Raw genomic sequence first — 72,089 nt, 5'->3', positions numbered from 1 at the left:
GACTCCGCCTACTGCCTGCCGCGAAGCCGCTCGGCGATGCCAAAGGCTCGGGTGAGGGTCCAGGCGGCGACAGCCCGGGAGTGGGCAAACAGTGAACATGAGTGAATTTTAAAGGAACTAGCGATCGCTGGGCTTCCTTGTCTTTGCTCTTTATTCCCCCCACCCCACCCATCACAAACACATAATATAACAGACGCGAAGATAATCCTGCCATCTGGCAAATCCCAAATTTGGCGACCAAGCTCGGAAAGCAACAGCGACATCTCATCCCGGGAGTAGGTGGCCGGTCCTGCCCTATTCCCCGGAGCTAGGGCAAAGGCGATGGATTCTGCCTGCACCGCCCCCACCTCTGCCAGATCCTTCTCTCTGACCCCGCAGATTGTGGGTGTTTTCTCTTGTTCTGGGTAGCTACTCAGGGGTCCAGAATGGGGAAGCTGCAATTGTGGGGTTTCCACCCTATTTTCCGCCAGTATTGCCTCAATGAACTAAAACCCAAATTCGGCTTCATTATGTACAACCGAGTGTAATTTATAGCTGGGCGGCCTGTCTGCGGCAATTTAGATCATTTGGTGATAAGGATCACACTTATTAGATTTCTTCAAAGCTGATGGGGTTTTCTATCTTTTTTTTTTTTTTTTTTTTAAGGAGGGTATTTGTGCTAAATTGCCCGGTGCTGGTGTGATAACTGTCAAAAGTTTGACATCAAAGGAGCTAATATTATTCAGTTACCAGAGGAGCTGTCTGTCTAAATAAGAATATCTTAATTACTGCATCACAAAGGTAGAAAAGGGGTCGAATCTGAAAAGGAGAGAGGTATTCAGCCAGCTTCTTTTGATGCACTATCTATATTAGACCGATGAACGCGCTTAATCAGGCCTAGTCCGATTTCCTTTCCTCTCCCTGTCGGTCCTCTGAACTTTATAACTATATGTAAACACGTTGTCAGTGGGGACATAATCTTCTCGGGTTCTTATTAGAAGAAATTTCCATCCTCTCCCGTTCTAGATTAGGCGGTAGAGTCCGCTCCATCAATGAAGGGACTAAGGTTTCGTGGACAATAATGTGGCAATTGTTGATGGTTTGTGACCCATAAAATGTGGAGGTGACTGTTCTGGCTTTGGTATGTAATTATGCAAAACACTTTCCATAAAGACTTGCCATTCGATCTAATGGCAGTCCCTGCGGTCTATTTCAAAAAGGGAGGGTCTATGTACGCAGAGAGAAAAAGTAACATTTGTTTTAACACAGGTTTTATGGTGGTGGGGGGGTAAATACAAACACATCCCAACGCCACCCAAAGTATTTTTCCAGTCAAATTAAAATAATTACGAGGGGGTTTAATAAGTTAATCATAGCAACACGGCCCTACCAAACACTGTGGGGGTGGGGTTCAGGCTTCAGCCTAATACCTCCCGACCTGGGACTGTGCCCGAGAGTAACAATTCACCTCTGGGGTTTTCAGGAGTGGAGTAGGGTATCTCTGCCTCAACTCAGCCCACCTGGGTGTCCCACTAGGCTCTAAATTACCTGCCAGGAGCTGAGTTTGGGAAAGGGTTTGGGCAACGTCTTTAATGTCTTGAATGAATTACTTGGTAGAGGGAATTTTTAACGAAGCGGCCTTCTCCCAAGAAATGCCCCCATTCCCCTTCCCTCTAATGTCCTCAAGCTCGCAGGGACTGATTTGGATTGAAAGGCTAAACCCGACGCCTACGCTCCTACAAGCCAGCGGTGGGCGGAGCACACTCCAAGCAGCTAAAGCTACAGCAACACCTTCGCAAGCCACCTGAGATTTGGTTTTGTTTTTAACAAATAATAAAAGAAATTAAAAATGCCTGGAGGAAAAATGTGGAATGACATGGGAGGTCGTCACTGGTCCGCACTCAGAGCTGAATGCTAGCTAAAAAGCGAGTCTATTTTCTGGCACCCCACTGGTCCCCACCATGCCTGGAGACTTGCCCTCCCCAGACTGAGCTGCTATGTGTTGGGCTATGAGTCCTCACTGACCGCAGCACAGTGACGTTGCTGTGTGAGCCCCGCAGACGATGGCAACAGGGGATTTTTCAAGGGGGAAATGATGATTAAAAGAGAGAATCATCTAAATATCAAAGTGACACAGCGGAGACCTGGAAAAAATATTTAAGCTAATGAAAAGCAAATAAAGAAGCAGGCACTTAGGCTGGGAAATTAAATATTATGTTTAAGATGGTGCTTTTGTGCGGGCTTGAAGATTTCCGATTCATGTACACATAATAAACACTCGGGTTTGTCATCCGGAGGTGCAAATCTGAAAGATATTCCAACAAATGAAGTGCTGGCAGAGAGAGGAATAAAGAGATCGGTGCCTGTCAGGGGTCAGGCAGCCTGAGATTGCTTCTAGAGATCTTTTGAAAATTTCACACGATTGAAGGCTTAGGGGCTTCACTGCGCTCGCATTTCAAACTCAGATCAGTGGGATCACAATCAAAAATAGAGGTCTGGAAAATTTTGATGCAAAGATGGCCATAGGCTGCAGGGCTTCTCTCACTAGTGTTTCTCCCTCCCTCCACCCCAGACAGATACCCCGACATGGCTGTGATCCTTTGGATGACAGAGTTGTCAGAAAAGAAAGAGAAAATTGCATCTTGTCTCATAATTTCCTTTCAGTCCAAAGGAATTTAGGATCTTATTTCCAATAAAAGGGGGGAGAAGACAATTCATTTCTAGCAAGCATAGGAAGCTTGAAGAGTTTTGGATTTTATAGTTAATAAACTATTCCTAGACAGTTAGGTTTGTCTCTCCTCTTCATTTATCCAGATTAAGATTTGTTTTAATTCAGTTTATAGTCTGGTATTACATTGAAAATTCATCCCAGACAATTTCTTGCCACGTGAATTGTATGAATATTTGGCTGTATAAAAATTATTATGTGACTATGTATATTTTGTGCACATGACATCTTTAACCCCTAAACCTGACTCATTCCATGGGAGTAAATGCTCACTTATATATTTGTTCAACAAGTCAGCACTTTCTGGTTCAAACAAAAGACAAAATAATAATAATAATAATAATAATAATAAAAGTAAATTTTCTGATTGAGCCATGGGGGAGAATTAAAGGAGCTGAGGAGAGGGTTACTATGAGAATAGATCAAACTAAGGAACTCTGAAGTGGGGCCAGACTTAGGAGTGTGAAGAAGCTGGCTTGACAGCCAGGGGGATAAAACAGAGCCAATCTTGGGAACAACCAGAGTAATGGCAAATATGCTAAATCCGGTCTCATCTAAAATTAATTGCATTTGGTTCAGCAAACTTTAGGAAGAGCAGGAGGAAAAGAACTAATTTAACATTACTCTTCCAGTTTTATTTATTTTTTTTACTATCTTAAACAAAGGAATAAGATATTTTGGGGAATAATTTGAATTATTTAGTTTCATTGGCTCTATAGCCAAGATGACAGAAGTTGAATTTCTGAGAACTTCCCTTGAGAGCATATACTCAGAAATCTCTAAGAGGGAACCCCAGAGGAGGAATAGAAGACTTATACAAATTTTTTCCCCTTTTTAATTGACTTAACTCGTTATTAATATTACTTCACAGGTGGGCAGAAATCAAGAAGTATAAGAATTGCTCAGACTGGTTTTATAAGTTCAAAGTTGTGGTGGCTCTGGCTTCATGGGCAGACTCTGGGACCACCCCCAGGATAGGGGTGAAAAGGCAAACCATAGGTGCCTGGCAGGCTGGACAGCCCCCAGATGCAGCTTCTATGCAGAGGAAAACTGGGCCCCTGGGTGTGATGAATAGAGAGGTGGAGGAAAGTGGAGTGTGAGTGCCCCACAAGTCCCACATCCAGAACCTTCCTAGGCACTCAAGTTGCCAATTTTACCCAGGGAACTTCTCACCCTGGAAGTTTTGGAGTCAGGGTTTAGATGTTTTCAGGGCTGTAGCTTCCCCCTAGATCCGGCTTCTCAAAAAAAATTTTTTTTTCTCTCCATATCCACAGTTAAAGGCATTCAGAGCAATCCGAAGTGTAACTTTAAAACACTTGAGCAGAGAAGCAAATGAAGGGGAGACTTTGGAGAAGGGCCACCTACAGGGCTCTCAATCGTGCTCTTTCTTAGTAGTCTAAGAAGGGTCGAGGCCCCCAACTGGGCTTTAAAAGAGAGGTTTGTGCAGTGAAATATGATGGGGCCGGTCCTGGCGTCCAGGAAGAGAAAAATCATAGGCACGGAAAAAGTAAGAGAGTGGGGAAATTGTGACGATCTTTGGCCGAATGCGGTCTGTGTCTGTCGCCTCTGAGCCGGATAAGCGACCTAACCCCATCGGGGAGACTAAGCAACCAGCTTGGTTTGCGCCGAGATCCAGGTTAGGCGCACGGTAGGGCTGGCCGAGTGTACCAGATCCAGGCCAGAGATTCAAACCTCCTCCGTTGACAGGAGGAAGGTCCAAGGGTATGGATGCAGAGCTGAATGCAGAGCGGGCAGGAGCCTCCATTAAAACAAACACACAATGAAGCAGTCTTGAGGGGTTGCCTACTTTGCCCATAAAAGAGGAGTTTTCTCCCGCCAAAGAGGTGACACCTATGCAACTTGTACACTCCAGGGACTGTGCAGGATGTCCGCTCGGCGAATTTTTAACAAGGAACTCCAGGGGCGGGGGAAAGGGCAGCAACCCTACATCTCAGGCTGCAGGAGACCTCCGGTGATAGTTACAGGTTTTCCGTTCCTAACCGTGGTCAGCCTTAGGAGGACACAAGAGCAACATTGCTCTCGCCATCCCATTCTCGCCTGTCCAAGGGGCGGAATGGGGGGCGGTGAGTCAGGATTCAGCGAAGGGTTGCAAACAGGAGGTCAGAGTCTTAGAGACTGAGATGAAACGGCGCCTCTAAATTTCTAGATTTTAAAGCAAACAAAGCTGAAAAGAACCCAAAGGCCTTTGGTCGGGCAAGGGCTGGAGCTCCCTCGGTGCGTTTGAGGCGGAGCACGCCCTTAACAAAGCACCGCACTCCCTTCCTATCAGGGGCCAAACGCCAACCTGGCCCCCTCACCCTTTTGCTTGGTGACCGGGAATCAGGAAACCCGGAGTCCACTCCTGTGGTATCTGCTCATCGCCTTGCAACAAGCTGACTGCGGGGGCGGGGCGCCTCGCGTAGCCTGGAATATATTGAGCTCAGGTGGGGAACTAGCCGGCTGGAGGCTTGGCAGCAGGGGCCAGGCCCCATCCAACCGCTGCCCTCTCCAGGAGTCAAACACCAAAACCATTCAGGGGCCTAGCTGAATGCTGGATGAGAAAGAAACCTCCCAAAGCATCTTCCAGATCCATTACTCCTAGAGCAAAAAAATTGAACGTTTCCAATGTTTGGAAACCTCCTGCCACTGTAGGAAGGGTTTTGTCCTGCAGAGAGGCGAAAACATGTTAGGACACCCGCGTGACCGTCTTGGCCTTTTCTAAAATTATGTTTTAAAAAATATCATGAAACTAAAAACTCCAGGCGAGTCAATGCCTTTCTTCACCTTTTGCTATGACATCCACTAAATAAAATCCTCTTTCAAGCCATCATCATTCTAACTTCAAAGGAACGAATATTAATTTTACCTTTATTTAAATGATTGCCAAAGCGTGAGCGAATCTCACCTTCTTCAGCTCTCCCTGTGGATTTTAAGCTATCAAGTGCTCTGAAAAGTAAGCAGCTCTCCTCCTCCCATACTTTGCTTTGTTTTTTGTTGATGCTAATTCCGTGGAAGCTAATTTAAAGTAGAGCGTGAAATGTATGAGCCGTGACTCGAGTGTCAAATGTGTCAGGTATCTCCAATGACCTCGGAGTGGAAGAATGTCAGGAGCACCTGATCTTTTCCTTGGATGTCTGCAGACCAGGCCACGTGGGATCTAGTGGGCACCATCTCCTGCTACGAGGCTTCATAGTCTTAAATACAGAAATGGGGAGTTGGACACACGCACAGCCAGATGACCACCTCGCACAACTTTGCCTCTGTTTCTTGGAGGCAAGAAATGGAACGCGAGAAACTTCGGGCGATCTTTTTGACGCCACATCCAATTTTTAGGATCTCTTGCCAATTTCTCAGTGTGTTTCTGTCTAGATAGACTAAGCTCTTTGGAGTTAATTAACCCGTGGTCCACCTCCAATTAATACAGAGGAAAAAAAACAGAAAAAGGGAATCAGAAGGAGGGAGGAAAATGAAAGTAATTCAAGTCTAGCCGGATTCCTTTACATCGGTCAGTCACAGTTAGTTACCGACTTTCCAGCTGCGAAGACATTGCGCGCCATTTACTGTAATTGAATTGCTGTTATAACACCTTTCAGGGGGACAGCAATGCGTTTCAAAAAAAGTTGTTCTCGAAGCAGCTTTCCACTGCTTGTGCTCCTCCTGGAGTCACCCGCCACCCGCCAGGCACAGCTGCCCCAAGGGGGGATGGGGACACTGCACGGTAGGCTCCAGGTAGAGCCCCAGAAACCTGGTCCCAGGTGAATTCATGCTGGGAATGAATGTCCCTGATTTTGCTGATACTCTGGGGATGCTGAGAACCCCATGAGCCAGAACGCCAAGTGAATGAACCTGAAAGAAGGACGCGGGCAGGGCCTGGATTTGCAGGGATGGGGTAAATCAACGTTTTGATAGGAAGTAAATCCGTCGCCACCAATGCCTTTTGCCTTCGCTTTCCATTTGATTGATTTCTAGAGCTGCCCCTGCCGTAGTACAGCACCACCTTGTCCTCCTTTCGCCAACTTTGGCAACCCTTAGGAAATTTATTCACCTCAGGAAATGAGAAAATTTCCTGTCCTAGGACTAGGAGCCAGAGGTTTGGGCATGGTACTGAGTTGACCCTTCATGTGCACTCACCCTGCCCACATCACTCCGATCCACCTCCCCAGCCTGAGGTTTCCCTGTTGCCTGCGGAGGAAGAACATCAGAGCCAACTAGGATCTACCAAGTCAGTTTCCCAGTCACAACTTCTGGTCTCTGTCAAGGGCCTCTCAAACGCTTGCTCAACTTTTGCACCCCTTCTCCAGTCTGTCTTGTTCCCCAGCAATGCCCATAGCTTGACACCTTTTCTTTGCCATTTCTTACTCCTTGTTGTTCTTGGGAAGCTTCCACAGAGTTTTCTAGAGATAGAGGGATAGAGACTCAGATGACCTTCAGGACAGCCTCAGTTTCCCAAGGGTCAGCACTGTTTTGGCACAGTCACCAGAAGTTCAGCACATTAAAAGAAGTGTCTGGGTGGCAGAAGGAAGGGGTTATCTCTTCACCTCACTGCCCCAACAGGATTCTTTTAGCTAATTTAAAGAGGCTCCAAGGGAAAGGTAACTAGTTGAGGCTATAGTATCTGAACCCAGTGGATACACCCTGACTGGGGCATCCTCAGTTTTTTTTTTTTTTTTCCCTCAGATTAACCAAGAGAATTTGAAACAGAGTCGGATTAGAGGGGCGGCAGAAATAAAGGTGGTTGGAAAGCAGTCTCCAGGATGTTTGGTACTGATACCAAAGGGCAGAACAGGGGAGGAGCAAGTAGTTTTGCAGAAAAGGAACCAGTGTGAGGTTTGGTCTTTCGCTGTCAGGTCTGGAAACTTTATGACTGTCATTTGGGGTTTACCAAACGCGTGTAAATGCGTGCGCTTATCCTCGTGGGAACAGATAAAAAAAGAATAGGAACTTAGGCGGGGGGAGGTTCTGGCACCACTGCAGTCAACTCTTTTCCTGGGAGAACTTTGGCTTGCTTGGATGCTTACTAAGTATAAGGTCTTTAGAAAGCAAGAAGCCCATTGGGGCGCATGCTGCACCCTTCCACAGTCGCGTTTATTTAAAGTTTAATTTCATTCTTAAGTGCTCAGGGGAAATGGAGTGGGGAAGGATTGCCTCCTAATCCCCAAGAAGTCTCCTGTGGCAGATAACTAGTTGGAGGTGGAGTTGGAGAGGAGGCAACAACTGCAGTACTAGGAAAATCCGGTCAGCTTGACAAAAAGCGGTGGTAGGGGTAGATTGCTTCAAGATTCTGCTGAGGACAGAAGAAAAGCAGGTCCTGCATCTGCACCCAGTTTTCTCTGCAGGGAACCCTAGAATATTTGATCTGCACCTCTTTATCCCCAGACGGGACAGGCCCTAGCTTGCCTCTCCTGGTATCTTGGTGAGTGCAAGGAGGCACCCGAGGTAGAAAAGAATTCAGAACTTGAGAAGGAGTCCTGTGCAAAACCTCATTCTCCACATCCTAAGTCAACAGCAGGACTACGACGGTCCTACTAATCTGAGACAACTCCCACCTAGCACCCCAAACCACAGCCAAGGCTGGACTTGGGCTTCCCAGCCCTGCTGTTACCTCACTGCGTTGCTCTATTTTTGCCCACCCGCCCCAAACGAAATCTACGCCCTTGCCTGTGTGACTTTTTAATTTCTAGATTTGGCTCTGCAGCGATTTTTGCGGTGTATTAATCTTCACAAACAAAGTTGATTTCCAATGTACAAACATTATTTTGGAGAAGACACGGAGAAAAATAGAAACAAGGGAAACAGACATGAGCCAAGAGACCTGCCGGAAGCTACCTGCATTTTCTCTTTACAGTCTTACAACACCCGACATCAGTTACTACTCTTGTCTCCTTTTTGCTGTGGGTACACAGGCTCAAGGAGGCAAAGAGACCTCCCAAGCCTAACCAGTTAGGAACAAGCCAGGTCTGGAAGAAACCAGGCTGGTTCTCTTGGCAGCCAGCTTCTGTCCCAGACTAGACTCAGGAGAGAAATTGGTTAGCTTTTCAATCCCTTGGGAGCTGTCCTAGCCTGCAGGGAGCCAGCCAGGGGATTCCTGGCTGTCTCTAGCGTCTTGACTGCTGGGCTCCGGAGGCTGCGGGAAGGAGGGCAAGGAATCCCCTTCCATGGCACAGTCTGCAGCTTTCAGAGACGGGTCAGTGTGATCCTGTTTTTTTTCCATATTTTAGAGATGAACCAGGGGTGCTTCTTGAGCTCTGTATCTTTGCTAAAGAAATGCAGGATTACTATTTCTTTTTGAGAACCTATTAAGAGAGCACTTGTATTTGTAAGAGGAGAAGAAGGAAAAATAAAGAAAAGCACTTGCAATATGGGGCAACTCTGGTGTGTATTATTCCTGGGAGATGGATGCAGATTAGGGTACAGTAAACAACTCAATTTGCAACATCAAAACAAATGGTCACATTTCAAGCTTCCAGTTATAGAGAGAGACACTAATGTAAACACATATAGGAAAATTTCTCTTGTCCTAACTAATCCCAATATCTGCATGGGGCCCCAGAAAAAAATGTTTTCAGTTGGGGACACAAAACTATTCATTTGTTATCAGAGGTGCTTGTCTGCAAGTATTAATAGAGGGACAAATGGCAAAGAGGGCATCTTCCCATTTTTCCCTTTTAATCTGCTTTCACTCTCTTTTCACAGTAGTTTCAGGAGGAATTAAAGACTTTTAAACTGACTTTTTTTTTTAAGCTAGAAAAGCAGATAATACCTTAAAGGCAGCTGCAACAGAGTATGCAGAATAAATAAGTAACAATGACAGAAACCATTAATTATTCCATCAAATTGGTGTGAAGAGTGTTTCACCTACATATTTTTTTTCTTTCCTTTCTTTCTTTTTTTTCAACTTTTTCATGGTTTCTTAAGCTATGCAGGTCCATGTTCAGTGAACTTAAAAATATATATATCATCCTTCAATAGATATAAATCAAATAAAAAACATAGCCTATGGGATTGTGTAGACCCAGGAAAAGCAATATAAAGTAAGTGAAGTATAGGAGAATAATCTCATCTTTATCTCATGGTTTCTAAGATTAAGACCTATACCATAATTTATTATCTGTTATTTGAACAACCACTTAGCTATGTGATCCAGGCATGTTCCTACTTCATTTAATTGTCATTTTAACTTCACTCTTGGAATAGCACATGACAATTTATTGCATTATTCCCATTTTATTGATGTGGGCACAGAGGCCTGAAGTATAATGTAGCTAGCTGGTCAGTGGTAGAGGCAAGTTTTGAACTAAGGTAATCTGACCACACAAATCATAAAATCAGCATCACAAAGTGTGCCATTTGGTAAGGTATATTGGAAGACTATATTTAAAAACATTTCTTGTTGTAAAATATATTCTTTTTCATGGAGATAGGTGACTTGAAGGTGAGAAATTAAAGATAGTTGTACTCCCACTCCCAGCCCAATTATAACATTACCCATTTTTATAACTTTGTCTTCAAAATCACCACTTTCTTAAGAGTCCATATGTTTTTCTCATCTTGGCTATAATGCCACAAGCCACAGGGTAGGTCTTCACAAATATTTAGAAGAGTGCCTGGGTTTGTTTTCTGTTTTTACTACCTGCTTAGAGTCATTTTCTGCTCTGTGAGATGGGTCTTGGACTATCCTTCATAGGAAAGGCGCTACTGCACACACAGACCATGCTGGGAAAGATTCCTTGATCAATAGGACCTATGTGGATGTCCATATGCTAAGGAGTTAATCTCTTTTCTCTGAGAAGCCAGCTCAGGCTGGTTTTACCAGGCCCATGGATTCAAACCAAGATTTTACATCTTGGTTCACCACATTGGACACCTTTCTGTGCTCATGCTCTTTGACTGATCAGTGGGGTCACTGCAAGCAAACTGAAAGTACATGTTCAACTAAACACAGGGGAGAATCTAAAGTAAACTGTTGATTCAGGATTAAATTTTGTGGCTGGATACATGGTAATGTTATCTTTCCATGAAGCTGAGCATCTAACATTTCTAAGGCCATTGTGAAAGAAAAATCAGTGTACCTAGTTATTATTTTATTAATTCAAAACAACAAAATGAGAAATAGTGTTGAAATCTTTAACTTGTAGGGAGGAGTCACCCATGTGTACTACACGTTTGGCTGAATATGGTCAACCTAGACCAACCTGTCCTACAGGAATATTAAAAGTCAAGGTCAGCTGTGCCTACCTGATTATACTTTAGACCTATTCTAAATTTAGACTTTCCCCTCCTGGTAAATGAGTCATGGGATATTTGGAAGAGTGGGAATGTGATTGGAGCTGTTGGTCTAAGTGTGTAGCAAGGAGAATGCAGACATCCTGTAGGAGAGTAAGAGCAATGACTTTCTTACTTCCCATAGAAACTTATCATTTGTGTATTTATTCACATGTACTTATTGAGTAGATAGGAGTGTCCAGCGTAGGACAAGGCACTTGTGAATATGAATGTTGGAGTCTCTGCCCTTGAAAGGTTTTTAGGTTAGTGACGGAGAGGTAGGAAAACATGACAATACAATACACTCTGATAACTGATACCAAGAGCTTTGGAAACTTGATAGAGTAAACGGTCCTTTCTGCCAATGAAAAACTGCCTGAGAAAGACTTCATAGTAGGGGTGATTCTGCCCTGGGATTCAGAAGTTGTGAGATAGAGGCAGAATAAGATCAGGAATGGGGGTGAGGAGGGAGAGGGAGAGAGAGAGAGAGAGAGAGAGAGAGAGAGAGAGAGAGAGAGAGAGAGAAGAGAATTTGACTGGTGCGAAGCACAGAGCAAAGGTAGACGAGGTCCCTTTTTCCTCTGGGAGGTCATTGTTCCTTAAATTGCTGGAGTTTGTATAAAGAAGCTGTAGAGTCCCACATTGTTCTTAATTAGAGTTTGTCTTTTCCTCTCTTTCATTTTCAGGGGTTGGAGGGTGGGGAGAAGAGTGGATTTGCAATGCTTTCCAAGATGAGGTTGGTTTTATGTGTTTTTTTTTAAAGTTATATTTATACTTCTTTCTATAGTGAATAAATTCAGCTTATCATGTCCTGGACATTTACCTGAAGGTTGGAGGCAGAGAGACACACACATTAAAGAAGACAAGACTGTGGAACTATCAGAAGAGATTAGTACATGGAGAATGGTGGCCAAAAAGTACTCGAGCCAGAATGAATTGCTAACTATGCACGTATGCCAAAAGTATCTGTACCTTTGGCTTCCTCTTCAGGGCTTATGCCTCTACCAGAACAGATGAAGCACACTGTTTTGGTTAGTTCTCTATGGGTCTCTCTCTCCCTCAGGGCTGGAAGATCCTTGGAGGCTAGGACTCTGACTGATTCACTTATGTTCCCAGCCCCTGGCCCTGTGCCAGGCTCATAATTAAAGCTCAGAGCATTTTGAATGAATGAATGAATGATGCAAGTTTAAGAATACAAGTTTTATGTGTATTATGAAAATACTATGGTGAAACCCATTAATTTGTATAATTAATACATTTTAATAGTTATTATAAGACATATAGATTTTTAATTTGTGTTAATGATATTGGAACATCTAAATATCATTTTATGTTTATCATTTGAGGTTTTTAATTATAATCAAGTAGTCATTTTCAAGTGGTTCTTATTTATGGTGGGACCTACCTACCAACTAAAGAGCCCAAACATAAGTTATTAAACCGTGGATTCAAGCCCAGACCTTGGATAGTCACTTCTAAGAAATTCAAAAGTGCCAAGTATGAAAAATACTATCCAACAGGCTTCAAGTTAATGCTGCTTAGTTTTTGTTTTTGTTTTTTTCCCTAATCACTGCTTAGCTTGTCTCCTCAGCATGACTCAACCATACTCTTTATATTGGCCTTTCAACCATTCAGAGCCATGGTAAAAATCTCACAGGGTTAAAACTTAACTTTGTGCATACATTTTTTTTTTTTTGTACCAGGGATTGAACTCAGGGGTGCTTAATCACTGAGCCACATTCCCAGTCCTTTTTATATTTTATTTTGAGACAGGGTCTCAACCAAGTTGCTTAGGGCCTCCCTTAATTGCTGAGGCTGGCATTGAACATGTTATCTTCCTGCCTCAGCCCCCTGAGCTGCTACAATTATAGGCATGCACCCCCATGCCTAGCAATATATATATATATATATATATATATATATATATATATATATATATATGTCATTTTATGTAAAGCCTGGGCATTTGCCAAGATACTTTCTTAGTTGGGCTAAGGAGTGCATGAAGATGATAATATCTTCTTTGGCCCATGGCTTCCATATAACTGTTGGATGTCTTTGTGAGATGTCAATAACCTGGACTCTTAAAACCTAGGGTTTTACAATCACTTTCCCAGGGAGAGGGTGAGATCCGTTCAGGAGGAGGGGTTCACCTCAGATGTTGTGATGCCCTTGTTATAACACTGCTTTGTGTTAACATTTTCCAACATAGGCACCAATTAGATCTTGGAAACAAGCATGAAGAAAAGCATTAAATGAAATCAAAACATGATCAGCTCCCTCTGAATTATACCTTATGTTTTAGCTACTCTACTGGCTCCCTGGCTTGGAGAAATTTCAAATTCCCACTGGCTTAGTAGCAAGACATCTTCTCATTCTTCTTTTCTAAATATATTCTTCCTGTAAAAATATATTCCTCATACCACCTTATCTCTCTTGTGAATTCTCTTTTAAGAATTCATATTGTGAAGGACTTTAAAGGTGAAATAGAATACATTTTTTGAGCATGTTTACTGGTGTTCACAGCTCTAGGGAGCATTCAGAATTTTCAGTAAAGAAGTTTATAGCTTTTGTTTGCTTTGAGTTGAAAAGGCCATGTTAGCCTTGATAATCATCTTGGAAACACCAGCCTGTGTCTTAGGATCCAGGCAGTTGAATTACTGGTCAAGTATCCAGTCATCAGCACATGATTCAAAGACAGGAACATTTTTCGAAGACTGTGAGCCTCCATTGATAAGGACATAATCAAATTCTTTTATCAATACTATAATGTGATTCCAGAGAGCCCATTACAAGAGATTCACATGATATTGGGTGACATAAATGAAAAAGATAGAAAATCTAGAGTTAAGTCAATTGCCAAGTCTTTGGCATTCTGCTGACCCTGTGCAGACTATAAAAATGTAGACCAACTTTAGTGAGTTTGAGGTAAACTTGCTATAGTTTGTATCTTGAATGTCTCCCAAATGCCCAGGTATTACAGGACTAAATGAAATAAAAACATGATCAGCTCCCTCTGAAATTATACCTTACATTTTAGCTACTCTTGGGTTGGCCCCGGGGGTGGCTCTACTGAGAGGTAGTAGAAAATTTAAGAGGTAGGGCTTAGTCTTTAGATAACCCTCAGGTCCCTCTGGTTCTCTTTTGTTTTCCTACCATGAGGTTTGGCTCTACCATACACTCCTGCCATGATGTGCTGAAGCAATCCAGGCCCAAAGTAACAGGGCCAACTGATGATGAACTCCAAAATTGTGAGCCAAAATAAAACTTTTCTTGTTATAAATTGAATATCTCAGGCATTTGTTATAGTGACAAAAAGTTGATGAATACAGAAGCCAATATAGTTCCCTCTATCACCTCAGGGAATTATGTTCATACACAAATGGCTAAACCTAGAAATATAAATAGTTATCATAACAAATGTATCAGATTAGTATTTTCAGCACAAACAAAATTCTTAAGAAATAATAAGGAAGGAAGATCTATAACTTCATTATGAAATAATTACAAATAAAATGCTTCAATCCATGATTACATTTACTGGATGCAAAAATAAACTGGAAAGAAAATGAAAAAAATCATTAATAATTGAATAGAAACTATAAATATCTAGATATAAATATCAGACTTTCTATTTAAATAATGGAACACAGTTTCTACTTTGTAACCATAGGTTTGGCCTTGTGCATATAGATCCTGTCTGTTTTACATCCAAAGAAAAAACAATGAAGGAGCTGGTTCTAATTCTGTCTCTTGCTGAGAAAGCTAAAGCTGAAAACAAATAGTTAATATTTACCTGTCAAGAAAGCAAGCATTTCAGGGCAGTGGGCTGTTATCTTGGCATAAACCTGAAATTGGAAAAAAAAATACAGAAGTAAAGTGAATTATAGAAATAAGATTTTCCTGTATTTACCTAGTTTGGGAAAGAGGGACTAAAAAAAAAAAAAAAAAAAAAAAAAGATGAAGTCTATCCCTGAGTTAGATTCTCCAGATAAGGATTTTGTATGGAAGGACAATTATCTAAAAACTAACATTATTAATGTACAAATTCAAAAGATGAACATTGTTTTCTTTTAAAATTCAGGATGCTTGGAAATTTCCTCAGATATATAGTAGGACTGCTTGAGCAGTCTTTACTGGTGCAAGATGGCCTTTAATAATCTTCCATGGTAGTCAATGAAAAAATTCTTCCTATGTTGCCAATTTAGTGAGCATAAATTACTGGAAACCTTATATGGAATAAATTATGTTCTTAAGCCTTCTCAGATGTGCAGCCAATAGAGATTTTAAAGCAGAAAACGAAATGCAAAATTTAGCTTGAAGGGGCATTGGTGTGCATTTGGAACCCTCTCTGGAGTTGTTCCCTCTCCACCCCTGTGAGGGGATTACAGGGCTGCATTCCAACCTGAGGCTGTCTTAGCCACATGCAGCTCTTCAGAAACCTGCATGTGGTTTTCTTCTTAGATTCAAATAAAGCAACAAGGAATATTGCGATGTTGATGTGGCAGTGAGCCTGAGGGGGGTGGGAAATGAAGAACTCTGCATAAGTCACAGACAGGACAAAGAGGAAAAGTGTCACTGACCCCAAATGTGCTATTACCTGACTTGTATGTCTTTGTTGAGAACCCTGCACTGCCATCCCTTTTTGTAAAACCATTGTAAGTGCAATTCATGGGCACTCATAAATGCAAGGTAAGTTTAATTGATTTGTGGCTTTCCACATTGCTGATGATGAAGTGGTACTTGGGCTGTTGAAAGGTGAGGGGAACTTGATTTCAATGCAGAGATGAGATGCTGCATTCTCTAAACTGACAGATGGAAATTCTGCTTCAGAATTCATTATATGATGTGAAGGACAATGGTGAAAATTTGAATCTGTGAAACAGTTCAACAGGTCAAAAATACAGTTAGACCATTAAAAGTTAAATAAATTGGAACATTATGATTCATTGGGAAACACATTTATGTGTCAGTTTCTAAGTTCCCTCATGATCTTAAAGTTCTGTGTCATCTCAAGTTTCCTTCACCTTCTTTGAGAAACAAGGTACCCAGCCTGATTAGAATTTTTTGCCTATGCAATACCTTGATATGTGACCGAAAATATTTGTTATCATCTAAAGATACCAAATATCTTCATGGAAAATTAATGCTTTCTTAGTGTCTTATGAAAAGGCTGAGAAAGGGAGAGGATTGCCCCTTATTTAAGTCCCTGTCTCTCTCTTCCTATTCCCAGCAAGTGACCATTTGTAAATTGTCTATTAACAGAAAATTAAGTTACAGAGTAACAGATGTCAATAGTAATAAGTCAGAATATCAAAATGTATATGAAGTAAAATTTAACCACTTTTCTTTCTAATCATCCTCCTTCATATTTTTTTTAAACAATATTCATGAATTCTCTAACATTCCTCTCTTCAAGAAGTGAAGTCAAATTCTTGGAGGTGACACCATGATACTTTGAAGTAAAAGGACACATGTGATACTTGTGTCCTCTGACTTTGGAACATGCTTTTGGGCTTCTCTCACTTGGATCACAAACTCTGGGAAGTTTACAAGAAGGTCCATGTGGCCAGGACCTGAAGTCTCTGCAGGGCCAGTGAGGGGCTGAGGGAGGCCTGCTGACTGTATCAGTGAGCTGGGTGCCAGGCCCCTCAGCCTAAAGATGACTTGAGCTCCACCCAACATCTTTCTCATGAAAGACCATAAATGAAGCCATCTAGAAAAGTCATTTTCATATATCTGACCTTCAGAAACTGTGACATAATAAATGTTTCTTGTTTTAATGTGCCATTTTTTGGATATTTTGTTATACAGCAGTAGATTGCTAGTACAACTCCTTGAAGGAACTAATATAGTGTTCAGTATTGACTACAGAAGGCACTCAATAACTATTTGTTGAACCCATGAATTAAGATGCACAAATGGAAAGTTTGATTTGTATCCTTCTATACCTTTCTCTATTCATGTAGTCTCTTTTAAAGCAGTGTCACAGAAGAGTTTTATGGTACAGATCTCTTTAATTATTAAAAGTTCAGTCATTCAATAAACACTTATTGCTGTTGCTATTTGTCAGTGAACCACTCATTCTCTTCAACTATGAAATATTTGTGAGCCCAATTGAGCATCTGCCAAGCTTTTACAAAGTATCTATTGAATCTCACTGCAAAACTCTCTGTCCATAAAGGAGAAAACCCAGATACTGGGCTAGATATATGAGGCTGACCAAGAAAGATAAAGTATAAATAAGAAGACAGAAGTCACTGCTGTTATTGACATACTGAAGATCATCAAAGGTGAGCACAAGATCTATCATTGACCTAAGGTGTATGACTAACTCAAGGTACTCAACAGTCACAGGAACAATTTGGGAGAAGTGTAGCTCACTCACTCTCTCTGTGATGTGCAGTACAGCTGAAGTTGGATTTGGGTCAGGTATGGGGTTGCATACCTGTAATTCCAGTGACTTTAGAGGCTGAGGCAGGAGGATCACAAGTTTGAAGCCAGTCTCAGCAACTTAGGACCTAAGCAACTTAGTGAGACCCTGTCTCGAAATAAAAAATAAAAATAAAAAAAGGCCAGGGATATAGCTCAGTGGTAGAGTGCCCCTGGGTCCAATGTCCAATACCCACTTCCCAAAAAAAGCATTAGAAATTTGTCAAGCATATGAATTTATTTTTATGTGGTCCCATTAATATTTTATATAGAAGTCAAGCACTCATGTGGATGTCAATAAAATGCAAGTAAGACTTTGATATAGTAGACAAAATGTTATTCCAATTTGGTTTTCTCCTTGACTATGAATAACTATTATTCTGATTCTCATCCATTTGATATTTTCCTTGAACGGGTTTTCTGGTCCAAAAATGCAACTATATAAAATTAACCTTATTCTCCTCAGTTATTAGAGTAAAGATATGATGAAATGTGATGTTATTTATTAAATTAATTAAAACGTGCTTATTATGCAAGCCATCTGGGCCACATCTTCAAATGAACACAACCAATAAATTAAATGCAATATCTGATTCTATTAAATTGACATTTATGTTTTGTACATGTTTATTTAGCCCATGTGTCTTTCTAGTTTGATATCTATTTTTCTGGTAAGATAAATTACTCCTTTATATTTATTTTTTAAGGTCTTGATTGGAGGAATTAAAACTCATGTTCAAAGAGATCTTATAGAATGTCCTCTCTTGGGAGTAGGGAAACTCCATAGGGCCTCTCCTTAGCCCATCTTTCCCTATATGATATAAAGAAAATTTTTCTAGCAGATCTATAGGTTTATAGCATCTTTTTGCTCTAAATCTATTTTTAAGTATAAAAACATATATATATATATAGCAATTGTAGTATGTGAAAGTTGAGAATAATTACATAAATTACCTGTATTAACTGGGCATGATGATGAACACCTGTAATTTCAGCGGCTCAAGAGGCTAAGGCAGGAGGATCACAAGTTCAAAGAGAGCCTTAGCAACTTAGCAAGGAACTAAACAACTTAATGAGACACTGTCTCAAAAGAAAAAAAAAAAAAAGGACTGAAAATGTGGCTCTGTGGTTAAGTACCTCTGGCTTTAATCCTTGGTACTCACAAATCTCCCCCCGAATTAACTGTATTAATTAGAATAGCCAGGTTATGTTGCTATGAAAAAATAGCACTAATATATTTGAGGCTTACCACAACAATGGCTCATTTCTCATTCCCACTACATACCAACTGTGGATTATTGGAGAATTCTGTTTTACATACCCACTCAAGGCCCCAAGAAGAAAGAGACTCTATTATAAATAATAATATGGACTATCTCATATTAGCAGTGTCCTTTGTGGCTCCAACAATGCAAGAGAACATTGGAGAATCTCCACTGGGCAAAGAAATATCCAGAAGTAACACAGATCTTTGCTGTTTATATCCTTATGACTGGAATGAGTTACCTGTTCAAGAATAAATATGAGTGATCTAGATAGTCTTGTGTGTGCCTAGAAGAGGGCAGCCAGGTATAGGTGAGCGCCAGTGATGGCCACCACATTACATAATTTAATCCCTTCATTTTGTAGATAAGAAAACTGAAGGCTAGAGGAAGTTGGTATCCTAGGTCACAAAGTAAGCTAGTGGCAGAGTCAGGTCTAGAGCCAGCTCTTTTGATACCAGTATTATTTCTATTGTTGCTCTTTCCTATATGGGAGTTGAAAACATGTAGAATAAGGCATTAAGCATAAATTGGGAATTACGACCTTATTGTGATTTTCAGGTTGTGTGATTTCCTCTGATATAATGAAGAGGGAAGTATTCTCTCATAATCAGACAAATATGAATTTTTGACACTATTACTAATACTACTTCTACTACTACTAGTAGTAGTAGTAGTAGTAGTAATTGTAGTAATAACAATATTTTGCATATACCTAGAACCTTGAACTTCTCAAGGCTTTTTCGAATATATTTCTCATTTGCTCCATGCATAATTTAGGTAAAATAAGCAGATTTGCTTTCACTGATAACTTTATGGACACACAGGGTTATGCAGTACCCATACTCAAAAAGTCAGTTAAGGATGACATTGGGATTATAATTCAAACTTGATTTTCAACCCTAATGTTAGAGCAAAAACCAATTATTTTTTCCTTTCTCTTTTTTGGGATTACAGATTTCCTACGGGAAAGGAATAATTTGGAGCATAATTTGAGTCCTAATTTAGAATTCTCTTAATTTTTTTTGTATTGGGGACTGAACACAATGGCACTTTACCACTGAGCCACATACATCCCCAGTTCTTTTTTTTTTTTTTTTTTTTTTTAATTTTGAGACAGGGTCTTGCTAAGTTGGTGAGAGTCTTGCTACATTGCTAAGGCTGGCTTAGAACTTGCAGCCCTCCTGAATTGGTGGGATTACAGATGTGAGTCACTGTATTCAGATTTTTCTAGATTGTTATGCTGATAAAACTATAATACATGTTGATATTTGGAAGGTATTCCATTGAGGCTTAACTTTTATCTTTCTGTGTTGGGATAACTTTTGAAACACTACAAAAAATTCTGTCCTATTGGTGTCCTTACCTGGTAAGAGGTATTAATAATTTTTTACCAACAATGTGGGATTAGAATAGTGCTTGTCAGATTATAGTCACTCCATGTATATTTGCTGTTACTAATACTTAACATTTCTTGGATAACAGAGAAGGAAAATGAAAAGGAGTAAATTTGACTTCTTAGATTTTCTTTCTACTTCCTATTCCCCAAAGGCTGCAGGGGTCCTGACAGATTACATAATGTGATCCATAGAAACTTTGCACAACTAAATCTCTTTGGGTTAGTAAGCTTGACTTCAGTTTAAACTTGACAAAGCTCACAAGGGACTGGTATAACAAAAAGAGGATGTGCTAACTAAAATAATGGAAAGAATCAGGGGAAGAGAGAGAGGTGTGCAAAAGAAACCACTAGGAAACTATTGTTTTATTTAGTGGCTCTCCTTTCCTTTGGCTTTATTCTCAAATACATTCTCTTCAAAGTGGCAGCAAAGATACCAAAAGTTGGATCTTACTTGTTTAGTTTTTTTTTTCTTCCTATAATTGCACCAAACAGGCCAGGATGGATGTCCACAGGTCTTCTTTGGGTGACATGTCCAAACCTGAAAAAAAAACCACTGTCATTTTGATTGGCCAAGACTTAAGTCACTTGCAGACTACTGCAGACAGTGAGTATAATTAGCCCCATTTAAACCTTAAAGACTGAGAATCAAAAAAGAGGATGGTATCCTAAAGGAAAATTAAGGCATTATTCCAAAGGGGAATGAATATTTGGCAGAGAAAAATTTTATGCATGTTTTTTAGTATTTGACTCTATGTCAGGAACAAAACAAATGTAGGAGAAAAAATAAAGTATTTTAGTCAATGATGTTATTTTCCACTAAAATCGAGGAGGCCACAGCACTAAGGTTAGGTGGAAAAATTTGATGATTCTAATTTGTTCAAGTTATATTCTGTTTAATATTACATTTTCCATAGACGTGTACATGCAATAGAAGTTGATAATACCTTTTGCATTTTCATTCTTAATAGAAAAATATTTTAGGAGGGGGTATATAGGCTGTAAAACAAAATTTTATAATCATGTAAGTGATCAGTCCTCTCTAAATAAGTAAATATGGAGATTCTGGCCTACTCTTCAGAGAAAACCACTTTTTTGGGGGGGGTGTACTGGGAATTGAACTCAGGGGCACTTAACCACTGAATCACATTCTCACCCTTTTTGTTTGTTTGTTTTATTTTGAGACAGGGTCTCGATAAGTTGTTGAGGCTGGCTTTGAACTCGTGATCCTTCTGTCTCAGCCTCTAGAGCTGCTGGTATTATAGGCATGCATCACTGCAACCCAAGAGAAAACCACTTTTTAATTCCCAGGAAATCCTTATTACTCAAATTTTCCTGCTCTGTAAGCAGCCATGGTATAAGCACAAGTGTGTTTAGAATGAAGACTTTCTCTTCATGTCTTATTTTTCTGTAGATGCCAATTATTGTTTACTCAAGGTTGGAATGCATGGTTATGGGACAGTCACTTTCTCCTTCAAGCCACACCCATTTGTTTATGTGGGCAAAGCATCATTTACATCTATCTATGTTATTTGGGTTGGATAGAACTAATTTTCAACTGTCACACATAAAATACTCCCTAAATAACAACTAAATTCAAGCAATTTCACAACTATACTGTTTTAAAATAAACTTTATCAGCTGATAATTGTGTAGTACTTTCCTGTTTCCTTAACTTTCCTAAGGCAGGAAAGGCATATAATAATATTATTATTCTCATATCATAGATGATGAAATAGATAACTGGAGAGATGGGGTGACCTGCTCAAGCTGATGTGAGCAGTAATTAATGCCACGCTTCAGATCTAGACCTCAGGTTTCTCTCACTACATCTCATTATCTGAGTTTGGGCGAGGGCAGCAGTGTTAGCTAGAAGCTAACAGGAAAAACTCTGGAATTGAATGACCAAAGGCTTGAAGCCTAGCTCTGCTGATTGTTAGTTGTGTGACCCTGGGCAAATTTCTTAATCACTTAGCCTCAAGTATTACTCTTTTGTCTTGTTAAATAATTCCATACCTCTTAGGGATCTTGTAATGATTTAATGAAACAATGCCTGGACAGTCCTTAGCAGGGGCTCTGAATCTTGCTCTTGCTTAAATATGCCAGTTATTGTTATTGTTGTCATCAGATATCTCAAAATGCAGATTCCACCTGCATTTCCAAAGAGAAACAAAGAACTGAATCATTCATACGCATTATAACATGTTTCTGCTTCTACTAACTACATCATTCAGGTAAAATGGGAGGGCAAATTGCTTCAATATTCTGCTTAACTCACTATACTATACTGGCTTTCCAATTGCTTTGTAGCCACCCCTCTGCCCCGATTCTAAACATCCACCACCAAACCAAGTATATGTGCCATATGTACTGACATGATTTTAAGTTTAAGACAATTTTGCTATTCTGAGATATGTGTAAACTGCAATTGGATTTAACAATTAAATTTAGACTTATGTAAAAAAAAAACATAACTCATCTGAATCTTCCATTATAGGCTAAATAAACCCAAGGAAATTATGTCTCCATTTCCCCCCCCCCCCAACTTTCCCCAATTTATACTGCATTCTAGATTTCCCAGTATTAGTTTCATGAAAGATCACCCGGTTACTTCCCCACAACTCCAACACAAGTTCTTCTGGAACACTGGCTTTGAATACAATGGGGAAATATCAGTTTCATTTGGGCAAACTCTGATTAGAGGGTGGTTTTGTAGAGTAGTGGCAAATGAAAACCAAAGGCCTTGAGCAGGAACAGCCTTTTCTAGAGATTTTATTTTATTTTTTAAAATCTATTCAGAACCATTGAAAAGTGAGTCTATCAGAAATGGAGTTCTTTGAAAGAACAAGACCAAATTCTTGCCATGCAGAGCTTGAAGTCTAATGGTGGCTACAGGTAAATAAACAATGAAAAATGGTGGTGAAAGTACAGTGGGGCTACATACAAGAAGCACGGAACTCAGACTTTGATAGTTCTTCTCATAGATGGCGACATGTAAGCCAAGGACCAACCCGTCAGTGTGAGTTTAGACAAGTTAGGGTTTGGTGGGAGAAGGGAAGAGACAATCATTTGAGTCTAAGGAAGAAGAAATGGAAGATCTGCAGCAGGGAGCATGCTTAACTGACTTTGCGGAGTGCAGAGGTCAGGGAGAAATCCCATCAGAGAGGGATACAACAAAGGGTAGGGGCTCGAATAAGGAGCACGTGTAGTAATGAAAACTTCCCCCAATCCTACCCTCAAATCTGTGAAAGCAGAATTGACTTCCACTGTCCCTCTCTCTTCCCAGGGAGAGGTGCACTCAGAAACATCCAGGCTTTCTGGAGACTGAAGGGGGGAGGGAAGCAATGACTGAGCACTAACGATATCACAGCACAGTGTTGTCATTGTTTTTAAAGTAACTTTATGTTGATTTAAACTTAAAGCCATCATATCTAGGCAATAAAATAATAGATTTTAAAAGTCCAAATTTAAATTGTGATGACTTTATCAAAGGACTTTATTACTGACATTCAGCGAGATAACCTCAAAATTAACACTGTCTTACTGATATTTGCAATACACTGGCAACTTGCTTTACAAGAAGTGATATGAGTTCCCCAGGGAAACCTGGCTGATGAGAGACAGAGCTAGGACTGGCTCCAGAGGTTGCATGTCCACGGCAGTTTGTAACAGGTATGAGCTGATTGTGCAAAGTCTTGCAGAGCTTTCGACACAGTACCCTGACAACTCTAGAAAACCCCCTGACGTCAGATTTAAGGCATCAACTTATGTACTTATTTTTTGGGGGGAAGGTCAGGGCAATGTTTAAATAAAACATACTTATAAAAATAAAGTTGTTGTTAAGCTCCAAAGTTACAATGACTATTGTAAATTATGGTGATTTGCCATGAAGGAGCTTTTAGACATCTTATATTTTTACTTTCTCTTAGTATGGATAATGAAATTAGGTTATTGTCTCTTAAAGTTAGTAATATTTCTTGTTTCTCCAGAGGTGATGACAATGCATTTTCTTTACATTTTTAGGAAGGTATAGTTTTTTTTTTTTTTAATTTGAAGACAAGGTTTTATCATGACTTACTTGGGATTTTATATTGTCTTATAATTTTTTAAAGTATTTTCTTTTTAATAAAGCATGTGACACTCTTTTGTCCCCAAATAAAAACGCAGGCTCTAACCATGTCTGACATGATGTTTTTTTTTTTTTTGGTCTCTCTTTCAGAAGCTCATAAATTAGAGTGCCAAAGATGCAATATTGCTTTTGATGTATCTGAAGTAGCATAAAGTGAAGTCTTGGAAACTACATCACATTTTCAAGAAAGAAAGAAAAGTTAAAGAGGTGGGGGAAAACGATAGCTTAAAAAATAATTTAAACTGTGACAACTGTATCAAAGGACTTCGTTACTGACATTCAACATGACAACCTCAAACTTAACACTGCTTTATTAATGTTTGCAATGCACTCACAATTTTTCAACTATACTATACTCTCCTTTAGAAAAAAAGCTGCCATGCATGTTATCTGTTTTCAAATTTGTCAGACATACTCCAAGAATACTGATTAGAGAATTAGATTAAAAATGAAAAACATTGTGTTGTATTCATATTGAAAGGGAAATTTTATTCCTATAAAAGTATTTAAGGTGTACCATATATTTGTTCCTGGAATTGACATTTTGTGTTTTTAATTGTTTGTTCCTATAAAAAAATTTTTTTTTATATTGGATCAAGTCATTTTATCTCGATAGCCTATTTTCACTGTCCTTGCTGGACCTATGAGCATGGGCAAACACTTTTTAATTATCCCGATCAAGTGTGGGGGACATCCTTTTGCTGACCCCACTTGTAATCAATTGTGATCTCCTAGAAGCAGGCGAATTGATTGCCTCTCTCCTCCCCAACTAGTCAGAAGAGTGGGTCATACATTATCCTGCCCCTTGGAAAAATCCAACTCAGTGATTGATTTTATGACTGCTTGTGGCAGCAAATTCCTCAGCATGAATTCTAGCAGGTGAAGAAGTATTTCCTATAACTTGCTCTAAATTTCCTTAGAATTAACTTCTCTGAGTGGTCCAGCCTCTTATAGGACAATGGAATAAGGATCTATCAGTTTTACTGCCTAGTACCTATCTTTAATGCTTAAGTAAATCTCTCTTATTTTCCAGACTTGAGTTAGTAATTTTAACTTTTGAAATATCCCGTCATGAACAAATCTAGATGGGACTCACTTCTTTCCCTACTCTGGAACTCAGCCATCCCTGCACTAAATTTTCTTAAGGCGAGAAAGTGAAAGATGAAAACAGTAATCTAAATGACCATATATTCTCCCCATAACACTCTATTGTACTCAGCTTTCTCTGATCTTTTTATCCTTTTGATTTCTTTGTGAAAAAAAAGGGAAATTCATTGAATACTATAAAAATTTCCTTTGAAAGATTTTTAATCTAATTCTTCTTCATATTCAGTGCAATATCACCCTCTTACAGTATTATATACCTTAGAATTTTATTTTATTTATTTATTTGTTTTGTGTGTGTGTGTGTGTGTGTGTGTGTGTGTGTGTGTGTGTTGCTGGGGATCAATCTCAGGACTTAGTACATGCCTGATGGTCAGGCTATCACTGAACTACATTTCCAACCCCTGCTTAGGATAGTTTTATTCAATGATAATAAGCCCTAAAGGATCTTGGGTATGTCTTTGTTCTGATTTCTACATTCTGTCGGGGAGGGGAATAAAGCTCTCTTTTTTAAAAATTAAGCAGATTAGACATTAATTTTATTAAATCAACCATTAGTTATTAATTAAACAAAAATAAAAATAAAATATGTAGCTATCCAAAGACCACATTTTCTTTAGATTTTCCCCAAATGTGTCTCTTCTTGCTTTATTCCCCAATACTCTCATTTTTACTGCCTTCCTTTCATCAGTTTTACAATGTCAGTATCAAGATGAACTTGTTTGATGGCTTACAAACACCACTTATAAGATTCAAAACAAATAAAAATGGAATTTTAATAAAACAAATTTGTTTATTGAGATATGTATGAGAGAGACCTAGTATTTCATGCTTGTTGAGTAAATTGGGCTTTGAAATATATTTGAATTTGTGGAGTGACGGTGGAGAATCACACACACACACAACATACACATACACACACATACCAAACAACAAACAAGCAAACCAAAATTAAAAAAAAAAAAAAAGGAAAGAAAAGAAAAAGCAGATCAAATTGAAAGTATATACTGAGGCAAGGGTGGTTTTAATATTATTTTAGTTTTGGAGTTTCTGTAAAGAGAAGAAAAATGGTGAAGGAAGAAAGGAGAGGAAGAGTGTGGCCATGAGCAGGGGTGTGACAAAGAGGCCATGACTCTGCAGTGATCTCTTTTTCTGTCCTTACTTCCGTCTTCCTGCCCTTCCTTTTCATTTCACTTTCTGTCTTCTTCTCTCCTTTCCTCTCTACCTTCTCTTCTACTTTCATCAAAGATCACTAAGCACCTACTACATGTATGTTTCGTGCTAGGCACCAGATGCAGTGACAAAGGCAAACCTGGCCTTAAACTCACAGAGCAGGGTCAGGCAGATGAAAAGCAATTGCACTAGGAGTCATCATAGAGGAGCATGGGAGCCCAGAGTGGGAGGACTCATCCTATTTGAGGAGAGATGCTATTGAAACTAACACATAAAGGGTGCTTATAAGTGGGCCAGGGGAATTAGAAGAAGAAAAGTCATTCCCAAAGCACAAGGAGCTCATAGTGAGGAGCTGATGGAAGCCCAGTAGTGCTGGAGAAATTCCTAGGGAGAATTTCCTAGGGAGAAATTCCTCTTGCATGGTCATCATGGCTTGGAGTATTTATATCCATTTTTTTTTCTTTAAAAACAAAACTAATGAGAATACTTAGTACTTTGGATAGGCTGGTGGTGTAGCTCAATGGTACAGTACTTGTCTAGCATGTGAAAGGCTCTGGGTTCTATCCCTAAACTGCAAGAAAAAAGAAAAACAAGACAAAAAAAAAAAGCTGTTTGGCACAAAGAATGCATTATTTTTTATTAAATCTAACAATTAAGTAGAGTTAGCATTGTTATCTTTTGAAGTAGCTTCAGAACATTAAAGAAGAGGATGCTAGAATTTCAAGAATATATGAAATATGTACATCCTGTCTCCTCTTTCCTACTCAGGGACCTAAATTCATGACATAGGCAATCCAGGGAGGCTAGCTGGGTGCCAGGGAGGGTACTGTGTTTGTGAACTGGCAAAGATGCTCATCCCATCTGTGCAGAGAGATTTCTCTTTAAGGGTCCTGTTCTCAGCATTTTAGTATTAATTTAGAGATACCACTCAAAATACTTTTTTGGGTACTTAATTCCTTTAGAACTAGCTCTCAAAACAAACTTTCTTTTTTTCATAGTCAAATCCACGAAAGTTATAAAAATTAAAAAATTTTGGATTTCCCACTCAGGGGGACAGTCACTGTTAACAAGGAGAAGAAATTAAAGGTGGGGGTAATAGTCGCTCTGTCTCTATCCTATTGGTACAGAAAGATAATTGCATGGCTCATATTGTACTTGGAAATAAAAGCCTCAATACTCCCACTTATTCTCTACTATATCTTCAAGGCTGAAAGCAGACCACAGGACATTTGGCTTTAAGGAAAAAAGAAAGAAAATTCTCTGGAAAAGGACTCTGCAGAACTGGGCATATCTCTGCCTGACTGTCCAAAGAAAGCAGTCTGGGACCACACCCATCTCTCAAATCTCTCTAAATCTTGCTGAATCCATTCTACTTCCCAATTTAGTACATTTATCTATTCATAGGTTTATATATTTTAATTGAGCTGCTACTATTTTGTTATTTTGTTTTGCCTATCAAAAGCAAAGGGTTAGGTGAGACACATTGAAGATATGGATTCTCTTTTGCAAATGTAAGAATATATTCTGAAGCTTGGTTGGGGAAGTCAATGTAATCCCAGACTACCACAAATCTTTTTACTTTAATACTTTTTAATTTGTTTTGTGGTGGTGTGCATCAAGTCCAGGACCTCACATATGCTAGGTAAGTATTCTATCTTTGGATTACATCCCTAACCTTGTAACACGTTTTTATTAACAAAAAAAGAAAGAAGGAAGGAAGAAAGGAAGGAAGAAAAAGATTAAAGCAGATGTATGTTATCACATAGTCTTGTCTCAATCATGTCTATATGGTGGCTCACAAATATTTTGGATGCAGAGGAACAAACAATACACATGTCTCATCCTTGGGTCAGACATGTAGCTTACACATTTGGAGCAGTCTTTTATTCAAGGTGTATACAGGACAATAGTGCTCCACTTTGACATATTTTAAACCTAGCTTTCAGATAATATTTTTTAAAAAATTAAACCAAAATTATTTTTATTAAAACTATTATATATGTTTTGAAAAGGACAAGATTCAAATAATATGTGTGTTAATTCAGATTAAAAAGGCCAATTTTTATTTTGAGCTATATTTAATTTGAAGGGCACTTTCTGTGGTAGCAATTTTAACTAGACATCTATGTCTGTGGAATCTTCCTGTGCAGGGAAGGTGCTTGTCAGGCATGGGTAACACCGTGATCCTCTCTATTCTTACACACTCCCCAGAACTCACCACTGAGTCTCCTGCAGAGAAGTTCCTCAGAACTGAATTAAATGGCTGACCCAGCACAGCTGGTGTCATCAGAGGATGCTGAAATATCCACCTCTAGTGTCTATGCCTGAACCCTGCTATTAACCCTTTCCAATTTCAGATAGAAAAATATTCCATTAAGGGAGTAGTCGACTCAGAATAGCAATGATGACAAGAATAATGCAATAAAGACCTAGACTAAGTAGCCACTGTGTACAAGAGACTGTGCTAGGCACTATTATTTTATATAAACTTTCAAAGGGATATGTTTTTATCATTATTTCTATTTTACACTTAGGAAGGGTTATAGAGTTAAGAGGCAGACCCAGGACTCTAAATTGAATGTCTGGTTTTGGATTCTGTGCTTTTAATCATTACATTCACCAGACTGGATACTATAGCACAAAAAAGTTCTAAAAAAGCAGAAAGACTTCCTTAGGCCCTAAAACATGCAAAGTAAATTTAGTGGGGAAGATATTTGGATCAACTCTTGTCTCCTTTGTTCTTCCTTTCATTTTTTCCCACAACTCTTCACTAAGCTGTATCAAAAACTGTTGTGGATATTGTGAAGAACATATGTAAGAAAGACTCTGGCCACTTCTGATTTTCTGCCCTCTACCTAGTCTCCTTGCTTCAGTACTGATGGATTGAACAATCCTAAAACTTGGCTTTGGCCATCTGTTTGGGGGACTCCAGCAGAACCACATATCTTCTGGTTCAAAATTTAAACCCACCTTGTCTATAATTCCTAGCAGGATTATGATCTCTGCTGCAATATTTTAAATCATCATCATTATTATTCTGGTGTTGGGAATCAAACCCAAGGGCACTTTATGACTGAGATACATCCCAAGTTCTTTTTACATTTTATTTTGAGATAGAGTCTCATTAGGTTGCTCAAACTTGAAATCCTCTGGGGTAAGTCCTGAATTATTGTACTCAGCTTTTTTTTTTTTTTTTTAATTTTGAAATATTTTTGTGGTGCTAGGAATCAAACCAGAATCTTGCACATGCTAGGCAAACATTCTACCACTGATCTACATCCCCAGCTTGCATATTTTTAGATTTCCAGTTATTCAGAAATATTTTGATCTAAATATGCCTTTGGTGTCATGCTTTATTAATGTGGGTACAACTCATATTAGTGAGTGACTGCCTTGCAGCCATTTGCCCTGAATAAGTTATCAGGTTTCATTGTTTACTCTTAGTTTGAAAAAAAAAATTCCATATGCTCTGACCTCATGACACTTAAACCCTGCACATGCAGCTAAAACAGAAAACTCGTTATCTGATATCACAAAGGCAAATCAGCTGTTAGAAATACTCAAGTGTTTCCATCCCCACTGATATGTTGATGTTGTGGGGAGCCATAGCTTATTAATTAGGAATGCACAGGAGAGAATTTTGTTGTTGTTTATTCATTTCCAAATAAACCCAATACATAGAAGTTTAGCTACAGTGCATTTATTTTTCATTGTCAGCATATATCATTATGTTATCATGCAAGAACTACCCAAGGAAATTTTACAAATATTACCACATGGATTGCTTAATATGGCCCTCCTCCCACCTGCCTGTGGAGTTGTTTGAGAAAAGGAAAAAACATGAGCATTCGTCAGGCCCTTGGGGTGAAGAGTCTGCTCACATGTGAGGATGCCAGTTAGCCTGGGTGCTTGCAGAACAGGCTTTGGCAGGCTGCCAGAGAGAGAGTATTTCATAATTCAGGACTTACCCCAGAGGATTCTGAGCCAACAAGACACTAATAAGAACTCAGGTTTGAATGCAGAGGGAGGAATTTTATTTCACGGACCAAGACCTTGGAGAAGGAAGCATTTCTACTTTGTAAGGTTTCTTTCCTTTTGTTTTATTTTTATTTTAGCTGATAGGATTTTTTTTCTCAATAGATTTCACAGTGTATAAAATTCTCATTGTCTTTGGTACTTCTGAATGCACTGTAATACCAATTCATCCCTAAAGAATGTAATAGGTATTTGCGGGGAAAAGATGCTAGTTTGTGCAATAAGATATAAAAATGGTACAACTTACTTGTACCAAGAGTTCTGTCAAGATGTGTGTGGGATATCTCAGTTAATTCTTGGAACTCTAGTGTCTGGGTATTACCAAACTTCATTGGAGTTGAGGAAACTGAATCATGGAGAGGTTGAGTAATTTGCCAGAGGTCACAGAGCAAGTAAATTGCAAGGCTACGAAAGAACCCCTGCGGCCTGATTAGATCTATCCTCTCAGGTGACTTGGTGGTACTTTCTACATTTTGCTCTTGCCTTGCTGTTGACCAGAAGCCATTGGTGGGCCTGTGTCTCCATCTTTGTTAAGTAACTATTTGTGCTAATATGTTCATTAAAACCACAAAAAGGGGTTGGAAGACAGTTTGGAAGTTAAAACAAAACAAACAAACAAACAAAAAAACAACTAAACATACTCTGGTATACCAGCAATCATGGTCTCTGGTTGAATGAGGTGAAAACTTATGTCCACAAAAAAACCTGTATGTGGATGTTTTCAGCCGTTTTATTCATAACTGTCCAAACTTGGAAGCAACCAAGATGTTCTTCAGTGGGTTAGTGAATAAACAAACTGTAATACTTTGAGACAATGGAATATTATTCACAAATAAAAAGAATTTTAAGCACATATTGCTAAGTAAAAGAAGCTAGTCTAAAAAGGTTTTCTATCCCAGTTATGACATTCTCAAACTACAAGAATGGTAAAAAGATAGTGTTTTCCATTGTTTTGAAGGATAGAAGGATAAATAAATGGGCACAGCATAGAGGATTTTTAGCAAGGTAGAAGTACTCCCTATGATAATAGTGTAGTAGGAGATAATTGTCATCATACCTTTGTCAAAATCTTTTCATTTCTCTTTTTGGGGTACCAGGGATTGAACTCAGGGGCACTCAACCACTGAGCCATATCTCCAGGCTTATTTTGTATTTTATTTAGAGTCAGGGTCTCACTGAGTTGCCTAGCACCTCGATTTTGCTGTGGCTGGCTTTGAACACACACACGATCCTCCTATCTCATCCACCCGAGCCACTGGGATTATAGGAGTGTGTCACTGGGCCCAGCACCTTTGTCAAAATCTTTTTTTTAATATTTGTTTTTTAGCTTTAGGTGGACACAATATTTTATTTTTATGTGGTGCTGAGGATCGAACCCAGTACCTTACTCATGCCAGGCGAACGAGCTACTACTTGAGCCATATCCCCAGCCTGACTTTGTCAAAATCTTAAGGTGAACTATATACTTTAAATAATAATAATGTATCAATATTGGCCCATCAATTGTAATAAGTATATTACACCAGTGCAAAGAGTTCACTGGAGGGAAAACTAGTAGGAGAATACATTCGAACTCTCTGTAATTACCTCTCAAACATTCTATCAACCTAAAACTGCTCAGAAAATATTAATTAATTTTTAAATTATTACTTATTTATTACTGCACTGAGGATTGAACTCAATATAATTTGCACATGTTAAGTATATGTTCTACCACTGAGCTGTATCCCCAATCCTAACTAATTTTCCAAAAAGGGTAAACTTGGGTAGGAAGGGCTCCTAGGAGGTGAGATGAAAAGAATGTTTTTTATTACTTTCTCCATTATGCATGTTTCTACTACTTATTAGAAGCAAATTAATTAAAAAAACATTTAAATATCTTTATTACATATTCAAAATTAATTAAAAATTTAGAAGCCATCAGGGTGGGGTTGTAGCTCAGTAGTGGAGCATGTGCTTAGCAGCTGTGAAACACTGGATTACATCCCCAGCACCAAAACAAAGCAAGAAGCCACAAAAGAAATAATGATCAACTTTGGATTTGATCCTGAAGCTATGATCTCATGTTTGACCCATATTTAATGATGAAACCTTGGTCTCCCTTGTCCCTGATGCATAATAGCACCATACTCAAAAATGACACCCTTGGTTAGGAAGAGGTGGGACATATTCAAAGAGTTTTTTTTTTTTTTTAAGAGAGAGAGAGAGAGAGAGAGAGAGAGAGAGAGAGAGAGAGAATTTTTTAAATATTTATTTGTTAGTTTTCGGTGGACACAACATCTTTATTTTATTTTTATGTGGTGCTGAGGACTGAACCCAGCGCCCCGCGCATGCCAGGCAAGCATGCTACCACTTGAGCCACATCCCCAGCCCCAGAATTGGGTTTCTTACAAGTCTCCCTGCTGCCCTTCTCAGCATCATATACTTTAATTTGCTCCTCAGGGACTCTGCAGAGAGTTCATTCTGGTGGTCCAGTTTATATTCTGATATCATCAAGGTGAGACAGTGTTGGGAGAAGGGGAAAAAAGAAGATAAGGACCCATAAAATAACAAAGAAGGGAGAGAGGAAAGAATAAGGGAAGAAAGGAAGAGGAGAAGGGAAGGGAAGAGAGAGCAGATGTAATTTTGATGGGCCAGTTAGGAGGCCTGTTTGGCTTCCTATTAAAGGTTTGGTCTTGGGAAAGGATTCTCAAAAAAAAAAAAAAAAAAAAAAAAAAAAGAAAGAAGAAGAAGTTCAGATTTTCTATCGAAGAATGGGACCGGATTTCTCTCTGATTCTTCTCTACTTCAAGTCTTGGAAGGAACACTAAGCCAAAAAGGGCCTAGCCCATATCTGTCACCACTTCCTGCATCCTCACCACCAGGGCTGGTAGACACCATTAATCATACCAGGCATCCATCTGTGTGCCTGTCATTTGGGCTGCTCCCTATGGCCAGAAAAGCAGATGACAGGCAAATGCCAAGCACTTGGCTGTGTGGTTCTTCAATGGTGACTGGGTAGAGGAGTTGCTTCGTTTTGCTTAGATTTTAATTTTCACATAATCCAATTTACTCTTACAGAATGAGATAGTTAGGTTAGAAAAAATGGATCAAACCCAATTCCTTTTGGCTTTGTAGCTGAACTGAAGACATTAGAGATTTTAAATATCACTGGGCAGTGTTGATTCAGTTGAAACACATATGCACCAAATTTGAAGCAATAGGGAGCTACCTGACCAACTTGTTTTTCTATTTAATCAGTTAATGAAGGTTTGATTTTTAAAATACAGAATCAAAGAAATCAGGGCTGGGTTGTGACTCAGTGATGGAGTTCTTGCCTAGCATGGATGAGGCACTGGGTTCGATTCTCACAACCACATACAAATGAATAAAATAAAGGTCCACCAACAACTAAAACAAAAATATTAAAAAGAAAAGAATCAGCCAGGACAAGAATCTTAGTGTCTTACCCAAGTTCTTCTTTTTTTTTTCTTTTCCCAATATGGAGTTTATATATTAGTTAGCTTCCTGCTGCTATAAAGAATATCTGAGATAATCATCTTAAAAAGAGGAAAGATTTGTTTTGTTTTGGCTCATGGTTTCAGACATTTCAGTCCATGGTCACTCTGCCCTATTACTTAGGGGCTTTGAAGAGGCAGCACATCATGGGGACAGTGTGATGGAAAAGATCTATATACCTCATGATAGCTAGGAAGGAGGGTGTGGGGAGACAGGAAGAGGGCTGGGATCCTAATATAGTCTTCAAGAACATGTCCCCAATGATATAATTTCCTTCCATTAGGCTCCACTTCTTAAAGTTTCCACCATCTTTCAAGAGCACCACAGGCTAGTAAGCAAGTCTTTAGCACACAGATCTTTGAAGGACACTTATCCAAATTATAGAAGATTATAAACATAAATTCTGATATACAAGTTAATTTACCACCCAACTATTATTTTCAACCTGAAAAATTTATTTGGAACATATGTATAACCCCTAAAGACCCTGGTAAAATTGAATTATTGGCTCATTGTAAAGTTCTCAAGGAACCTTGACTGTTGGGCCCCTCTCAGGTAGAGTAAGCTTTCATAGATGTGCAGGTGGGAGACTCCTAGCTTCAGGAATCCTTCATTTAAATGGTGCCACAGCTTACCGTTAAATGCAGACTCCAGAAAGTTTTGATCCTGTTTCTAGAAGAAAAATTACAATGTCAGGAATAATAATATACTCCAACTCCCTACTTCCAATACAATATACTTCCAATATCTCTTTCAGATTCCATGACACATCTTTGGAACAGTGTAATGCAAATGCTGATTTCTATTTTATGTATTTTATTCAAGGGTAGTAGTGAACTTGGGCTGCCCACCCCCACCCACTATTGTTAAGGTTTCTCACTAATATTCAGTAGTATGAATTCAGATCAGGCAAGGAATGAGTTGTGATCCTAGTACTAAGGAAGCAAACTGGGCATCATTTTTCAACTTTGGCTTTATTCATGCCATCTTCTATCAACTAAGTCTTTAGATCCAAACATGATGAACTACACCAAGTTGAATGCTTGAAGAATAAATTTTCTTCCCAAAGTGAATATTTCACTCCTTTCCAAAAATTCACTTCTCATTTACTGAAGGCTTCCTTGGTTCAGCTACTATGCCAAATGCTTTATACACTTTACCTAACTTCAACATTTTCTACAACCTTTTGTGTATTTTTTTTTTTGTCTCACAGAGGAAAATGAAGACAGTAACCCTTACAGATGTTAGACCATCATCATCATTGTCAGCAGCAGCAGCAGCAATAATGATTCTTAACTCTGAGAAGCTACCTAGTTCCTGAAACATGGAAAGTATGCTATTTCAAGAATCCTCAAACAAGTCTTTAAAGTAAGGACATTTAATATTCCCATCCCACAGATAAAGAAACTGAGGCCTAGAGTTAAATTATCTCTCCAAGGTCTAAATACATCATGCAAAGGTGGAGCAGTTAGTCTGATTCTAAAGCCTCTGATCTTCATTGTTACAATTTCTGGTAATGTAGTGTAATAAAAGTAAACTAAAAAGTGTCAGGTGTGCACATATTATTTTATTAAGATGAGATGATGCTGGACGCAGTGGTGCTCACCTGTAATCCCAGCAGCTTAGGAGCCTGAGACAGGAGGATCCTGAGTTCAAAGCCAGCCTTGGAAATGGCAAGGTGCTAAGTAACTCAGTAAGACCCTGTAAAACAGGGCTGGGGATGTGGCTCAGTTCAGTAGTCCAGTGCCCCTGAGTTCAGTCTTCAGTAATCCCCCACCACAAGAAAAAAAAAAAAAAAAAAAGATGAGATGAGAAAGACAAAGAAAGGACAAAACTTCCCTGTGATTGGAAGCTTAAAAATTTAACACTTAAAATACTTTATCCTTTTTTACTATTTAAAAAATTCTTTATTTTAATTGGTGCATTACAGTGAACCATTAATGTGGAATTCATTGTGATATGTTCAGAGATGCATATAACTTAAAAATTCTTTTTTTTCCCCCAAGAGCATGTATTTTTATTTTTATTTATTTTTTCTTTTTTTCTTTTTTATTGTTGGTCATTCAAAACATTACATAGTTCTTGATATATCATATTTCACAGTTTGATTCAAGTGGGTTATGAACTCCCATTTTTACCCCGTATACAGATTGCTGAATCACATCATTTACACTTCCATTGATTTATACATTGCCATTCTAGTGTCTGTTGTATTCTGCTGCCTTTCCTATCCTCTACTATCCCCCCTCCCCTCCTCCCCTCCCTTAAAAATGCTTAATAACTGCAGACATCCAGATAAATTTGTCCAAAATCAAGTGTAAATTGTCCCAGTGTTCATAACAGTCACTGCCTCAGTTTCATTATTATTACTATTATTATTGTCATTTCCAAAACTTAAAACAACTTTAATCCTTATGAAAGCAAAGGTTAGATAATAAAAATGATATTAGATCCTTTTATAACAATTGTTTTTTTTTCTTAAGCATATGCACATAAGTTGCTTAACACTAACATTGAGGCAGTAAAATTCAGCACGAATAATTGTAAAGATCATATATAAAAGTGAAAGGAGAGAGAAAAATTTTTATGTATCTGATGGTGACTCTTAGATGTTATGTATTAAAAATGTGACATTAGCCACAGAGAACAAGAGGTATACTTCCTACTTTGAGTTAGGTACTCCCAGGTGTGATTCTTGTAGTTACCACTTCTTCACATTCACTATTTAAGCTCCTTCAATTCACTCGAGGGTAGGACAATTAGGACCCATTTTTTGAGAAAGTAAAGATGTATGGAAATACTGCTATTTTAACAAAATGTAAAAACTTTTGACTTGATTTATTTTATTTGTTGAGATTGCTATGAACATCCTAACAAAGATTAAGTGACTTTCATGGACTTTTATTTGTACACTTAGAACACAAGGTGGTTAAATACAAGATGAGCTCCAGGAGAGGCGGAGTTGCATATGGCGCCATTTGGAACCAAAGGGCTCCATCCCCTTTATGCTTCATGGACCTGTATCAATCTTTCTGCCTCCAGCATCTCCATTTCTCCTCCCTCCTCACTGCCAGCCCTCACACTTATGCACACTCATCATGGGAGGGAGGCAAGTTTACTCTCCATAAACAATTTGCTGGTTGGCTACTCTGAGTCTGCCAACCAGGTTGCCAATTCTGATGTAGACACCTGTCCATTTGGAACAGGAATGAAAACAGCCACTCAATTCCTAGAAATCATCAAACACCCTGTCAGTGAACAACAGGTCTCTGTTAACTGCAATCTGGGCAAGACGTGAATGGGTCACATAGACAATTACCGCTCCTCCAACCCATTCAGCTTCCTTAAAATTGATGAAAGTTTCTGATCTTTTCACCACAATGTAGTTTGATGAAGGTCACCATTTAATGATGGCGATAATAAGCTGCTAAAGCTTTATTTTTTTGTTATGGAATTAGAGTTCCAAAACAATGTGATGAAGAAAGTGCTAATAAGAGTACAAGGTCAACCCATATTTTCAGGTGGTTTCCTGAATGACATCTTCATTGTTGGAATAACAATGAAAATTTATTTCCAAGCACATCACTGATAGATTCTGGAAAATATGCACAATTTCACACAGAAGCCAGTACACCCCATCTAGTGTGTGTGAGTGTGTGTGTGTTTGTGTGTATTGGAAGATTCTTTGACACTTTATCTTGTTTCTTGTTCTTTGTCTTTTCATATACTGCCCTGGTCTTTGTGACATGATCTCCTCATAAATTTTGGGTGAAAAATATTTTAGGTCAGTGTTGCCTACTACTTCCAGATGAAATGTTACTATTGAAGTGAACTTTCTGAGAAGCCTGGGTCCTGTGTTTAGGAGCTCCTGCCTGGCGGAGGCTGGGGACTAATGTGGGTTTAATGTTGTTACGAGCCAGGCAGCTGAGCTGAGTAACAATACGAGTCTGTTGGACATGTCTTCTGGGTTGTCACGTTCAATTTGCACATGACCTCCTGGCCAAAAAATGGGAAAGAAGTGGTAGAATGTGGGACTGAAAGCTCATATTATTGCTTTGACAGCTTCACTCATCTAGAAGTAATGCAAAATGCAATTTATATTTATACACTCTGACCTCCTGCGCAGAGAGGGAAAGTATCTAATGATGGGCCCGAGGTAGTGGAGGAAGAAACAGATCTCAATACAGCTGGAATTTGTCTACATTTTTGCTTTTCAACCATTCAATTACAGTCAAAATATAAATGAAACATGGACAGTGCACTGGTGAGGTAGTGACACAATTATTTTATAGTGACTGGGTTCTGGCTTTGAATCTTGGCAAAGGTGGCTGCAACACGCCTTATTTCACTGGAGACAGATAATCTGCCTGCTCCCACTGGACAAAGGCCCTCTGCTTGTAGGTGCGTCATTATGCCCATCAGAGAAGAAAAAAGACACCAGTGAGTCAGTGACACTCCGGATATGCATTTGGAAATTCTTGAGAGAGGCTGACATGTTAATCCTATTAACCAAGATAAATCAAGTCAGGCCTGGTGGTAACTGGGGCATTATTCACTTTTGAGTGGAAATAGGCAGTGGGCATAATGCACCATTTTCTTTTGTGCACCAGGAAATTTACTGGCTTTTACATGTCTCCAAATAGCTTCATTTTGAATAGAATCTGTGAGCCAACTGGGGAGAATAAGACTATCATCAGCAGCATCCTCAAATATGTCCTGACTATTTCTGACCAGTGTTTTAAATGAACATGGTTTCTATGAAAGTAGGACTCACAGGGGACAAAGACTCTGGCTTTTTCCAGAGATTAAAGGGAACAGAAATAATCACCTTTATAAAATCAGCAGCACCCGAAGAACTGGTGGCAAACACCACTTTTGTTCACATCAACAACCTTGCTTGAGACCCACTGATCAACCTTGAAAAATAAAGCAAAAAGAGAAATAGGGCAACAATGAACAATGCAATAGAGGATTCCTAGACCAACTGCTCAAACACAAGTTTATTTGTCTATATTTCTTCTAATTTCCTCCTTGTTTTTTCCTTTGGGGAATAAAAAGTCTTTGCTTTGTAAGTCTTCCTAGATATTAAACATCTCCCTATTGCATCCCACTAGAGTCTTTTGATGCAGAAGACACAAATGCCTTAAAAAAAAAAAAACCTGAACACAGCATCCTTCTTTGTAGAGGAATATCAAATAAGCCCTACTCTCAAATTGCCTCTTTCTACTTTTCCTTTCTTATCACAGTTTATGACAGTGTTTTCCCACCACGCAAAAGGAAATCATCTGCAGAGTTCATCTGGGCAATTTCTCCAGGTTTCCTTTAGAGAATAGAATGTGGCTTAGGTTTTGAAAGTATTAAGTTTTCACTAGTTTCCCACTGCAGAAAGAAATTAGCAGAGTGTGTGAATTGAGAGAAACAAGCAAGGGAGGATGAAGGCTCAGGAGGAAGGAATCAGAAACTCTGTCCACAGACAGTATGCATCTCTCTTGAGTCTACTCCTGAGAAGGTAGGATGGCCGGCTAGGGAGCCAGGAATGGACAGGCTGTTTCTGTTTCCATAGCTGAATGAGAACAAAATCATATCACCCTTTAACATTTTGTGAACCAGGAAGAAGAGTCTGGAATTAGATTTGGAGACCTAGGGGTCAGGGAGCAGACTCCCTGACAGGTACTCCACAAGAGGCTGCACTGCCTTCTTTTTAAAATAAACAGGATGCCCAGAAGGCAGGGTCAGTGCTTCTCCTTTCCTGCTACCTGCCCTCCCTTATCAGTCTTCCTAATTCCCCTTCTCCATCAGGTGACATCACAACCATGACTCTTCCTTTCTGTCATAAACTGTTGAAAACACGTGAAAAAAAAAAAAAAAACACGGGAGATTCGCTGGCACCCATCAACAAACTTAGGGCATTCTAAAGTGACTTCTGGGGGTGGGGAATGGTCAGGTAAGAAGAAAGTGGAGGTGTGGGAGGGTCCTCCTTCAAAATACATAAAATTAAGCGAGAGAGGAAGATGTGAAGTCCGAAGTCACGCTTAGGAGGGCACCCGGGCCAGAAGGCTTGCGGGACATCCCAGCTCCTGGCTCCTTTCTGGGGATAACGAGCCCAACAGTTTCTCCCTCCCCACCCAGGTGAGAGGAAGGCACCATTCACATTAGCAGTTAATGTGTTGGATAGAAAATAGCAAATAAATCTTCCTGTTGTGATTCCAGGCTTATGGAAAGAATTACAGGATGGGTTTGACTAATTAAGGAAATAGTTTGAAACAGCTTAATACTAACCCTGTGAAAGGCTCCCGGGTGTTGACCAAAGTGACCCTTTCTGTTCTTGGTCAAGGCTTTCCCCTTCTCACCCCAACCCCACCCCCCACCCCCCACCACGGCCCCAAAATTGCGAATTTGCTAATGAATGGGCTTCTCTCCGGTTGAGGACCGTGCCTTAGTTGCAGGTGTTCCTAGCTTCAGAGGCCCAGAACTTTCTCCCACAGCCGCGGCCCTGCCGGCTGCGATCCCCGCGGGGCTGAGCCCGAAATCGGCGGCGGCGGCGGCTCAGCTGCGGGTGTTTTGGCGGGTGGTGAGCTCCCAGCACCTGCGACCTCGGAGCCTGCGGAGGGAGGCGACCCGCGCGGGGGCACGATCTCCCCAGTCGGCCCCGCAGGAGTTAAACCCGAGGCAGACAAAAGGGAGGCCGCCGCGGCTCCTTTTCTCGGCTGTCAGTTGAAAATAGAACCGCTGCCCTCTGGACTTTAACTCCCGACAGAAAGGGCATTTTATTACAGGTTATGACAAGTTGCAGAGAGACACGGAGAACTCAATAAGAAGGAGCTGCGAGTGGAATCAAAAATGTTCGAGATGTTTGGAAGACAGAACGAAGATGGCTTCAAATGATAGGTGTTAGCAGGACTCGAGATACAATCTGCGGACTGGGGCCGGGAGGGAGCCGCGCGGCATTTCTGTGCGCGCGCGGGCGCGCGCGCGCAGGCCGGGAGAGAGCCCGCCGCCGGGGTGGGGAGCTGTGTGCACCATCCGAGGGCGGCAGAGGACCCTTCTGCCTCTTCCGAAAGTCAGAAGCCACTACTGCAACCGATCATCCCAGAAAATTCTGGCCCATGCATCCGCTCAAATTTGCTACATTTGTGTCTGCAGGACATCTACACTTGTACTTCCCAGGCTCTGTTTCTTTGAGGTCCTCTGTAAGAATAAGAGCGCACACACTGTAATCAACTCCTGCCTAATACAGATTTCCACTAGACTGAATAGTTTTGCTTCCCCACCCCCGCCCCACCCCGTGCCCTGAGGTTTCCTCCTGTCACCTACTTAAAACAGAAGAAAAATACAATTACTCCAGAGACATTTTTAGTAAGGTTCTTCTTTTGCACGATCTGCTAAGTTAGCACTACAGTCTTAGTTGTGGCACCGACCAACTGATTTTAGGTGGGGGATATGTCCTCCTTCTCCTCTGGCAGTTTTTCAAATGCTTTTCATCACCTATCACCAGTGGAGATATGTACCTGAATGCCCAGACCTGCAGAGCCTTGTCCTGCCCTTAACAGACTGGGGTGGCCAATCCTGTACAGAACACAAAATCAGCATCCCAACTATAAGTGGAACTTGCTTGTTTTGGGTTGACCAGAGGATGCCAGCTTAGTTGGACAGGGCAGTCATCCGGAGAAATGCTGGTGAAAAGGATGTGGGAGCAACTTTTTATTGTAAAAGGTGGTATATGTTTATCCCAATTCCATTCCTATAACCCAAAACATGAGAAGACAGCTGGCCAAGCAGGCCTCCCTACTTCGTTTTCTTGAAGGTTTTTTTAGCTTAATACAAGCCCCAAACTGGAAACTTTTCTGCCAGTAATACTTAAAGCACTTTGAAAATGCTGAAAAATAAACTCCAGATTCTTCCCCCACCTGCCTTAAAAAAATGCAAATAAAATGTGAGCAGTCTTGTTGTCTATAATTGTTTTCTCATTTACTGAGGGAGGGCTGGGGTTCTCGCAGGTATTTGAATAGTTGCACAAGCTCTGTGTAGTGGTCTAACCGAATTAAATGAAACAACTTAAAAAAAATAAAATATTGGTTTCAGATAGGCTATTTCTTGGAGTGAGAATCTTGGACACACTATTTGCCCTCCTCTCCACTGCATAATCAACTGGTTCCCCCTACTTTGTTTTCTCAAACTGACCTAATTTTTAATTGTAATTTTCTCAGAACTATTTATTCTCCTCCTGTCAGTGTGCTTGATCTTTATAAACCTTAATCATTTGTTCGCCCTCAGTTACATCTCCTCACAACAATTTACATCAGACACATAAACAGAACCCCATCTCCTATTTGTGACAGAAGTTGAAGAAAGTTCATATTACAACAACTTAGCCTGAAAAACATATCCTGAGTACTGATTGTATGCAGAGCAACTGCTTCAAAAACTGAAAATTAAAAAACCTTAAAACTAAGTGAGTGGAAAAGATCCTCAGAAAAGAGAAAAAAAATTCTATAACATTGAAGTCACAAAATGAATGGAATGGGAGATTTTTTTTTTCTGTCGTGATATGCTGCTAGTGATAATTGTACCTTGAAGATAAAACTGTTTCCCAAAAGATCAATCTATTTGTATGTGTTTTTTTTTGCTTTAAATATTTCAGAATTAAACAAATGCAAAATAGTTGTTCCTCAAATGACTCTCCTCCTGCCATTAATTAGGAAAAAAGTTTGCTAAACTGTAGATTAATTTTCATTAAGTAAGTAGTACATGGAAAAATTAAACTTCATGATAGAAAACCTTCCTTTAATATTTTGTTCTTAAAGATTTGGAATAAGAAATTGTAAACGAAATTACTCCCTGAGCTTGGTCCGTATGAACAGGGAGCCTTAAAAATCTGAGGGGTGACACAAGCAATAGAAAAATGCTGACCAGTTTAAGGATAATGCTTATTTCTATATTTGGGCAAAGTCTTCACAGGTGAAACTCTATTTCTCTTTTTCCTTCTCTCTCCCTCTCTGGAATCTGGTAATACATTAATTCATACTCAAGAAACAAATATGCTTGAAACTTCCTTGATTTTTTTTCATTATTTTGTCCTTTCTACACACGGTTTCTATCTCTTCCTGGAAACAGCAAACTGTTGAAAGAATAAAAGAAGTCACACATCTCAAACATTCCCCCACACCCTTCCAAAAAGAAAGACTATAGAGATTTATGTTAAAGATATGCAAAGGTGTCAGCAGCTATGCCATTGAAAAACAGTTGCACACAGAAGAAAGGTCATCTATAAGAAAATTAAAATAAGAACTATCACCTGTAAGTGAATTGCTTGGGCTAGGTGTTCTGTATTGTGACAAAAATATGAACAGAACCGCCACTGCTGGAAAGGTTTAAGAAAAAAGATAATGGTAGAGAGAAAAGTAAACAAATTTGTAAGGAGGAGCAAATGGAAATAGGAAAAGTCCCTAGGAATAGTTTTATTTTTTGCACCCCAATCTTCAAATTTTCTAGGCAGCTTGGAGATGTGCTTGAGGACAATTCAAGATAGAGGGAACCAGGCACGCTGAGGAAGGTGTGGGCTGCTGTAGCCCCTTTGGGAGAAGAGTAGGGGCATCCCTTTTTATGGTTTTCCTCCTTTCTGAGGCTTGGAATAATAAACTCAAGTGGCTGCCTGTCAGCCCCTGTCCATCTTCTTTAGCAAACTTGACATAGTGGAAGAAATATGACACGTGAATTATTAAAGAGGAGCTAGTTGACTTTTAACCCTGGTTGCTTTTCTCAGACCCCATTACCTGCAAATTCATCTGACAATACACTGCAAGAATTACAGGGTGTGCAAGCTAGGAAGAAAATAGGAGAAAGCAGAGCTAGGAATTTGTGAAAATATCAGGGAAAAACAGGATGCTTTACCTTACTATCTGTGACACTCAAGGGACCCAGTTATATTTCTAACAAACCACTCCTATAAGAAGGGGGTCAGTTTCTCTATCCAAGAAGAAAGAAGAAATAGATTAAAAGGACATTGAGCACTATTCCTGATGCCTACTCCTTTCAGACAGAGCTAGTTAGGATTTTAAATTTCTTTAACATGACTTAAATCAATTCTTAACTGTATTAACAAGAATTCTATAAAGAATTCTTCTCCTCCCCCCTCCTTCCTTTTTGATACAACTCCTGCTTTTGCTCAGTTGCAAAAACTTCTCAAAAGGGCAGAAACATCCTATGTATACCCTGACAGCAAGCCCACATACCCTTCCTAAGTTAGGCTCTTGCAAAACTTTAGAGAATATCCAAAGACTACTTAATTTGCACAACTGATAAGATTATAAAAATCAGCAATAATCATTCAGGCATTCGGACAAAAGTTTTTGGTGCTAATTAAGCAGCCATTATCCAGTCGGGTTGATGGGGTTGAGTAACTGGGCAGCTGTTGATAGAATAAAATAGGAAGGAATGCATTGAAAGCTTAGGGGGTTTCTTCTTTTAAAATTAACAAGAAAGAAAGGCACAATAAAATAATAGTAAGAACTATTATTATTGTTTAGTCCCTTGGGTGTAGATTTGTATATCCTGTTGCCAAGGTGAAGGTAATAATTGAATCTATCCTAAATCTGAGTGATGGAGTAGTCAGAAATGACTCCATCTGACAGAAGAGCCAGGAGGCAAGTGATGGATACTATTGTCCAAACGTGACCCTCCATTAACACTACCTATCAGCATCTGGATCCTGTCACCAGTTCCCATCCCAGAGCCAAGAGGGCTGCGTGGCATATTCTAAGCGCTTTGAGGGCTTCCATGCTGTGCTCAACCCCACATCAACTAAATGGGTGGAGAGACTGACCTAAACCCTTCCCCCTCTATCTCCACTCGCCTTATTTCCCCTCTCCAGGCCCATTGTTTGGCAGGTGCTGGCAATTTGCTCCTTATCTTGCCTCTGTTTACGAGGGCTTTTTATTAATAACAAAGGGAGAAATGGTATTAATATTAATTAACACCATAAAATGAAACAGTTTTGGGAATCCACCAAGTGAATAATCTCATCGTCTAATTGGAGCTGGACAGAAAGGGGAGGAGGTGGATAGAGGAAGGGGAGGGAGGAGGGGGAGATACAGATGACCTACTGGGTGACAGGCACAGGTTGGAAGGGTGACATTTTATTGTAAGCCTCCCAATGAAAGGAAGAAAAGGAAGGGACCAGTCAATTTAATGCAGGGACCAAGAGTGCAAGAGTGTTGCTAAGAGACAGAGATGCTGGTAAAGTTCTATCAGAAGCACTACTCTGACCTTATGCAAATAGAGGCGGCCAACTCTTTGTGGAACGGCTGAAAATTCCACCCCCTGTGTCACCAATACCTGGCATCGAGCCTTTTATTCAAATGTTCTCTAAAAACACACACAGAGGATGTGACAAAGCATGACACATTTAGGAGCTTTGACGAAAAAAAAATACCACACAAAGAAAATGGGGGGAGTAGTAATAATAGTAATAATTTTTAAAACTCAGGGGGAAAAAATCAACACTAGATCTTCCTGTGGAAATGTCACCCATCTTTACCTCTGGCACTGTCATTTTCCTTTAGCTGAAAAGTAACCTAAAGATTCAGAAATTGCCCTCTCATTGCAGAAATAGAAGCTTATTAAGATACCGCAGTGATGCTCAAAGTACCATCATTAATTTACACCCTGAGGAGTGTGAGGAGGGGATGGTATGAGGGTGGTTGGGAAGGGGACAAGAAAGCTTGGTGCAGACAACAGAAATCACAGTATATCCTGTCCCCCAAACAAAATGAAGGATGTCTTTCCTCTAACTCTTACCTACCCACTCTAGGACAAGGTTAAGTGCAAAAACATAGAAGCGTGGGAAAGTTGGTTCTCCCATGAAATTGAATGTTCTCACAGTTAAAACAGGAAGGCCAAATACACTTCAGTGAGCTAGTGGCACTTGAGCACCTGCTGTGGAAGGGTCTCTGATCAGCCTCAGACAGGATAAGAAAATGGGTATGCATGTGTACCCTCTTGCCTGCACTGCTCTTAGCTGTGCATTAATGTTGGAAGGTGAACTTAGAAGTGGAGCTGACACATCTGACCCCTGGGCTTCACAGAGTAGCCTTGAGAGGTTTGAGGAGAGAAACTGGATCCAATCGCTCAGAATGGCCCCACTCCATGATACTGAATGCGTCGCCTTCTGGAGTACTTTTGGGCTTGGGCTTGGGCTTTGGGCAGAAGTACTTCCAAGTGTCCAGGCCAAGTTCTCTCTCTCTCTCTCTCTCTCTCTCTCTCTCTCTCTCTCTCTCTCTCCATTCCACTCCAGGTTATCGTTGGTGCTTCTCTACTGGGTTGTACATCACACAAAATAAGAACCAAATTCCCCAGAATCACCTTTCCCCTAAGCAAACCACTTGCCTACAATGTGCCAATCCTGAAAAGCTGAACATCAAGGACAGAGAAATTTGATTTTCACAGTTCTTGGGTAAGTTCAATCCTTTAGGGTCACCCTTGGGTTTTCAGTTTAGGGAACTTCTGGGGCATCATGCTGGAGATGAGTGAAGAGCTGGCTGGAGGGAACCACTGGCTAGAGAAGGGAAGGGGCTTTCCCATTGCCACACATCTGCCCTCTTGCAGCCCCAGGAGCCCCCTCCACCCATGATTATCCTCAGCCAGAACTCAATACAACCTGGAAATTTCTTTCCGGATCCTTACTCCTCACATTAGCCGTGGAGGAAGAGAAACATTTCCTATAAGCGAGGGAAAAGCATCACACACAACTTGAAAAACTCATTTAGTCAGCCTCGTTTAAACCACTCCATTCCCTCCCTCTGTTTTGATTTCAATATTGATAAAATGCCCACTGTTTCACATCTTTATGATAATAGTTGCAAATGAATACAGTTTTCGACTTGGGGGCCTTTCAAATGTTCAGTGGCAAGTAACTTCCCAGGGCAACTTCTCCCTAGGATCCTCCCTCCTCCCCTTTTAATGGCGGGACTTTTCATAATGTGCACAATACTATTAAAATTTCATATTAGCAGTGTGTATGGTGAACTTTGTAATGGGAAATTCAATAGCTGCTGTAAATATTAATGGAATATGAAATGAAGCCACAGCCTCGACCAGCCCTGACAGTAAAACGGAGTGAGCATGTGGCGGCCCCGGGGCGAGAGAGGCCTTTCCTCTTGTCGCTCTCGCTTTATTACATTAGCACGGGCCTCCCCGCGCCGGCGTGGGCTCTGAAGCCCAGGCGCCGGGTCACCCATGACAAATGTCCCCGTGTCTCGCCAACAGGCCCCGCCTGGCCCTGCCACTCCATCTGCCCAACAGGCCCCCAGAGAGTGCTTGCGGGTGTCAGTTTCAGGTAAAGAGCTCTTGAAAGGGCAAAGTCTCCATAAAGGTTGCAAGGGTTCCCAGGGCCTCCCCAAGTCTCCGCAGCTTGGGTCCCCGGCTAGAGTAGGAGGGGTTCGTATCGGGGTGGGGGAGTGAAGAACCCCAAACACGTGTACCAACCACCCTGGGCGAATTTCTGGGCTTGAAAACACTATTAGGAAAGCCAGATTCCAACCTCCCACCCGCACCTCGATCCCTTCCCACCTTCTGCCCAGAGGATCCACCTCAGAATTGGGTGTCGGGCTGGGTAAGGCTTGTGGGAGGGGACAGGGGACTGTTTGGACTGGGATTTGGCGCCAGCTGCCACCACCTTCCCGAATTCCCGATCCCGGTGCTATGCGGAGTTGCAAACTGCCCCCACCGAAACCGGCCTGTCGGGAAAGCTTGAGACGCTGGGGGACAGCTTATTTGCAGTGATCTGTGGACATTAGGACCCCAGACCCTGGACCACCAGCTCAGCCTCTGCCCTGGCATGAATCTTCTGGGAACCCCAGGGGAGGGTGTGCGTCGCCTCTGGGAGGAACAGCGCTAACTGGGGCCACGGGCGCCCAGATGGGGTGGGTTCTGAGCTTAAGTCGCCGCCAAGGAGGGTCCTGGGAGGCAAGGCGTGCTGACAAACGTGGCCGTCAGCACCTAGCTGCCCCGACGAGTTATTTCAACAGGCTGGGAGAGATCGGTATTTGAGTGGCAGGCGACGCCTTTCCTCACTCCCAGTATTTATGTTGTACTGACGGCACTTATGAGAACTTAGTTTTAGATGGGACATTAATCTTAACTTGTTAAGAGATAGGCTGTCAACATTTACCATGGGCTTTCCCACTCTCGACGTCCGAGGCCTTCCCTGGAGTTCAGCCGCTGCCCACCTGGTCTGGGCGCCGGGTGTTGCCGCTCCGCGTTCGGCAGAGGCGGGGAGCCCCAGGTGAGCAAGGTGAGCGGTGGAGAGAGTTGGAGACGCCTGTCGCCAACGGAAGTTAAAGTCAAAATCGACTTAAATAAGATCCCAGCCTGGGCCCACGCTCTAGACGATCCCGGCACCAATCCCTTTCTTTTTTCTTTCTTTCTTTTCTTTCTTTCTTTCTTTTTTTTTTTTTTTTTTTTTGCCTGTTTGCAAGTGGGGAAAGCAGAGTTTTTAATCACAGGGAAGAACTTCCTTAAGCTCCAGGGCACACAGGCGCTAACATCAGGGCAAGTCTCTCCCCATTTCCCTGCTACTGACCTCCGAGTTTCACTGGTGTGAAGTCATCTACCATTTTCCTTTAACCACTAACTCCACGGGGTCACTTTTCTCTCAAATTCACAGGGAGCTCCCCTTTTAAATTATTCCCTGCCCAGTTATTTTTTTTCCTCCAAATTAATCCAGAATACAGTAGTTCCCTCATTTGCTCCACTGCACGCAAACAGCAGAGCCGAAATGAATTGAAATAAAAACGGAATTGAAATGCACCAGGGGTTTCGCGGCAGGAATTGTTTCAACAAGGCATTCACTTTTTTTCCAGATCCGTTGAAATGTTTAGGTGTGATTTGCATTCTCTCCGACCCTCTGGCCAGTTCCCTCACCCCTAACCGCTTTCATTGGTACACCCACTAATTTAATAGTTGTGCCTCACTGTTTCTTTGGCGCCATTAAATCCACTTCTTTCTCTCCAGGATCTTGCAACTTCTTCACCTTGCCCTTTAAAAGAGTTACACTTTCCAATAAGACTAAGAGGGGGGAAAAGGACAAGAAATGGATATAGGTTTTGTAAGTGTTAAATAACTTTCTCAGCGTGTATTAAAGGAAGATTGTATTTTATCAACAGCTGATTGATGCAGTCGTGTGATCCTGTCGGTTTGTCTATAGTATCATATTTATTTAACCTGCTGGGGGACTGTGTTCAGGGGCAGCCTGTTCATGCTGACAAGAGCATGCACATTACACACTACCCCAGGTATTTTGATTGATTGTTCCCACCCCAAAGCCTTTGGTTCATAATTTAGCACAGCGGGTTCTGCATCACAGACTAGGTTAAAAAAAAATCCTGTAAGAGATTTCAGTGAACAACTAGCGCCAACAAACCTCTCTCTACCTGCAATCCCCAAATATTTTAAATGCCTCTGGAAAGTGTTCAGTTTTTATATTTAATAATTACAGGACATGTAAACTTTATTCACCCTAGTTCCCAGCAGAGTGATAAGATGATTCATTTTAAATCTGTGACTGGATCAACATTTCCTTAGTTAGGGGGTGGTATGGAGTTGAAGAAATGATGGGGACAATGTCAAAAACTGTGGGCTTCTATGTTCCTTTCAGTAACAGGCTTGGGGTGTGGAAGCAGTGGAAAGGCAGACAAAATGCTACTTTTTAATGATACTTTTCTGAGTGTATTTCGTGGGTTTAGTTCAAAAGTCTTTAGGCAGCAAACTAGATTTTTATTCACACTACTTACCTTCAAGGGTGAAGGATGATTTTTCTTTAATTTTATAGGTGACTGTTTAGTATGCAGTGTAAACATTCACAATATTTATGTATTTTCAAGTAAATAATCTCAATGGTTTGGGCACATCCTAGGGATTGTAAAAGTTGTGACCTGAAATTAGCATTGCCTAGTGCCTAGTCAGCCTATACAGTATCAAAGAAATCTGACCACAAAATTTTAGGAGCTATATCACTACATGGGTACATCCCTGAATTATTTTATATTATATATTTTAAAAAAGTTTCTCTTCTTTTCTCCCTACTCCAACCCTCTCTCCCTCTTTCTCCCTCCCTCCCTTCCTACCTACCTACCTTTCTTTATTTCTTTCAGAGCTGAGGAACAAACTTGGAGGCATGCAAGGCATGGAGTCTACCAATGGGCTACACCCCCAGCTCAGAAAGAGGCATATGTGTGTGTGCATGTGTGTGCGCATGTGTGTATGTACTAACTAGTGTGCTTCTTTTTAATGATTGTTTATGTCAAAGTAAAAGTGGGACACATTTTTCTGTGCATTTTCTTGGATTACTCTTCTTCTGGGTGGTAATTGTGTGTATGTGTGTGTGTGTGTGTGTATGCACATCCATACAAAAGCAGAGTTTTAAACATGCTGATTTCCATGAAAAGAAATGCTATTCACTGTGCTTGGTGTTTTTGCTTTTGTCTTTTACAGATTCTTGAAACCTGTAAAGAACATCTTAGCACCAATATGAATATCTTTGCCTATCAAAGCTTTGTTCTGTGTTTAAGTCAGATGGGAAGGTCAATATCAAAATGGTTACTTTCATGGGTATATAATGCTACGGTCAAGAGTGAGAATTCATAGCATTAAAAATGGCTTAGTGCATAATTGCTCACCTGAATCAATATGTCTAAAACAGTTTTCCTCTTTCAATTCTTGGGTTAATATTGGGGGAAAGGTTACTGTTATTTTTTTAAAAATATACCTAGTGATAGTAGATAATGGCAACATTGAATATTAAAATTTTCTTTCTCATTTTTGTATATTATTCACAAAGTGTAACTTTTGATTTGATTTTTTACCTTAAAATGATGATAAAGTTATCAGCCAAACATGATACACTTTCCCCATTCCACTTAGTATACCCCTTTTAAAATATCCCTTATTTGCAATAGTGCTGAAGATTTTCTCATAATTGGGGCAGGTTTGGGAGCTCCTGGTGGTGTGCCTTCTTTGCTGATAATATCATGTTCAGCAACTCTTTTTATCCCTAGATGTTGCTATTTATCTTTATATGATGTTCAATGAGAAAAATAAGAATATTTGAGAAACTCCAGGAGATGCATCTTTCTGCTGAAAAAACAGCCATTAACGGAAGTAAGTGCGGATACAGCATCCAGAGAGAAAGAGAAAGGGCAGCCTGGCAAAGGAAATATTTACCCATGACCTCATGGCAGCCAGGAGCACGAAGGCAGACCAAACAAGAAGAAGGACAGGACAATTCGTTCATGGCGAACATCACAAAAGCTAAAGAAGTTCTGAGACACCGTGTGAATCAATTTGTAGTCATTTTCCAAAATGTTTTAGAAATCATTGCTTTGCATTGGGAATAAACCTTCTAAAACCATCCACTACCAGGTTTCTTTAATAGAATACTATGTACATTATCTGTAATAATGAAGAAAATAATTTCACGTTTCCTGGGGAGTCAAATAAATTGAATGGGATCCTATTTATTTTCAAGGGGACACTTTGAAAATATTTAAAGCATGCTCATACATATGTGCACATATAAATTAACTTCTTTGAAGTGTGGTTACTTCCTAGCTGTGCAGCCCTGGGCAAGTTACTTAATTTCTCTGTCCCTGAGTTTCTTCATCTAGTGAAATAACAATAGTACATTCATCAGGGGTTGCTGTAAATATTATGTGAGTTAACTCATGTGAAATGTCTAAAGCAGAGCCTGGCATGCAATAATTTCCAGTCATTCACCAGCTATTATTTATACTGCACAATTTACACTAATGTCTTATTAATATCACTATTGATAAACGATGTTTGTAATCTGTTCACCTATAATGTTGTGACCAGACTCAAAAACTTGAAAATTCGCACTGTGCCAACATTTCTCAAGAGGCAAAATGATTGATCAGTGGATCACTGGACTTCTTGTGTCACCAAGTCCCAGCTACATTAAGCAGCCATATATGTAAACACTGAGCTAAAAATGAAGCTCCAGGAAGTGATGGGAATGCTACTAGAATGTCTGTATACCAAATGGCAGGCCAACTCTACCAAGACCCCCCACCTCCAATTCAAACAGCTGTGTCACTTGCTATCCAGCTAAGGATGTAGTAAGGATGCAGCCGTACTTCTTCATCACATTTGCCCAATGCTAAGGACTCAAGGCCCTCATCTTAACATCCTCTGTTAATGATGCCTCACATATTAGTGATATTTTAAAATTCTTTCTTAAAAGCACCCTTTTGGGATATGCATTTTACATGAGCCAAACACTATACTTTATGAGGTTACTGAAGTTTAAGTCTAACAGAAAGGCATACATCCTAACAATATGTTAGAATGTTTACTAAAAATTACAATCTTGATGTGAAAATGAATGGATTGAAATAATAAAAATTTCCCGACCTATATGTTGAATTTAGGAATTAAGATAAAACCAGTTTCAATTAAAAATGATAACACTGTTGCCTTGACTCTGAAATATCTTTCTTATTGTGTTTGAGCTGGTCTACTGACTCTTTCCACAGTGACTTGAGATCAGAGCTAAAGTGAAACTGGTGTTTGAAAGGTGGCTAACAGTACCTTGTCCTTTTCTTGAAGTCACCCACCATAGACTTGTTTTTGTTAAAGATAGATCATAGAATAAGTTTTCATTTCTTCTGAATAGTTTTCATTTCTTTAAAAAAAATTATTGGTTCAAAATAATTCCACAGAATAGTGGGTTCATTATGGCTTATTTGCACATGCATCTTACATAATTTAATCAATTTAATTCCCTAGTACCTCCCTTTGCCCTCTCTTTCTCCCTCCCTCAATCTTCTTCCTTGCCCTACTGGTCTCCCTTCTGTTTTTATGAGAACTCCTCTCCTATTCCCTCCTTTTCTCTTTAGTTTCCATATGTGAGGGAAAACATCTGACCTTTGACTTTCTGAGTCTGACTTATTTTTTTTTTTTTAAAGAGAGAGTGAGAGAGGGGGGAGAGAGAGAGAGAGAGAGAGAGAGAGAGAGAGAGAGAGAGAGAGAGAATTTTTAATATTTATTTTTTAGTTCTCGGCGGACGCAACATCTTTGTTGGTATGTGGTGCTGAGGATCGAACCCGGGTCGCACGCACGCCAGGCGAGTGCGCTACCGCTTGAGCCACATCCCCAGCCCTGACTTATTTTTTTTAACATGATACTTACAATTCCATCTGTTTTTCTGCAAATGACATAATTTCATTCATTTTTTTGTCCCTCCTCCTATTAACTAATGCAAACAAGCCCAGATAGGAGATGGTATTTTCTGACATGTGTGATCATTAACCTTGAACTTTGAACCACACCCTTCTTCTCTTTCTAGGGTGCTCGGTATCATTAGAGTTTGCTTCCACTCTGCATGTACACCAAAAATGGGTGAAGTCTTGAGAAACTGGACTTCGTGTGAGGTTAAGATCCTGCAAACCAGCCATGGACTTACACAAGCTGATAAGATATTTCCTTCTAATTATCATCAGTTGCTGCTCTATTTGATATGAAAAAATGGATTTTAGACATTTAAATTCAGCTTCAGGGTTAGACATTGTCTCACTTTCCCCCTAATTCACTCTTTTAGATGAGACTAAAAGTAACTTTCCAGAAATATACAAACCTTCCAATTATGTCTTTCCACCATTGCTCTAGAGGCCTGGGATGGATCTTTGACTTTCTCTTATTCTGGCCAATAAAAGTTTCAGAGTAGTCTAAAAGGTACTGAACAATGATATTAGACTATTTCCAGAAAGACAGATAAACCACTGTGACCTGTTATTTCCTGCATTTGAATGGCTGAGATTTAGAAATATCATGGTTCTCCTTTAACTCACATATGAATTCAGTTTTTAAACGTTGCTCCTTTTGAGATTTAGCAAGTAGTTAAACTAGTTTACACAGTTCTTTTCTTCCCCCTGCCTTTCAAGTACAGCCCCAAAGTAAGCAGGCACTTTAACTTGCCTTTCTATTAGACAGCTTTTTCTTTATTACCTTTTCATAGCACAACTATCAAAAATAAGATAATGCCCAAAGATCTGGGACCTAATCAGCTTTCTGGCTGAGTTTAAAGAGTCTTGAGACTGTTTACAGGCAGCTCTGGTTATGTGTGCAGGCCCACTGCAGTGTTTGCTCTGCCATATTTTGATGGAGAGGGTAATGTGTTTGTTAGATAAGGCAAAAAGGACCAGCCAAAAAAGCAAGGCTCTGTTTGATAAACCTTGACATATTTAGCCATTTTTCACACACATGAAAGGAAGCTTTAAAACTCCAAGGAAAATAGAGGTGTCCATTCAAGCATATTAATGTTTATCAAGACAAAAAAAAGGTAAATAAAGAAAATTGGCATTTTGTAGTCTATTAAATTAATTAGCTCTACAGCTTATCACTAAATTGAATAGCAGGATAAAATACAAGACTATTTCTTGTTGTTATTAATGTGAAAGGCAAGTTCTTTAAGCTTGTGTACATTGGAAAGACAGTTGTTTTGCTTGGATCGTGTGGCCCCAGTGGAAGATTTGAACCTTCTCTAAATAAGCTCATGAATTGAAGTTAAACTTTTGTAAGGCTGATCTGCATTTATTGGAATGAGAATATGATTTGAAATTAGTACAAAAATACATAATGGTATTTTCTTGTAAAGTGACCTATAACCTGAAAACAGATTGATAAAGCCAGAATAAAAATATATACCACCTGGCATATACTTATAATTTGAGGTCAGTATGTTCTAAAAATCCAATTACAATAAGTTCATGCACAAACATATTTTAAAATAAAACCACTTTACACTCTAGAATGATTTAAAAAATTCTAGGGACAAACTATATATTGCTTTATTAAAATTTCCCTTCTGTAGGAAAATTAAGGGGAAAAAATCAGAAAGTTTCACAAATTATAGCCATCTCTTAAAATAAGAATTTCAATAAGCTTAAAGATATTTTGGTGCTCAACTTTCAGGCTGTCATGACTTCAAGTTAATTAAAAGGAAATATCAACTATAAATCAATATCATAGTAAAATTTTCTAATTTGTTTCCTAGAAAGGATACTTTTCTAGTTTTTTCCTCCAAATTAAAAGTATTCAATAAACTAAAGAAATTATCTGCCGCAGTCTTGGCTGGGCACAGAATCATGAGCCACTCAAGCAGGAACAAAACTTTATTTTTGAAAAAGCCGCCAATCCTCCGTACGCACCCGCAAGCCAAAACCGGTCCATCCACGCGTCCGTCTACCTAAGGGGGGGGGGCGGACCTCCCCTGGAATTCCCTCCTACTATCCTTCCCCAACCAATGGGAACTCTCCAGGAGTCCCGTAACATGAGTCCCATAGCAAGCCAAGGTGAACAGCAGGAGTCCAATTTCCATATGAATGTAAATCTTAACATAATCATATCATCTCAGTGGCTAGCTGGCGTCAGTCACCTTACAACCAAAGGTGCCATGCATCATATTATTTGCTTGTGGCTCCTAGCAATTATCCCCAATGATTAGTTCATCTATAGAATACTTAAAGATATAATCACTTGAATCTCTAGAAATGTTTCTCCTATATATTAATCATTTAAAACATTTCTTATGTCTTGGTGTTAATAATCTATGTGGGTGTAGATTTTTAGATGAATTTAATGTTAACCAGGGATTAATGTGCATTAATTAAATTGACTGTATCTTCTTTAATGAGAAAAGGGGATTTAGTTTTTAATACTGATGATCTTAATAAAGCTTCTCTTTACTTATCTGTATTTTCTCAACATTAGGAATTATTTTTATTAGGAGATAAATTAATATTGGCAGGGTAGCAAAACATGAAATAAATCAAATGGTTACAAGCTGATTTTGTTTTTGTTATTGAGGTTGTATAATCAAACTACTTTTCAATGAAAATGGAATCAATTAGTATCAGCCATTTAAAAATAAAAACATAAATTGAACTTCAGACTTAATTTTCTTTTGAGCATTATGTAAAATGGCTAGCCCTTTGACAGAAGCTGATACAGGCAGTACCTACCATATAGTGTAAATGTTGAACACACTTGTTTCAATTTTCTTAAAAAGTGTTAAAGTCATATTTTACAAATTCATTTAAAATAAAACTATTGTACTAAAAGGTGCAGTACCATAAAAAAAATCTTCACAGATTTCTTTGCAGAAACATGTATCTATATGTATGACTATGTATGGACAGATTTAACAACTTGGATTTCTAGAAATAAAATATGTTATATATCATATAATTATATTTCTCTATATATAACTATATTGATAAAGACACACTCCACCCCAAGTGCTCATGGGAGGGAGAATGCAATATCCCCTTTCTGGGTACCATTAGTTACAAAAAAGAAGACAAACATTACTTGAGCAAACCTTGAAGTTCTTATTCTTTATTTTGGGGGATTTGTATTAGGATTATAGGCCAAAATTCCTTTCTAAATTAATTTTCTGTTATTATTTGGAAATGGAATATGAATGAAGAGTCCAAGGAGAAGGGAGAAGATGAACTAACAAAAACCACTCCAAACCGTGCAAATCGAATACAACTGTTGATAAATCACACTCTTCTCCATAAATTTGTACAATTGTTGTGTGCCATTAAAAACCTAACCTAACCCAAATCCATGAACTTCCCATTTTCTTTCTCTCAGATTTCCATGTACAGCCCACGTTTTCATAGTTCAAACTCATCTTGAGTTTTCTCACCCAGCTCCTCTCAAAGTCCCCTCACAAGTGAATATTCATCGGATGCATCACAATCTGTTAGAGCTCTTCTCTTGTGTTTGATAGCTTGACAAGCTAACCTACCAACACCCCACATTTACAGTGGGTACATATGATGGACCAAGCATTGATCCTTGACAGGCTATTTGGTACCTTTAAAGATTCATCTTTCAGCCAGTCAGATATGAGGTTGGTCCTACTGTTAAGTATAATTACAATGTACGAATAAAACAAGGGAAGAAAACCAGGTACAAAGTTGGGTCTAAAGCAAATTAAGCTAAGATTTGTTTCTTAACTTCAATCCTGGAAATATGGTGGTCTAGTCCAGAGGTTTCTGATTAAAAAAAAAATGTTGTGCCTAGATTTGGTCACCATAGAATTACTAGCATGACTACCTCAGTCCTAATTAATTTAAAAAAAAAAATCCACTTCTCAGTCTTTTTGAAGATGCAAACGAAGTTCTCAGTTCTATATTTGGCTCAGAATGCAGCTTTTATAAAGGACAAATGTCATTATTATATCCTGAGGATGCTGACCATAATGGACTGCAGTTTGGAAACGAAGTCATTTAAAGAACAATTGAGAGACAATTGGGTGGGGATGAATATAATATCCTAAAAGGCTTTCAAAAGGAAATAAAGGAAGACAGGTACTGCCAGTAGTAGATCTCTACTCAGTACGAGGAAGAACTTTCTTATAATTCAATCAGTTTGAAAACATTGAGAGAGATGATTATGTCATTTGTGAGAGGTGGCAGAGAATGGATAATTAGGTTATACCAGAGTGGTACAAATCATTGTTTTCCAAACCTGGCTACATAACATGGAACCACCTGGAAAACTTAAAATATCTGTAGTACAAGCACCTGAGAAATGTCTTCTTTCACAGACACAAGCATGCCATTAACCAGTATAATTTCTGGTATTTGTTAGAAATGAGATGCCTTGGCTATGTAACACCAAGATGAGATCTAGTCACAGTGAAAGTAAAATTGTTTGTTTGTTGTTTTGATTGTCCCCTTTGAAACTCAGCAAATCACACTGTCTCCTTTTTCCAAATAACATTCTGATTGATAGGGGAGGATGAAAATAAACATCAAGGACAGTGATAAGTGGGGGCAGGGGGATGCAGAACTATAGCAAAGAAAGTATCACAAAACTGACATTCTGGTCCAAATTAGTTCTCATTTTATACAAACAATATTGTAATACTAACTACCATTTATATAATACATTTTTACATTTCTAATTTGCTGACTAAATTTGCTTAAACTCTCTGATCCTAAGTTGACTTTACTGAATGGGGGTGGAGGAGTTGAACTAGATCAGGAGTGGCTAAACCAAATGCCCATAGCAGTCTGACAGGGATTAGAGATGGATAATGAACCAGGTGTGGTATAATTGGTACTGGTGGGGCCCCCGAAAACTGAAGAATACAGGCCTGTTCTAAAAAAGACACTACTTTTCTATTCCTGTTAAATGTGGCCCTGTGGAAGTAGAGGTTTTTTTTGTTTGTTTGTTTGTTTGTTTTTGTTGTTTTTTGCCATAGTCTTTGGTTTTATAGGATAATCTAGATATATTTAATTTTTCAAAATGTAAAAGCTGCCATTTAAAAAAGCACTTTATGCCAGGCATGGTGGCACATGGAGGCTGAGGCAGGAAGATTGCAATTTCAAGGCCAACTTTAGCAATTTAGTGAGGCCTTCAGGGAGACCCTGTCTCAAATTAAAAAAATGAAAAGGGCTGGGGAGATAGCTCAGTGACAAAACACCCCTGGGTTCAATTCCCAGAACCAAAAAATAAAAAAATATATATAAAAAGTCATTTTATACTTCCAAATGACTAATACTGGGGGCTAGATCTGGCTGGTGGTCATTGGCTTGATTGTCTGTATGAGCTGATAATGGCTAATGGCATCTTCTGGCATTAAAACTATCTGGCAGTGGTTCTCAAACTTGTTTGTGCATAGAGTCACCTGGAGAGTTTATTGAATCATAGATGTCTGGGCTGCATAGCAAGATGCTGATTTGCACTTTTTTAAAAGTTCCCAGTTGATTGGCTGGTGAGCATGCAAGTGGGGAGCTGATCACTGCACTGCTCTCCTTGGCTTGACAATTCTTGGGTACCCTCCTAAGAATTCATTCAGGAGGTCTCTCCTCCTCCTCTGCTCTTCTTTTCTTTCTCTCCCTGAATCAGTGTGACACTTTAAGGGATGAGTATAGTCTGTACTTTTCTATTAGAACAGGGAAGCAGTGAAGTGTTGATATCGTGAAATTCAACCTGGAAGAAATGCTCAAAACTGTTGAGAAGACAGAATCATCCCTAAACACTTTGCAGATAATCTGTTTCATAAATAAATATAGCTAATGATATATCACAGGTGATTACTTCATCTCAGGTGATGACAGCCTTGTCCTAGGTAGATACAGTCTCATTCCAAATTCACAGGTGAAGAAACTAAATCTCTGAGAGGTGAAATACTCATCCTTGATCTCACGGGAACTCAGTAGGCAGAACAGATTGAAAGAAGGAAGGTTTGATTCCAAAGCTTATGTTCTTTCTGTGCTACTTCCATTTATATGCATACACATTAATCCTATTGGCTATTAAAATAGAATATGCAATATAAACTCTACCTTGCTCCATAAAGGATTCAAAGTGAGTAATAAAAATGAAAAGTATGTTGCTGAATAAAATAAATTAGGAATAAATACAACAGGAAGGAAAGGAAGATGGAATACAGAATGGCATTCTACAAACCCTATTCTTTTGTTAATAGTTAGGAGTATGACTAAATTTGTTTTTTTTTTTTTAAAAAGACAGGCTATAAGGGCACTATGTTACATCTCTTGTTGATAGGGGCCAGGTGAAGGTAGAGAGGAAGCAAAAGTGAATGAAGCTGACTCATTTCTCAAATAAGCCCCGTCCTGGTCTCCTAGTCCAGGTGTCCCCCACCCCCTTGGGCTTGTGACTATCTGAGATGGTTACCATGGGGCTCATGGATTCACCTGCATCTGAGGGGTGGAGAAAGGACAGGGAATGACAACTAGGGACACACATTTCTATTGACCTAAGCAACCTATATGGTATTGTAAATCTAAAATCAAGGTTCTTGTTTATTTAATTCCATCAGAGTGCTGTTTGATATAGCACTATAAACAGGTTCTAAATTAAAATAGTACCTTTGGTTGATGATAGTGCTTTAGATTAATTGCTCTAAATCAAATGTAAGATCATGGTTCTTCATACACTTTAAAATTCAAAGTTCTTCAATAGTCTTCGAATTTAGTTTGTTTAGAGTCAATAGATACTGTTGTTTGAAACGTAAAAAAGGCGTTTAGGATAGGGGCTGGGGATGTGGCTCAAGCGGTAGCGCGCTCGCCTGGCATGCTTTCGGCACGGGTTTGATTCTCAGCACCACATACAAAGATGTTGTGTCTGCCGAAAACTAAAAAAAAAAAAAAAAAAAAAAAATTAAAAAACTCTCTCTCTCTCTCTCTCTCTCTCTCTCTCTCTCTCTCTCTCTCTCTTTTTAAAGGCGTTTAGGATAGATAATTTCAATAGATGAGACAAAAAGAGTCATGGGCAGCTGGAGATGTAGCTCAATAGTAGAGCATCTATTTAGCATTGCAGGAGACCCTGGATTCCATCTGCCTAATGGGGGTGACAGGGACAAGGAGTCATGGCAAGGAAAAAAGACAAACACAAAACAAGACATTTTCTTGCTCAAGATTAAGGAAATTACCTTCTACTTTAAAAATGTCCAGAGAGCCTACTATACAAGTTTTCTCCTCTGAAAACAAGGGGTTGATGTCCTATCCATCTCTAAGGTCCTTTCTGGTTCTAGCACTTTAGAAGGCATTAGTCAGACTGTGATGTGATGGAATCAGATGGAGAAATGGGGAATAGGGGTAATCCTCAGAACACAGTGCCAAGCATCCTTCTGACATGTAGCCAAATAGCTTCCAGGGAGGCTGTGAGACTCACAGGATGGGGCTGATTCTCTTACTCATTCCATAGCCGCACACTGTGAAGATCAGCCAACCAGATCTGAGCAAAGAGTTCCACCCAGGCTGGAAGGCATTTCCAAGGAATTTAGTTCTTCTGCCAACTGGATCTCTCATCTTTCAACATCACATTCCAATTGCAATGTTTATGTGGAGTCATCAGGCATTAATAGGGAAACTGGCCTGGGTTTGGCTTTGCAGATCTGTCACATCTATGTTTCATACCTTCACCTGATTTTTCAGAAGACATTTGACACAGGTCATTCCATCAACCTTTGCTTTTTTAAAATCAAGTTTCCAATAGTTCCCAGTCTTGTAACCCTAATCCAAAAATGTGTTTCTTCCTATTTTTGTTGAACCTTGTTGTTTGACTAGTAGAAATATAATAAAAACAAGCAAAAAAGTAAACAAAGTACCTTTTGAGAGCTCCTTATTTCACAGGTGGAAGAGTTCAGGCTCAAAAGATCAGCTCCTCTGAAAGGTGAGATGTTTCCTGAACTTTTCACCATTTCATCTTCTGAGATCTTTGGGATTATTGTGTGATTCTGTCCCTTTCATATATTTTTATTCAGGTGTCATTGCTTGTATTTCAGAGTCTGTGAGTAACTAGATAGCTAGAAGCACATTTTAAACCAAATGAGTTTAAAAAAAAAAAAAAACAGCACCCAACACAAAACAAACCAAAGCAAATGAAACCTCCAATCTGGTTGGTTTGGGGGCTATGTTGGTGAGATGATAGGTATGTGTCAATTTACCTACCCTGCATCCTTTATTTTATTTTATTTTTGTACTGGGAATTGAACCAAGGGCCTTGTGCATCAGAGGGAAGCACTCTACCAACTGAGCTATATCCCCAGCCCAACCCTGCCTCCTTTTAATATCTTTGAACTCCAGTGGCCCTGATTTTTCCTGTTTGTTTCCACCCCCCACCCCCCACCCCCCTGGGTTTTCTCTTCCCCACATTCAGTTCTGTAGCTTCATTGGAGCTGCCTTCTCATACTTACCTGGCCGGGGCAGATGTCCACAACTTGTCAACTGGCCCAATAGAGCTAATCAGAGATGCTATCAGTTAGGTTTATGTTTGGTGTTTAGTAAAAGAGATTCAAAATGAAACTGGCTTAACCAAGATACATTTCATTTATCCCCGATGGGAAAGTCTAAGTTTAGATCTTTGATGGCTGATGTGGTAGATGGGCCCTGATTTTTTAAAAAAGAAATTGGTGTATTGATTCTAAAATGTTTATGAAAATAGAAATAGAATGGTTACACATGGTAAGACTACATAGATGAACCTATGAAACAAATAGATTCCAGAAACAGACCCACACATATATGGTCAGTTTTCAACAAAGGCACAAAACAATTAAATGGCACAGAGAACATTTTTTTTTTCCCATAAAAATGTGGCAAATAAAAAATGGGGCATACAGTTTACCTCATATACAAACCTTAATTCCAACAGATCATGGACCTAAAATAAAAGCAAAATTGTACTTTCCCAGCCAAAAAGGAAAGCACCTTTAAGAACATAGAACAAGTAAAGATTTCTCTGAAAGAACATAAAGGCGTTAAAAAAATTAATTATAAAAATGATCAGTTTGGGGCTGGGGTTGTGGCTCAGTGGTAGAGTGCTCACCTAGCACACATGAGACACTGGGTTAGATCCTCAGCACTACTTAAAAAAAAACATAAATATCCACCTACAACTAAAAAATAAATATAAAATAATGATTCAATTATAATTCAAAATTTAAAACTCCTGTATATAAAAAGATATGGAGAAGAAAAAGTATAGTTTTCTTTTTCTCTCTTTGAAAAAACTTTAGTGTCATGTAGACTAATAATTAGCAAATATTTAGTTTTTGGATCTTTCTTTGGAAAGATATAAATTAAGTGGTTTTGTCTCCCTAAAACTTCCTTGGCTTTATTTTTCACTGTTAATCATAACATTACTCTGTGGCTTTTACCTCTCATCCCCTAGAAATGTTGACTTCAGTATCATTGGACTATTATTTGCCTTTCTACATGTACAAAGCCTTAGAGTCAATTCATTCCATCTATGCAATTACCTCTCTGTCTATAAAGATCTCTATTGGGATTTCCTTGGAAATATTTCAGTGATAGCTTCATTTTGCAGACAAAGGAAACTGAGTGAATAAAACAGTTCCAGGAAATTTGACAGTCTTGGCATTGAAAAGTTAAGCACTGTAAACTTAACAGATGTAAACAAACTAGTCCTTCTAATACTAATATCAGAAGATTCCCCGAATTCCTATTTGATTGCTGCTCCAGAGACAAGCCTCATTAGAATGAATTTTCTATTCTTAGGCTCTCTCTTTGCAACACCTGAACATTGCCAATTAAACCTGAAAGGAAACTACTTTATAAATACTTTTATAATATAGGATGTATGTGTGTGTGTGTGTATGTGTGTGTGTGTGTGTGTGTGTGTGTATGTATGTATGTTTTTAGCATACCCTAAGGGTATGCATTCTTTTTTTTTTTAAAGAGAGAGTGAGAGAGGAGAGAGAGATAGAGAGAGAGAGAGAGAGAGAGAGAGAGAGAGAGAGAGAGAGAATTTTTAATATTTATTTCTTAGTTCTCGGCAGACACAACATCTTTGTTGGTATGTGGTGCTGAGGATCGAACCTGGGCCGCACGCATGCCAGATGAGCACGCTACCGCCTGAGCCACATTCCCAGCCCCGGGTATGCATTCTTTTGAATGACTTAAAATACTTTTGCTGCAATTATAATAGTATATTGTTAAAAGGCAAGAGAGCTGCTAGAGAGGGGAACATGGGTGGAGAAAGAGAATGTCATATCTGTAATTGATTGCATGTAAATGTGTCTGCTTTTTCTAAAGATGTGTAAAGTGTGAGAAGTACCTTTTTACATTCCAGGATATGCTGTGCTTCATAAATAATACCATTTCATTGACATGGTATTAATTAATTCTAAAAAATTACCATAGTTTTACTAGCTTATAATTGTCTTCTGGATTTTGTTATCCTCTTCTAAAATGAATTCTAGAAGTATTGTGATTGCTAAAGGTCTCCAAAAGAGAACTTATACTGCTACTTTCCCCAGTGACATTAGTGAAATTATATCTAAACTTCATGAAGTTTCATGGTGTTAGTCAATTTCCCTGACTAAATAAATACTTGAGGTCATCACCTTATAAAGAGAAAAGACTTATTTTGGCTCATAGTCTTTGAGGTTCCAGTCCATGATCCGTTGACTTTTGCTTTGGGAGAGATGAAATACCATGGCAGCAGAGCAAAATTGCTCACCGTGTGGCCAGAAGTGAAAGAGGGAGAGACTGGGACCAGGATTCCACAATCCCTTTCAAGGACACACCTCTAGAGACCCAAGGACATCTCATTGGGCCCCACATCTTAAAGGTTCCACTGCCTCCCAATAGCACCATGGGTTGGGAACTAAACCTCTAACTCATGAACTTTTGGGTCATACTAAAGATCTAAACTATAGCACTCGGATTTGACTGTGAACTCACATTCTGAGACTCTTCAGAATCTGTTTCCTCTTCTCAGAGCACCCATCTGGGCAGTGTTTTCAGATTGATATTAGGTGTGTCCTTCACAACACGGTGTTCCAATGGGACAGAAATCTCTTTTCTCTGCCCCTGTGCAGACAGGGGTGGGCACATGTCCTAAGCCTTGCAAACAGATGGGGTAAGAGGTGGGACTCCATCCTCCCTTGAGGTGGCTCTGATCAAGTATTTCTACCCTAAGGCATCCTCACATGTCCATGACCACCCCAGAGATCTGCTTCTGTTTCTACAGGGATAAAAGTCATATTCTCCAGCTTCCTGAAACCATCCTGTACTCTTAATGTTCTGCCAACAGATTTTCTTCACTTTACATTAGCCAGAGTAATTTTGGTCTTTTTTTTTTTTTTTTTTTTTTTTGTCTCCTCTTGAAGGACTCATCTATATAACTTCTCTATTTGGAAGTGTGAGCTCACAGCTATCAGAACTAATTTGCTGAAGTAGTTGCCAAGGGGGATTGACAGAAACTTTGAAAAATCACATCCTGATCCTTTTGGACAGAGAGGGGTAATTAGTGAAAAGAGAGGACTCTAAGACGTTTACCAAAATAACAATACTCCTACTTCTGTCATCATGTTTCCTTGCCAATCAGAGATGAACTAGATTCATTAGAGGATAGCACAGGATTTTAATATCAAATGATTCACTTCCCCAATTGACTGGGTAACAATTATGCTTAGGGTTCTCCAGGTATCGAGGGTTATGGGGAATGCTGTCATATTTAATTCTTACAACAACCTGCTGAAGTGGCTGCTGTTATCCTTATTTTACCAATGAAGGGATTAACTTGGAGAGGTTAAGTTGCACATCACAGCTAGAAGTGGCAAAGCCAGCCTTCAAACCAAGGAACCCGGACCACAAGAGTTCCATATGATACTAGGCACTTCATCATAAATGCTGTTTCCTAATTACACAGCTTGTGGAAATAGATAATTTCTATTCATAATGTTTATTCTTAGTTCCAACCACATATTGAATTAATAGATTTCATATTTATTTCATTTGTTTATAAAAATACGCTTTACTTTAATGATTAAATGACTAAGTGGCAGGTACTATAACTTACTTAATTACATATTGCTTAATTGTGACTGTATTAGTTAATTATAGGGAGTTAATTTTAAGAATTAAGTAATTATATTTTATAACATGTTGCTGTTCTGATGTCAATCGTATTTCTGTTAATTTTGAAAATTTGACTCAAGCATTAAAAATTTATAAATAGTTAATGTTAACATGACCTATACTAAAATTGGTGTAGTTCATAATAAGATCTTTTTGTGTATTTTATACAGACGCACCCACAGAGCACACATCCACTTTAAATCCCTTAAGATATTTATTATGATACAAAAATATATTAAATATTTTAAAAAGTGTGCAAGTAGCTCCTACAAATGAACCTTGATTTCAAGAGGGCTTGCTTGGGAATTCTGTAATTTAATTTTAGCATTTCTTGCTCTTACTATTATATCCCATTATTTTAAGTAGAAACTCTTCCATATTGAAAACTTACTGTGAGAAAATGACTTACCCATGCTGTCAGCTTCTCTAGGGTAGGGTCATTGTTTTATATGCTCCACATGGAATAGCTTCTGGCACAATAAATGTTTGTTGAATTTGAATTTTGAATTTAAGTGAAATGATGCTGAAAATTTTACATTAGCTTCAGCCATCCATCTGAATTTAAGCCAGACGTTGCTATCTTGCGTATAGGAATCATTAATAATGTGATTTTAGTGAGATTATTTTGGTGACAGAAGAAAATGAAACATTTCTTCTCTTGAGTTTTTGCTTGTTTTAATCATGCATAGCTCAATCTTGAGGGTAGTATATTTGGCGCCAATGAAAATTATGAAACACATTAAGGTTTCTGATACTTACGGCAAAAGCACTTAATAAATTTAACTCTACTGTTTTTGTAAGAACAAAGAACTTGAAGCCCAGAGAGGTTAAGTGATCTGTCAATGTCACACAGCTATCTGCAGCCAGAAGTCGTTAAGTGTAGTGTTTCTGGGTTTCAGTTTTGTATTTCCTCTACTGCACCTAACAGGACTTCTTACGAAGTGATTAGAAATGAATTATTACTTACTATTGATCTAAACAATCTCCCACTCATTAGCTTACTTCAGACACTTGTTCCCTATGTACAACGAGTAACAGAAATAAAACTTATCTTCTGGACAATGTTAGCATAAGAAATTTCCAGGAAATATATAAGAGGTTTCAGATACTCAGCCTGTGGAGGGTTTGGTTCTCTAGTTCACAGTAGTAGAATTATAAATCAGTGCAGCCCTACTGGAGGAGATCAGCAAGGAACATCCTACGCCTTACAAAGTACATTTCTTTAGTGTAGAGGTTTCATTAGTGGGATGTTATCCACAGGTAAAAATCTGACCAGTGCCCTGAAACACATACACAGACACACAAGCAGGCAGATATCCATCCTGGCATCATTTAAAACAACAGTAAATTGGAAGCATACTAGATGTCACCAATGGAGGTTGGTTTTGATACATACTGACCATAGATGTGCCCAGGAAATGCAGACCTTCTTTTTCCTAGCACCTGATCTGATGTCTTCATAAGGCTCCAAGTTATCAAAGGGTGGGGTGGTAAGGCCATTGGTGGTGGGGCTTGAACTTTCAATCTCTCTTTTATTGCATTATAGACCTGTGGGTGTTAAACTGTGGGAAATTCTCTCTCTATTGGGACAATGCACAGTCTTCTGGGTTTTTCTTCTTTCCTTCTGTTCCTTTCCAAGGTGGTATTTAGGATGATCTTGTGGGTAACTGGGGATGAGGGGGCTTAGTTTGTCATGACATCTACTGTGTTCACCCTAATCTCTGCTGTGGATTTGCATATCCAAGGAGCAACTGGTTCCCTTTATTGGTGTCATATTCTTGAGTTCACTGTTAGAATTTATGGTTTCTGGTATTGGTCTCAAAGTGTGATCAAAGTTCATCTCCCCTTTGATGGCAAAAAAGTTAGTTATTTGGCTGCCCACATATAGCAGGGAACTCTCTTTCCCAGGGGTCTTTTGCAAGTAGATATGTCCATGTGAATAATGGAGTGGGAACAGAGGTGATGTATGCTGCTTCCATGCTTGGGCCTTAAAACTTTGGACCTGCATCCTCTGGGCATTCTCTTACCATATACTAGAGAATTGATGTGGCTGTGACCCTTCCAGTCATTTCTTTCTAGAAAAAAGTTGTGATGTGTCTTGTCTATGTAAGTGAAGTAGGGAGAAGATCTGGAAATCAGATTAAATCATAGAGTTTTAAATCAATTTTCCTTATTTTAGTGTTCCATCCACCATCCCCTTTACATCCTGGGGTCACCCATGTCTGTACCCTTGGAGAGTGTTATGATTTAGATATTAGGTATCCCTGAAAAGTTCATTTGAGAGGCAAAGCAAGAAGGCAAACAGGTAAAGTGAGTGGGTTGTGAGAACCGTAACCCAATCAGTGAATTAATCCCCTGAGAAGGATTAACTGAGTGGTAACTGAAGGTAAGTCGGATGTGTCTGGAGGAGGTGGGTCCCTGGGGCCGTGCCTTTAGGGTATATAGTTTATGAGCTGAGCTTAGTCTTTCTCTCTCTGCTTTCTGATCATCATGTGACTGCTTTCCTTCACCACACTCTTCTGACATGTTGTTCAGCCTCACCTGGGCCCCAGCAGAATGGAGCCTGCTGTCTATGGACTGAGACCTCTGAAACCACGAATCCCCAAATAAACATTTTCTCCTCTAATTGTTCTTGTCAGGTCTTTTGGTCACAGTAGCGTAAAGGCTTATTAAAACAGTATCTTTCATGGAACACATACTGGTTCATAGCTTTCCTGACGCTTGGCTTTTGATTCAGTCTTTTGAGATGGGCTATTTTAGTTACAAGTCTTCCAGATCCAAATGTCTTACTGCTTTAATATTATCTTCCATTCTTCTTGTCCTTATAGGCTTCTGTAGGAGGAAACAAAATCCTTTTCTAGCATTTGGTGCGCTGGGGGAGTGAGTGAAAGATATGTATGCTTATGTGGTAATATTTGTTTAAGAGTCTAGGATGATTCTTCATTTTCTTAATGTTAGGTTTTTGTTGTACTATAATTGTAAATAGTTTATTGTTCAACCACAAAAGTGAACAATAAAATATTTCATGTTCAAAACATATTCAGATAGTGTTTTGTTAGTGAAAAAAACCAAAAGCATTTGAAAAGCATATAAGCTTTACAGTTTATGTTCTATTTCTCCCTTTCTACTTCCTTATTTACAGAAAAGAACTCAGAGGAATTCTTGAATCACTAAAATCAGCAGTCTGGAACTCTTAATGAAGAACAATATTATATTCTCATGGCTCTGGAGAGTATCTTTCAGGTTGTGTCATGCATTTGAGCAATAAAACAGTCTTTTTTTTTCTTGCGCTCTCTCTCTCCCCTGTGAACATGGTGTATAAATTTGCAAAATCAATGGGCTTTGGGTTGCTGTCTTGGATTGTGGAACCAAGTGAAATGAGAACTGGAAATACTGTAACAAATAATATGACCTCAGAAATAATACCAACTCCTCTACTGAGTAATGAACATTGGACTCAACAACATTGCTTCTTTCTTATGAGCTGAGGTATAATGGTGCCTTCTCCAGAGACAGCCCAGTGTTTGGAATAGCATGTGGCACATTCATGAGGTTCTCCCAGGAGTTAAGATGACCATCAGGCTTTGTTATCATTTGAATGTGGAATACCCCCCACCCACCCAAAGGCCCATAAGTAAGGGCTTGGTTACAAGGTTTTGTCACTCTTAGGAGGTTGTGGAACCTTTAGGAGGTGAGGCTACCAGGAGGAAATTAGGTCACCAGAGGAGTGTGCCCTTGGAGAAGATACTGGGACACCAGGCTTTTCCTCTGCCTGTTTGTTTCCTGGCCACCCTGTGGTAAAAAGGTTTTCTTCCACCACACGCTTCTACCATAATGTGCTGCCTCACCAAAGGCCCAAAGGCAAAAATGGCAATTGGCCATCGACTGAATCCTCAAAAACCATGAGCCCAAATAAATATTTCTTCCTATAAGTTGGTTTTCTCAGGTATTTTGTCACAGAGACAGAGAGCTAACAGATTTCTTTTGGTGACAAATATATTGGGGGGATGTTTTAGAGTTTCTAGACTTTTAGGGTGGGCAGAGCAGATAGAGAATACCCAATTGAACTGCCATGAAATACTGAGGTACTAGCTAACACGTGAAGGCCAAGGCATCGCACTAGTGGGGACGGAAGCCTTCCATTGCACGTCTATTCTGGAGTGCAATTAAATGGAAGTTGTCCATGAAGACCAGAGATTCTCCTTTCCAGAGTGCCATTCTCTCTTCTGTTACTTTAAGCAAAGGACTCCTTCATCTTTGGGTGCTGTTTGAACACTCTAGAAGAATAGACAGCAAATTGTTACTGCTCTTTGGATGACATGTATTTTGATTAGATTTCCCAGGTCCCTAGTTTTCATTTTCTTATCCACCAAATGGGGCTAATACTATCTACATAGAATAGTTGTTCAAAGGGTTAGAGAGAATAAGTTTAAATGCCTAGCACAGTGCCTGGTAATACTGTTATCAAGGGAGAGAATTTGTGGGAAGGGCCTTTCATGCTTTCTTGTGAACCTCTTACATGGACTTCTGCCTGCATTCCAGTCATCTTGGACTACACAGAGAAAATTATCCAGCCACATTGTGGTACATTCATTGATTTAAACCTGAAAAATGCCTTAGAATTGCCATGCTGCTCTTGAAAACGTACATTTGCTAACCAGCTCAGTAGACTAAAGCCTCTTTTTTTTTTTAGAGAGAGAGGATTTTTTGATATTTATTTTTCAGTTTTTGGCGGACACAATATCTTTATTTTATCTTTATGTGGTGTTGAGGATCGAACCCAGCGCCCCGCGCGTGCCAGGCAAGCACATTACCGCTTGAGCCACATCCCCAGCCCAAGCCTCTTTTTATCATAGCACAGTGGAATCTTGTGGAGAAGAGTGCCTTCACCCATGAACAGCATGCCCAGCTGGGCTGACCAAAAAAGAGAGGCCAGAAAGTCAATCAAAAGTATTATTTTATATGATACAAATACATTTCTGTACATGTATATGTAGTGGATAAGAGAGTGTCTTGTGACACCATGAGGTATGACTTACAGCACCAATCACTTTATTGGTCATAGAAACATATTTCTAGCATAGGGACTTAACAGTGTTATTTCTTATTTCCTAAAACACTTGGAAATAACTAAGCAGAAGAAAGCAAAACTAGAAATTATAATTTCTTTGATACTTTAAGAAATGCTCTAATTACTGAATGATGCTATTTGAAAATTAATCTTCTACATCTTCTAGAATTTGACCCATTAATGCTCACTCCTTTATAAACAGGGAAAACAGATTTTAAATTTAATGTAGAGGAAGAAGAGACTACATTTCAAAAGGTCCCTTTCTCTAGATTATCAAATAATATTTTTGGAGAGATACTCACATACGTTAAATGACAAAAATCAAGTTAAATAATACTTAAAATATATTTTCAATTTCTTAAGGAATCTCCATGTGTATAGGAGTGTAGGATGAAAAACTGAGTTTATGCTACAACATGTCAATGATGTTTTGTGAATATTTTATTCTTTGTATTTTTTCACGTTTGTCACATTTTTCAATAAGGAATCTGTTTTCATAACCAAGAAAATGTTGTTTATGAGAGAATTTTTTCTCTCACTTTCTAAATCAATCTCTCTCATTCTATTCTTGATGCTATACAACATACCACAGATTAGGTAACTTATAAACAATAGAAATTTATTTCTCTCAATTCTCAAGCCTGAGTGGTATCAAATTAAGGTGTTGAAGGATTCAGTGTCTGGTGAGAGCTCACATGCCCTTTCTCCAGAGGTGTTCAATGCTGTGTGTCCACATAGCAGATAGAGAAAAGGGCCAGGCAGTGATCTGAAGCTCTTTTGTAAGGGCACTAATCCCATTTAAGGAGAGAACCCTCATGACTAAATCTCTTCCCCAAAGGATGCACCTCTTAATTGCATTGGGAATTTTCAACATGAATTTTGGTGGGACACCGACATTCAAACCATAAAAATCTTTAAACATCTTTCCATTTTAAATAAGATCCTGAGTTTAATTACATAAATGAACATTTTCTTAAAGCCATTTATAATTTCTCCCACTTTCATAATCATTTTTTTGCTGACATTTACGTTATTAAATTGCTCTTGATTTCTTAAGAGTCACCTAAATGTAAATTTAGCTTATGTTTAACCATGAACTAAATGCTGCTCACTACTGAAACAATAGCATGACAATATTGACAACTCACGTATGTAAAGATTCTGAGATTCTAAATGCAAGATTGCATAGGAACTTCCTATTGAGCCAGATAATGAACTTCATTTTCTTATTTTGGTGGCAATCTTCTATTTGAAAACTGGTGCTGCCAAGAAAAAGAACCAGTGTCCCTGGTTATGCACAGCATTGATAGGGCTGCTAGGATCATTTTCTGCAGGAGACAATAGAAAGGTAGAGGCTGAATGACCATGTGGATCATCAAAGCTTAGAGAAGTTACCCAAGGCATCATGACAGGTTATGAGCCAACCCAGCTCAGAGGCCAGCATGTGTTATTCCAAACCTACTCCACAATCATTTGTTCTATCTCAGCATTGCCAAATGATGCTACATAACTTGATTGTCTTGTTTCTTGAGATTCCAGACAAATAAGGACTGACTGACATTGTAAAATAGAAAG

The sequence above is a fragment of the Spermophilus citellus genome (genome assembly GCF_964194105.1).
Source record: "Spermophilus citellus genome assembly, chromosome: 4".
NCBI lineage: Eukaryota > Metazoa > Chordata > Mammalia > Rodentia > Sciuridae > Spermophilus > Spermophilus citellus.
Note: the sequence above shows the minus strand (reverse complement) of the source record.